This window comes from Dasypus novemcinctus, chromosome 14 (assembly GCF_030445035.2).
Source record: "Dasypus novemcinctus isolate mDasNov1 chromosome 14, mDasNov1.1.hap2, whole genome shotgun sequence".
NCBI classification, from domain to species: Eukaryota; Metazoa; Chordata; class Mammalia; order Cingulata; family Dasypodidae; genus Dasypus; species Dasypus novemcinctus.
Genome location: NC_080686.1, coordinates 86,636,645 through 86,698,432, shown reverse-complemented (window position 1 = coordinate 86,698,432; position 61,788 = coordinate 86,636,645). Strand labels below are relative to the sequence as shown.

Below are 61,788 nucleotides of genomic sequence, written 5' to 3'. Positions count from 1 at the left end.
GATGTAGACCTATCTGGCTCCATTATCTCACTCTGCCTTTTCTATGCTTCTCAGCCTGTCATGCACCAGATTTATATAGTTCTCCAAAAGACTGATTGTCTTGGACTAGAAAATAATTTATCATTAGCCTGGGTTACAAATCCATGGGCACCCATATAACAAGATTCTCCCTCTTGTTAAAAAAAAGGGGGGGGGGGAGTTATCTGCTCATGAAAAGGGCTATTGGTAAACAAATGATCTGTCAATGTTGGAAGCACTTAAAAAAGAACAATAAAAAAGCACAGAGGAGGTGGAACTAGGTGAAGATATGGTCTGATTGTAGACATGGCTAGTTTTGCCTGTCTAGCATTCTCACCCCATATTGAGAATTTCTTTGCCCTCTCACATACAAATTCTGAAAAATGCACTGTAGGCCACCTTTGACTGGTTGCTGTGATTGACCAAAATGGGGCCTGACTCAAATAGCCAATCAGAGCCCTTTCCTGGGATTTTTGCGTATAAGACCAAGGAGGGTAAGTCTTAGTCCCTCTGTGGTAGTAAAACCTTGGAGTTGCCAAAAGCAGTGGCTCCAGCTTTGTCTAGACAGTCAGTCTGAAAGAGGGGGACTGATGCTCAGGAAAAAGCAGAAAAAAGAGATGGTAAGAAAGCAACAAGGCAAAATTTACATTCCTGGTTCCAATTGTTCCAGAAACACAACTGGTCTCCTTTCCTTCCTGTACTCTAGTTACACAAGCTAAAACATTGTCTTTTATTTCTAAAGTAGATGGAATTGGAAGAAAAAGAGTTAAGGAAGGCTTTAGAGATGGTATTACATGAGCCAATTGTGGAAGGAAGAGTAGGGTTAACAAGATGGAGAAGTGAGGCAAGGAAATAGCCTCTGTAGAAAGGTGTGTGTGTATGTGTGTGTGTGTGCTGGGAAACAGCATGACAACTTCCAGATACCAGCGGAACTCAGTGCAGTTAAAGCACACACTGCATTGGGTGCCATTGTGTATATGAAGGACTAAGCACTTACACTTCTGGGAAGACGGCATCAGAGTAGATATGCAGAGCTCAACTCTCTCACAAAAACAATGAAGTAAGGGCAAAAAGCTGTCTGAGGGAATTGGTTTGGGGAACTATGGACCAGAAGGATGAGGGACAGAAATACATTGAAGCCAAAACCATGGTCCAGCCGGGAATGGCAATCATCCCTCATCCTCAAAGAGAGCAGCCTGTATAAAACCTGTGGCTCACTGCAGCAAACTGAGAGGGGAACAGACGTATTTCTTCCAGGGAAGTGGGAAGGCACAGCAGAGGTGGAGAGTAGTTTGTCTTCAGTGAATTTGGCCAGTTCCCGGTTTGAATATCAGCTCTGGCCAGACAAGAAGTGCAGGTAATTGGAGGTTGAAAGAGGTATATCCATGGAAAGATTCACCAAGGAGCACCATCTCCTGACTGACTGGGAAACTGCAAGGAGAAAACCTGCTTTTCTCCTCCCGGAATTCTTAGAGAAGAACGACACCACATTAGCGAATCCCTGGCTCTATTCTGATTTAAGCTGGGCAATTTTAAAGACTTAGAATAAGTTGAACCAAAAATCAAAGAAGAGGCATGAAACAAAACCAATAAAGAAGAGAGAGAAATTGATCATCAGAGTAAATTCAGCAACATAAACAGATGCTTAGACATCAGCAAAAAATTACAAGCCATAATTAGAAACAGGAAGAGTGGCCAACCCAAAGGAGCAAACCAGAATTCCTGACAAGACACAGGAATTAAGACAACTAATCAATGATAATTACACAAATATCCTAAATCAATTCAAGGAGTTGAAGGAATATGTGTCTAAAGAGATAAAGGATATTAAGAAGACACTAGAGGGTGAGCATCAAGAACAATTTGAAAGCCTGCAAAGAAAAGTAACAGAGCTTATGGGAATGAAAGACAGCATGGATGAGATTAAAAATACATTAGAGGCATATTATAGCAGATTTGAATTGGTGGAGGATAGACTTAGTGAACTGGTGGACTGAGGATCTGAACTTGAAAAGGATAGGAGAATAGAAAGAGAAAAGAATGGAAACAATAGAACAGGGTCTCAAGGAATTGAATGACATTTCAAAATGCACAAACCTACATTGTTATTGGTGTCCAGAAGGAGAAGAGAATGAAAAAGGGGCAGGAAGAAAATTTAAGGAAAAGTTCCCAACCCTTATAGAAGACATAAATATCAATATCCAAGAAAGACAACACACGCCAAACAAAATAAATCTGAAGAGACTTACTCTGAGACACCTACTAGTCAGAATGACAAATACAAGAGAAAAGGACAGGATTCTGAAAGCAGTGAGAAAAGCAAAGCATCACATACAAGGGAACCTCACTCAATAAGACTAAGTGCCAATCGCTCTATCAGAAACCAAGAAGAAAGTGCTATGATATGTTTAAAGTAATGAAAGAGCAAAACTGACAGCCAAGAATTCTTTATCCAGAATAACTGTCCTTCAAAAATGAGGGTGAGTTTAAATTCTTCACAGAGAAACAAAAACTGAGAGAGTATGATACCAAAAGACTGAATTTACACAAGATACTAAAGGGAGTGCTACAGCCTGAAAGGAAAAACAAGAAACAAACAAACAACAACAACAACAAAAAACAAGTGCAAGAGACTTGGAGAAGAGTGTAGAAATGAAGATTATTAGGAAGGGTAAATTAAAGCGTAAAAAGACAGAGAATAGTAAGATATGACAACTGAAAGCTAAAGGATGAAATGAAGTAAGTAATGCCTTTACATAATAACATTGGATGTTAATAGATTGAATTCTCCCAATCAAAAGACATAGACTGACAGAATGGCTTAACAAAAATATGAGCCATCTATGTGCTGTCTACAAGAGACCACCTCAGAGGTAAGGACAAAATCAGTTTGAAAATGAAAGGTTGGAAAAAATTATTCCATGCAAATAGTAAGCAAAAAAGATCAGGAATAGCGATACTAATGTCAGACAAAATAGATTTTAAATACTAAATTGTTATAAGAGATGAAGAAGGTCATTATATATTAATTAAAGGGGCAATTCACCAAGAATAAATGACTATAATAAATATTTATGCACTTAACCTGTGTGCCTGCAAGATACATGAGGCACACTATGGCAAACTAAAGGGAGAAATAGACCTTTCTACAATAATACTTGGAGACTTTAATGCACCACTTTCAGCATTGGATAGAACATATGGACAGAGAACAAATAAGGAAACAGAGAGTGTGAATATTATAATAAATGAACTAGACCTAGCAGACTTTATAGAGCATTACAGCCCAAAACAGCAGGATAAACATTCTTCTCAAAAGCTCATGGAAAGTTCTCCAAGATAGGCCACATGTTGGGTCACAAGACAGGTCTCAATAAATTTTAAAAGATTGAAATTAGGCAAAGGACTTTCTCTGATCATAATGGAATGAAACTGGAAATCAATAATGGATGGAAAAATGGAAAATTCAGAAATATATGGAGATCAACAACACACTCCTAAATAATCAGAGGGTCAAAGAAGAAAATGCAAGAGATATCAGTAAATGTCTTGCGATGAATGAAAAAGAGAACACAATGTATCAAAACTTATGGGGAGGGGGAAGTGGACTTGGCCCAATGGATAGGGCATCCACCTACCGCATGGGAGGTCTGTGGTTCAAACCCCAGGCCTCCTTGACCTGTGTGGAGCTGGCCCTTGCGCAGTACTGATGTGCTCAAGGAGTGCCATGCCACGCAGGGGTGTCCCCTGCATAGGGGAGCCCCGCACACAAGGAGTGCACCCTGTAAGGAAAGCACCCCAGCACAAAAGAAAGTGCAGCCTGCCCAAGAATGGCGCTGCACACACGGAGAGCTGACACAAGATAATGCAACAAAAAGAAACACAGATTCCTAGAGCTGCTAATAAGGATAGAAGCGGTCATAAAAGAACACACAGTGAATTGACACAGAGAGCAGACAACTGGGGGGGAGGGGAAGTAAATTAAAAAAATAAATCTTAAAAAAAAAACTTATGGGGAAGGAAGTGATGTGGCTCAAGTGACAGAGCTTCCACCTACCATGTGGGAGCACCTGGGTTCTATCCTTGGGGCCTCCTGGTGCGAAAGAAGAAGAGAAAGCATGCCTGTGCAGCAAGCCAGTGCCTATGTGAGTGTCTGCATGGTGAGCATGAGTGCCTGTGTGGTGAGCGCAAGCACCCGCATGGCGAGCCAGTGCCCACGTGAGTGCCCATGTGGTGAGCCAGTGCCCGTGCAAGTGAGCCATGCAGCAAGATGATGATGCAACAAAAGAGAGAAAAGGGGAGAGTCAAGGTGAAGCACAGCAGAGATCAGGAACTGAGGTGGCGCAATTGACAGGGAAACTCTGTCCACATCAGAGGTCCCCAGGATCGAATCCCAGTGAATCCTAGAGGAGAGAAAATGAGAAGAAAAGACAACACAGACAGCAAAAAGAGCAGGACAGGAGGAGGGGAGGGGGAATGTGTAAATTAATTAATTGAACAAATCTTTTTAAAAAACCTTATGCGTAAGCAAAAAAAAAAAAGAAGAAAGGAACAAAAAAAACTTATGGGATACAACAAAGGCAGTGCTGAGAGGAAAATTATTTATAGCTTGCAATGCTCAGATTAAAAAGAAGAGCTAAAATTGAAAGCCTAGCTGCACACCTGGAGAAACTAAGAAAGAACAAAAAACTAATCCCAAACCAAGCAGAAGCAAATAAATAATAAAGATCAGATCAGAAATAAATGAAATTGAAAACAAAAAAATAAATAAATAAAAAGAATCAACAAAAGCAAAAGATGATTCTTCAAGAAGATCAACAAAATTAACAAACTCTTAGCCAGACTGACAAAGAAAGAAGTGAAAAGATGCAGATAAATGAAATCAGAAATGAGAGGGGGGACATTAGCACTGATCCCACAGAAATAAAAGAGAAGAGGATACTGTGAACAATTGTACACCAACAAACTAGACAACATAGATGAAATGGACAAATTCCTACAAACACAGGAAAAACCTACTTTCTAGAAGAAATAGAAAACTCAACAAACCAATCACAATTAAGGAGATTGAAATAGTCATCAAAAACCTCTGAAAAATGAAAAACCCACGACCAGATGGCTTCACAGGTAAATCCTACCAATCACTCAAAAATGATCTAATACCAAACTTGCTCAAGGTCTTCCAAAAAATTGAACAGGAAGGAATGCTACCAAACACATTCTATGAAGCCAACATCACCATAATACCAAAACCAAATAAAGATACTAAGTAAAAGAAAAATACAGACTAATTTCTCTATTGAACATAGATGCAAACTCTTCAAAACAATATACTTGCAAAATGAATCCAAAAGCACATTAAAAGAATTATACACCACAATCAAGTGGGTTTTATTCCAGGTATGCAAGATTGGTTCAAGACAAGAAAATCACTTAGTGTAATAAACCACATTAATAAATTGAAGAAGAAAAATCACACAATCCTTTCCACTGATGCAGAAAAAGCATTTCACAAAGCACAGCATCCTTTATTGGTAAATATAGTCCAAAAGATAGTAATAGCAGAGTTGCAACTCCTACTCTCCGGTTCATTGGACTTACCCAGGTCAGGTAACAGGGTGGTGGAGATGGTCAGCCACCACACCAGGGAACTCAGAGTGACTACAACTGCAAGCAGGAGAATCACATCCATCAACCATGTGGGATCTAAGCCCCCTCTCAATTTAAGGTGAAGTGGACATCACCATCCCAGGGTCCACAGGATGGAGGAATAAAATATGGATTAGAGTTGACCTACTGGTATTCTACTATAGAACTATTGTCACTAGCAATGGAAGAAACTGTGTTATTGAGGTGGAGGAAGTGACTATGTAATTGCTGAGGGCAGGGAAAGGGAAGAAGAGATGTGATGTGGGGGCATTTTGGGGACTTGGAGTTGTCCTAAATGATATTGCAGGGACAGATGCTAGACATTATATATCCTGACATAACCCACTGAATGTACTGGTTACAATGTAACTATAATCCATGTGGTGCAGCAGTGCTCCAGAATATATTCACCAAATGCAATGATGTGTCACAATGATAAAACTGGTTGTTGATGTGGGAAGAGTCGGATGGGGTGGGGTGTGGGGTATATGGGAGCCTCTTATATTTTTTAGTGTAACATTTTTTGTGATCTATGTATCCTTTAAAAAAAGGCAATTAAATAAAAAAATAAAAAAAGAACAAAACACAAATTAAAGAAACAAATAAATGACATTAAAAAAAGATAGTAATGGAAGTTTCTCAACATGGAAGAGTGCATATATGAAAAATCCACACTTATCATTGTACGCAGCCATGAAAGACTGAAAGCTTTCCCACTGAGGTTGGAAACAAGACAAGTATGCCACTATCATAACTGTTACTCAATATTGTGCTAGAACTTTTGGCTGAAGCAATTAGGCAAGAAAAAGAAAACAAGCACCCAAATAGGAAAGGAAGAAGTAAAACTTTCACTATTTGCTGATGATGTGATCCTGTATTTAGAAAATCCTAAAAAATCCACAGCAAAACTACTAGGACTAATAGACAAGTTCAACAAAGTAGGGGGAAACCAGTAGCTTTTCTATATACTACTGGTGAGCAAACTGAGGAGTAAGTCAGAAAAAATCCAATTATAATAGTGGCTAAAAGAATAAAATATTTAGAATAAACTTAGCCAAGGTCACAAAGGACCTGTAATAAGAAAACTACAAAACATTGCTAAAAGAAACCAAAGAAGACCTAAATAAATGGAAGGGCATTCTGCATTTATGGATTGTAAGACTAGATATTGTTCAGGTGTCTGTTCTGCCCAAACTGATTTCCAGACCCAACACAATCCCAATAAAAATTCCAACAGTCTTTTTTTTTTTTCAGAAATGGAAAAGCCAATAATCAAATTTATTTGGAAAGGTAAGGGGCCCTAAATAACAAAAAAATATCTTTAAAAAGAAGAATGAAGTGGAGGACTCTTACTTTATGACTTTAAAACATATTACTTAGCAACAGTGGTAAAAACAGCATGGTACTGGCATAAAGACAGACATATTGAGACCAATGGAACCAAACTGAGGACTGAAAAATAGACTCTCACATTCATGGTCAAGGGATTTTTGACAAGGCTATCAAGCCTACCCAGCTGGGCCAGAACAGTCTGTTCAACAAATGGTGCTGAATATTCATATCCAAAAGAAAGAAAGAGGACTCCTATCTCACACCTTATAAAAAAATTAACTCAGGGAATGGGATGTGGCTCAAGCAGTTCAGCACCTAATCGCCAAATGGGACATCCCTGGTTCAGTTCCCAGTGTCTCCTGAAAAATCAAACAACAGCAACGAGCAAAACAAATGAAAAAACCAACTCAGTCCCCCTATACCTCAAAAAAATTTTTTTAGCTTAGAATGGATTAAGGAGTTAAATATAAAACCTACCACCATAAAACTCTTAGAAGAAAATGTACGGAAGCATCTTCAAGATCTTGTGGTCAATGGTATTTTCTTAAATCTTACACCCAAAGCCTAAGCACTGGAAAAATAAAACAGAGATAAATGGGGCCTCCTCTGAAAATTGAAGACTGCTGGAGACAGAAAGGGAGTAGAGGGTTGTGAGCCAATGCCCATATGGGCAAAATCTCTGATAAGGTGGAAGGGCATAGTTGTGCAGTGGATGGGCATTGCAGTGATGCAGTGATGCTATTGGGTTCAGCAGTGCTGGTCTGTAAGGGGGTTGGGGTTGGACTATTCATGGAACTGGGGAGAGGATTGGGGGAAGGAGCAGGAGAACTCTGGGGATTTGCAGGTCTGTGGTTAAAATTGCAATGTTGGGAATGGTTTTTCAGCAAATATAGCAGGGGAGGATTACTAGTATAAGGTGTTGGATTTGGGGTGGTGGTGCAAATCAGGGCGCACAAATCAGGGCGCACCTGGGGTAGGCTTCTATGGAATATATAAGTGTCTATCTTGTCATACTGTGTTATATCGTGGGTGGAGACCTACACAACAAACAAGAAAATATTAAACTCCCATGCTGCAGAATCGCGCTATGTTCTCAAATAGAGGGGCGAGAGTCTCCTGAGAACATAGGCAGTGCCTAATAAAATAAAAAAGACCAGTATGTCAAGCCCTGATATTACTACAAGTAATTATGAATCTTATTCTTTAAAAAGTGAAATTTAGTGATTACTATAGGTCCCAAGGAGAGGGGGAAGGAATAATAAAATAGATGGAGCATTGAGCATTTTTAGGACATTAGAATTGTTCTTCACGCTTTCTCAATAATGAATATAGGCCATTTTAAATTTCGTCAAAATTTAGAAAAGTGTACATTCCAAAATGTAAATCAAAATATAATTATTGACCATGGTCAGTAGCAATGCTTCATTATTTGTACATCAGTTGTAACAAAAGTACCGTCCATATATAAAATATTAATAAGGGAGAGGGGAAAAGGGGGAGGGTGTTGGGTATATGGGAACCCCTATATTCTATATGACTTTTCTGTAACCTAAAGCTTCTTTGAAGATAAAATGAAGGAAAAAAAAGGCACCTGGGGAATAAACAGAGGAAAATCTCACTGTACATACAAGATAACAGATCTCACAGTGATAAAAAACATATTGTCTAGAAAGGTTTTTTTTAAATTTTTTTAATTTAAAAATTTTATTTAAAAATTAAAAAAAATTACTTTGTATTTTACGTGTTATTTTTAAAACTGTCGTTATTATTTCATTTTCTTGTTATTTTTATTTGGTTACTTTCTTGGCTTCTTCTTTGGAGAGATTTTGGGTCACAGAAGGATCACAACTTTGGCAGGGGTGGAACATTGGTGCAGGGTGCCGGTGATATGGGATGGATGGGTGGGGCTCGCCTGGGGCATGCATTTAAGGCATAAGAATGTATTCAAGTGTTTATGGGGCATTGCCATGGTGGGTGGAGATCCACATAATAACCGAAAAAATACCAAATTCCCATCCTGGGGAACTCAACTACATTCTCTGTGGTAGGCAAGAATTCCCCAAGTACCGGGCAGCACCTAGTAAAGGAGGATGGACCACTGCGCCAAGTCCTTGATATTGATGATTCAGTTCAGGACAGTTTTTTTCTATAGTTTTTTTTCCTTCTAGTCAAAAAATGTATCTAGTGGAGAAAATTTGGAAATCCTGAAGGCCAGAAACAGTCAGGTTTTCTAAGGTTTATGTCTTCCTGTTGAAGCCAAACCATGATAATGATTAAGTGCTTGTAAGTGGATAAGACCCTTGGAGATCTCAGTGTAAATTATGTGCTACAGCTTTTATTGTTCTGGACTTTTAGACTATTGACCCCCCCCAAAAAAAGACATCTAAAGCCCTAAAAAAATTAAAAAAGAGGAAATACAAAGGCCAAAAAGCACATGAAAAAAATGTTCAATATCACTATTAGGGAAACGCAGATCAAAACTACAATGAGATATCTTTTCACACCTTATAAAATGACCACTATTTTTTAAAAATGACAGAAAACTACAAGTGCTGGAGAGATTGTGGAGAAAGAGGAACACTCTTTGTTGGTGGGAATGTAGAATGGTCCAGCTTCTGTGGAAGACAGTTTGGCAGTATCTCAAGAAGCTGAATATAGAACTGCCATATGATCCCATTAATAGGAATATATTCAGAAGAACTGAAAGCAAGGGCACAAACTGACACTTGCACACCAATGTTCATAGCAGCAATATTCACAATTGCTAAAATATGGAACCAGCCCACGTGTTCATCAACTGATGAATGGATAAACAAAATATGGTATATACATAAATAGAATACTATTCAGCTGTAAGAAGAAATGAACTCTTGGTGCATATGACAACATTCGTGAACCTTGTGGATATTACATTAAATGAAATAAGCCAGACATAAAGGGACAAATATGAATTAAACACAATGAGAACGCTACAGTGTAAGTTACTAGGAGATGATGTGGGTTGAAGATGGGAGCTGATGCTTAATATATGCAGAATTTTTATGAAGGTCTATTGTAAAACTGTGGAAATGAATAGAGTTGATGGCAACACATTTTGGTGAGTGTAACTAACACTGCTGATTTGTAAATATGATTGTGGCTAAAAGGGGTAGTCTGTGAACTACCAACTGAAAAAGGAAGCCAGGGAATAATCTAGGGAATGCTTAATATAGTGATTTCAGTGGTAGATGAGGATCGTGGTTAATAGTATAAATATAAGAATGTACTTGTAGAAAGTGTTAACTATATGGTGATACATGGGGAAATTACAACTAATGTAACTTATGAACAATAGTTAACAGTAATACTGTAATATTTTTACAGCAATGGCAAAGAAGATATATCAATTCTAAGGGATAATAATAAAGGGATGGGAAGCGGACTTGGCCCAGTGGTTAGGGCGTCCGTCTACCACATGGGAGGTTCAAACCCTGGGCCTCCTTAACCCGTGTGGAGCTGGCCCATTCGCAGTGCTGATGCGCGCAAGGAGTGCCCTGCCACGCGGGGGTGTCCCCCGTGTAGGGGAGCCCCACACGCAAGGAGTGAGCTCCGTAAGGAGAGTTGCCCAGCGTGAAAGAAAGTTCAGCCTGCCCAAGAATGGCACCGCACACACGGAGAGTTGACACAGCAAGATGACGCAACAAAAAGAAACACAGATTCCCGTGCCGCTGACAACAACGGAAGCGAACAAAAAAACACGCAGCGAATGAACACAGAGAAGAGACAACTGGGGCGGGAGTGGGGCGGGGGGAAGGGGAGAGAAATAAATAAAAATAAATTAAAAAAAATAATAAAGGGATATGGGATTTTTCCTTTTTGAGTAATGAAATCATTCGAAAATTGACTGAGTTGATGGAAGCATAATGCTGATGAAAATGAGCGCTACTGAGTGTACACTTTGAATGGATTGTACAAAGCATGGGACTGTATAACACAGGGAATCCTGTGATGGAAGATGGACTGAGTTTAACAGAACAAATATCAAAATGTTCGCTTATGAACTATAACAAATATATAATACTAATACAAAATGTCAATAGTCAGGTGCATTGGGGGAAAAATACACCAAATGTAAGATATGGGCTATAGTTTGCAGCAATATTTTGATGATGCTCTTGCATCATTTGGAACAAATGTTTCACAAGAATGCAAGATGTTGGTGGTGGGGTGATATATGGGAGCCTTGTATGATGATATATGCATGTTTGTTTTTTACGTTCACAATTTCTACAATACACTTTTAAAAATTATTTTCACTTTATTTTTAAAGAAGTTTTATGTTATAGAAAAGTCACATAGAAAATATAGGGGATTCCCATATACCCCACCCCTTACCCCACTCACATTTTCTCCTATTAATAACATGTTACATGAGGAAGGTACGTTTGTTACAATTGATGAACAAATATTGAAACATTACTATTAACCACAGTCAATGGTTTACATTATGGTTGACATTTTGCACCATACACTTTTATAAGTTTTGACAGAATGTATAATGACTTATAACCATCATTGCAAGATCATGCAGAACAATTCCAATGCCCTAAAAATACCCTATTTTCCATTTATTCTTCCCTCCCCCTCCCCTTAGAACGTATGGTAACTACTAAGTTTCAAATTTGAAGAAAAAGGTTCGTATTAGTTAGCATAAGGGGTGCTGATGCAAAATACCAGAAATTGGTTGGTTTTTATAAAGGGTATTTATTTGGGGTAAGAGCTTACAGATACCAGGCCATAAAGCATAAGTTACTTCCCTCACCAAAGTCTATTTGGAGCAAGATGGCTGCCGACATCTGCGAGAGTTCAGGCTTCCTGGGCTCCTATGCTCCTGGGGCTTGCTTTTCTCTGGGTTCAAGGCTCCTTTCTTCCTGGTGCTGGCTTTTCTTTTCTCTGCGTGCTGATTTCCTGGGGCTCCAGCTTAAGTCTTCAGCATCAAACTCCAACATCAGAAACCCTCAACTCTGTTCTTTGCCACGCCCTAATCATAACTCAATCATGCCCAGGTACAGATCAGATTACAAACATAATCCAATATTTCTTTTTGGAATTCGTCAATAATATCAAACTGTTACAAGGTTCATAATTACATGCATTAATAATGAGGGCTTAACATAGTGGTCTGTTTTTCCTTTATTTGGCACTGCCTATGTTCTTGGGAGATTCTTGCCCCTCTGAGAACGTAGTAGGACTCCCCAGGATGGGAGTTTATTTTCTTGTTTATTGTGTGGGTCTCCACCCACTGAGATTACACTATGACTAGATGAACACTTTCCTGTTCCATAGAAGCATGTCCAGATGCACCCTATCCCACATATCCCCCCACCTCCAACCCTGCGCACCAGTAACCCTCCCCTGCAGTATTTGCCAAAAGAACATTCCTACCATTGTAGTTTTAACCACAGACCTACAAATCCCCAGAGTTCATCTGTTCCTTCCTCCAGCCTCCCCCAGTTCCATGGATAGTCAGACCCAACCCCCTCCACCCTACTTACCCTCACATTCCAGCTCCGTCAACCTCACTCACATCCCTGCTCCACTTATCATAGGTTTTGTCCATTTTGGGCATCGGCTCACCACACACTACTCCCTTTCTGTTTTCTGATAGTTTATCTTCCAGACTCTAGCTCTGTGAGTCTGCTCAGTTTGTTTAGGTCATATCAGTAAGGTCATGTAATATTTGTCCTTTTGTGACTGGCTTACTTCACTCAACATAAGATCTTCAAGATTCATCCCTGTTGTCTCACGTGTCAATACTTCATTCCTTCTTACAGCTGAGTAATATTCCATTGTGTGTATATACCACAACTTGCTTATCCATTCACCTGTTGATGGACACTTGAGTTGCTTCCAGCTTTTGGCAATAGTGAATAATGCCACTATGAATATTGGTGTGCACATATATGTTTGTGTCCCTGCTTTCAGTTCTTCTGAGAACATACCTAGCAGTGGGTTTGCTGACTCATATGACAGTTCTATTGTTAGCTTCCTGAGGAACTGTCAAACCATCCTCCACAATGGCTGCACCATTCTATATTCCCACTGGCGAAGGATGAGGGTTCCCTCTCCTTCACATCCTCTCCAACACTTGTAATTCTCTATATTCTTTTTTTTTTTTAATTTACTTAGGATTTATTTGTATACATGGTATAAGATAATTAATAAAATGACTTATTTTCCTAATGGGTAATAACACTATTTGAGTCAGTATTCCTCTTTTCTACTGATCAGTGGTATCTCCTTCATCATATATTACATACTCATGTGATATATTTCATAGCCATCTATTCTGTTCCGTTAAATTGTGAGTTGGTTAATGTGTTGGAACCATGCCAAATTTAATTGGCATTAGTACTTGGCATTCATTAACATCCAGCAGGGCTACTATTCCAACAAGAATGAGGATTCTTTTGTACCTGTAGTTATAGTACAGGTAAACATCTTAGTTACAATTTTATTATTAACTTATGAAATGGTATTCTATATTCTTAATAGCCATCAGTCTAATGGGTGTAAGATGATATCACATTGTTTTGATTTGCATTTCCCTAATAGTCAAGTGATGTTGAGAATCTTTTCATGTGCTTTTTTAGCCATTTGTATTTCTGTATAGAAAAGTATTCAAATCTCTTGCCCATTTTTTAAATGGGTTGTTTGTCTTTTTAATTTTGAGACGTAGGATTTCTTTATATATGCTGAATATTAGGCCCTTATCAGATAAATGGCTACCAAATATTTTCTCCCATTGATTGGCTGCCTTTTCACTTTCTTGACAAACTCCTTTGAAGCATCAAAGTTTTTAATTCTGAAGAGGTCCCATTTATCTATTTTTTCTTTCCTTGCTCAAGCTTTGGGTGTAAAGTTTATGAAATCATTTCCTACTACAGGATATCATAGATGCTTCCCTACATTAACTTCAAGAATAGATTTATGGTCTTGGCTCTTATATTTAGATCCATCTTGAGTTAATTTTTATATGTGGCATGAGATGATCATCCTCTCTCATTCTTTTAGATATGGATATTCAGTTTTCCCAGCACCATTTGTTGCAGAGGCCATTCTGTCCCAGTTGAGTGGGCTTGGTGGCCTTGCCAAATATCAGTTGATCATATATGTGAGGATATATATCAGAGCTCTCAATTTGGTTCCATTGGGCAGTATGTCTATCCTTTTCCCAATATCATGCAATTTTGACCACTGTAGCTTTGTATAGTATGCTTTTTTTTTTTTTTTTCACTTGAAACCTTGTGTTGCTGGGTTTAAGGTGAGTCTCTTTTGTTTCTTTAGGGGAGGACCTCATACATGGGAATCAGGCATTCAACCACTGAGCTACATCTGCTTTCTGGTGAGGTTCTTATAGATAGCATATAGATGGATCATATTTCCTTATCCATTCTGCCATTTGTGTCTTTTGATTGGAGAGTTTAATCCATTATCAGTGTTATTACTGTCAAGGTATTACTTACAAGAACCATTTTATCTTTAGGGTTATATATGTCATATTCTGTTTTTATTTCTCTTTTTATTTTTTATTTATTCTTACTAATAATCTTCCTTTCTACACTCTTCTCCAACTCTCCTGTTTTTTTCCTTTCAACCTATATAACTTCCTTTAGTATTTCTTGAAGGACATGTTTCTTATTGACAAACTCTCTTAATTTCTGTTTATCTGTGAATATTTTGAACTCTTTCTCATTTTTGAACGCCATCTTTGCTGGATACAGAATTCTTGGCTGGTAGTTTTTTTTTTTTTTCTGTTAGCACCTTAACTATGTCATACCACTGCCTTCCCACCTCCATGGTTTCAAATGAGAAATCAGTGCTTAATCTTATCGAGCTTCCCCTGTATGTGATAGATCTTTTTTCTCTTGCTGGTTTCAGTATTCTGTCTTGAGTGTTTGATAATTTGATAAGTATATGTCTTGGTGTAGGCCTGTTAGGACTTATACTGTTTGAGGTGCACTCTGCTTCCTGGACATGTACATCCATGTCCCTCCAAAAGAGTTGGGACATTTTCAGTCATTATTTCCTTCAAAACTCCTTCTGCCCCCTTTCCCTTTTCTTCTCCCTCTGGGATGCCTATAGTGCAGATGTTTGTGCATTTTGTGTTGTCATTTGATTCCCTGATTCCCTACTGAATTTTTAAAAATCTGTTCTACTATCTGTGTGATTTTGATTATCTTTGACATCACTAATTCTTTCCTCTGCCTGTTCAGATCTGCTGCTATTCGCTTCCACTGTATTTTTGATTTCTTGCATTGTGCCATTCATCATCATCAGATCTGTTATCTTTTTATGTGTGTTTATGACTTTTTCTGTAATGTTTCCCCCATGTCTTCTTAATATCCTTTATCTCTTCCATCACTTCATTAAGTCGATTAATGATATTTGTTTGGACATCCTTGATTAGTTTTTCCACATACTGCCTCTCCTCCTGATTTTTAGTGTGTTCATTGGACTGCTTCATAGTATGGCCCATAATTTTTTGCTGGTGTCTAAGCGTCTGTTTATCTTGTTGGATTTATTCAGAGGGCTAATTTCTCTTTCTACTCTAGGGTTTTATTTTGTTTTGTTTTGTGTTAAGGTTCCTCTTTGACACTTAGTTCCACTTATTCTATGTTCTTGTACTTGTCTGCATTTCTGGTTTTCATTTGGCCTTTTTGTTTCTCAGTTCATCTCCCTCCTGGATTATTCATAGCACTCTCCTGGTCTGCAGATCCCTAAAGCAGCTCCCTTGGACAGCTTTTTGCCCTTCCTCCTTTGTTTTTGTCACAGTTATTGTTTATGTAACAAAAATGATTAGCACTTAGAAAGCCTTCAATAATTATGATGATGGTGATGATAGTTACTATTATTATCATTACTGCATAGGTGAAGAGTATGAGAATTAGACGAAAAGTCTGCCAAAGCTAGATTATATAAAAACCTAGTCTGCCATTATAAGGAGTTAAGGTCTTATCTTGAAAGGGTAACTTGTAGTGGTTTCTGTATACATCCCTCTGACTGCAGTGGGAAGATCACTTAAAAGAGTTTGAGGCTTGAGGAAGAAATAGGGTGGAAGCTGATCTAATTTAAACAAAATGTGAGGGGTTGACCAAGCATTTGCTGTGGAAGGAATCTAAACCAGCCACAGTTAGATAAGAAGGGCTTATCAACATCTTATGTAGGAAAGCTGACTTTGCAAAGGAAATAATTCCATTTCATCAGTAAAACAAAATTATGTGTCATGCTAACTGATGCAAATTCAAGCTATGTTTTCCATTTTCTAGATGACTCAGTTATTTGGCCTTGTAAGGGGGCAGAGAGAGGCAGAAACTATTATAGTGAACATGACATAGTACATCATGACCAACCTACCCTCCCCCTTTTAATGTGAGTCAGAATAGAGACAGAAAATCAAAGAATATGTTCAAAGCTACTTAAATAAATATTCATGCCTTGGTATTCTCATAAAACATACATGAAAGCAACCAAGGACTGTGTTTCATGTATAATTCAAAGGATTTGGCACCTACAGCTGTACTAGTACAGTAGTCAGAGGAGAGAGAGGAATGTGATGTTGATCTTGACATGCAGCAAGATCATTCCCGAACACAGGAAAACTGCTGACATAGATTAGACTTTCTAAAAGGCATCCTTGAGACTAAAGGAAGAGAATACTAGATGGTGAAGCTCCCTATTCTGTAACAGAATGGGCAGTGTCTGCTAGTTTCTTACCTTTTCCATGGCCAGGAGAGGCAAAGGTCTGGAATTGTTGGGCTCTATCATGTCCAAATCTGTCATAATAGACAAGGACAGGCTAGAGTCACCTCTGTTCTAACCACAATTGCATAATATTCTTGTGGATGTGCCATAATTTTATAATTCCTCCATTTTGGGCACTTGGGTTTTAAAAAATCATTTTCAGACTTTACACCAAATAAGTAGATATCTAATTGTGCTATTCTGGGTGCTAGTATGTGCCAGCTCAGGAAGACTTTACTGGGAGACTTATACCTTCAAGATTTTACACTGTAGGTTGTGGCCTATTCAAAAGACCTCCCTGGGCAGAGGGCTGTAGAGTCAGGAGATAGTAGGAATATCTTCCACAGGACTGGATAATTAGCTTTGGTTTATAGCTCCTAATAGCATACGTGGGCTCAGAAGACAGGCTATCAATCAAGCATGACAGGATGCTGGTAAAACATGAGTCAAATACCTCTAATTGCTGTAAGGCAGGAAGACAAACTGATTGAACTAAGCATAATTGTCCACTAAAGTATTCTAGGGCAGCTTGGCATCTTTCCTTCAGCACCCACTCTGGAGTGTGTGGGAGAGGCCAAGGACCTAGTGAGGGTGACCAGCCAGAAAACAGCACCTGCCATCCCCTTCACAGCCTAACTTCGTTGCATCTTAACTGGATCTTCAGTCTCTCCTGTCCCATTTTCAACATAGCATTTCTCAGCAGTAAAAAGACATCTTTCCCAGGTTTATTTTTTTCAAAATTCATGTTGATTACTTTGAAAAATATCTTCAAGCAACTTCCCACATGAGGAGAGAGAGAAAGATAAGCTAGGATATGTGGGATCTGTACAGTGAGGTTGTCTATGTAACCTGTAGTCCTTAGAAGAGTGTTGTCTTTGTCAGCGAAGCAACACCTGGAACCTGGGGCCATCTGCTTAAATCATCAGAGAATTCTTACATAAGGAAGAAGGTGTGTGTTTGGGGTTAGGGGTAGGGTGGGGCAGGGTTCTGGAACATTGACTGGGCATCTGCACCAGGTATGTAGTAACTGCTTTTACTTTATGATTACACAGTATTTTCTTTTGTCTTGCTTGCTTTTTGCTTTTAACTCCTACAGAAGCTCCTATTTGAATTTTGCATTAAATCAAAACCGCTAATTCATGGATACTGTGAACATACAGTCAATTTTCAAATATTTTTCCCTGTTCTTCTCATAAGTTACACTTGCAGTCATGTGATCTTGGACCTCGACAGTGATTTGGAAAATATGGGCATTGTACTTACGGACATGGGCTCTGAATACCTGGGTTTCTCCATTTACTAGCACAATAACCTTGGGTAAAGTAATATTTATGTGCCTCAATTTCTTTATCTGTAACATCAGAATATTAATAGCACCTACCTCAGAGAATTGTGAGTTATAATGTATCTGGCACATAGAAATGCTCAATGAATGTTCACTATTATCATTGGTATTATTTAAGCCCTTCTCAGGAGGGTACAAATTTCTTCTTACCAGTGGCATGCTGATAAATATTTAACAACTGCCTCTTTGGACTAAGAATATCTTGATTTGTAGCATTTACCAATTTTCTTGGTGTAAATACTCCTACCATGGGCAATTTCAAGCTATCAATATGGTATCACTGAGGCTAGAGTTGCAAAGAGGTTGAAATAATACTCTATTATATTGTATGTCCACCATACAGACACAGATACCTATCTTGAGCATAGATAATAGTAAAATGTAGTACAATAATTCAGAATAATGTGTTTTGAGTATTTCACCTTTAAAAAGATATAATTTATTTAAATGTGAGCTCATATAATTTAATTTTTAACAATGACTTTTATGATGGACTTCCAAAACTCTTAAAAATTTAGCAATTGGTTCTTGTGGCTCCAGCACTGCATTGGTTCTTACCATCTTTCATCAACTTAGATATCTGATAATATTTCAGTTATTTATTGGTATGTAACAAGCCCAAACCTATTGGTGTCAAACAACAATGATGTCCTGTTTCTCACAATTCTGTGAATTGATTGGGCTTAGCTGAATAGTTCTTACTCCACATGGTATATAGCCAAGGTCACTCATATGACCACAATCATGGAGTATGACTGGGGCTAAATATCAGCTTGACCTCTCACCCTTCAGTGTCTCCCTCCTCATGGTGTTTCAGCATTCAAGAGTCTGAAAAAGACAAGCATGAATATGTTCAAATAGGACAAAGCCTGAATATGAAAGTGTTTATCAAGCCTCTGCTGGTATCATTGCACCTGCTAATGTCCACTGGCCAAAACAAGTCACATAGTCAAGCCCAGAATCAATGTATAAGGGGACTACACAAAAGCATGATTCTAGAAGGTGAGTTTGATAGAGGACACTAATTTAACATTTGGCCACAGATGATTCAGGACATCCAGGGGCACATTTAGAGTATCTACAGGAATAAAATATAGCTTGAGCACATGTACATGTTAATGGAGGGTATATGCGGAGTTGCAAAAGGAGGGAGCATGATGAGCATAACACACAACACATAACATACAACCTAGTGGTTTTCAAATGAGAGGAATTTTGCCTCTCCCCCCCACCCCCAAAGACATTGGACAATGTCTGGAGACATTTTGATTGTCACAACTGAGTAGGAGGGCTACTGTCATCTGGTGGGTAGAGGCCAGGGATGCAGCAAAACATCCAACAATGCACAGGATGCCTCTCACAACAAAGAGTTATCCTACCCACAGTGTCAATAGTGCAAGGTTGAGAAGCCCTCTATATAACCTAACACATGCTCCATTTTAGTTGCTTAGTATTTACTCTCTCTTTCTCAACACATTATGCCCTATGGCCTTTGACATGACCAAGATATGCCGTTCTCTCAGAGCTCCCTAAATGCAAGTTCAGCCTGGTTGGATTGACTTCAAACAAATGTGACAAATATAGCAATTTTGGCTCAAATGCCTCACTAGTCCAGCATTTGCATATATGCACATCATGTTTGCTACAACAGCAATAAAATACCATGACTAAAACAGGCCGCATATCCAACTTTTACTAAAACATCTGTAATTACTTTTCTTCTGTCTTCTGGATCTCTGTGCGCTTGGGTCCTCTGCTTGTTCTCTTCTCTTGTTCTATTTCTCATTACATTCACCCTCTCTGTTCTAAGGGGATCCTCGTTCATTAGTTCAATAAATGTTCATTGTGCTCATACCTGGGCAAGGACTGTTCTGGGTGCTGGCGATAGAGCAGGGACAAGACAAAGGTCCCGCTTGCATAGACCTTATGTTTGAGTTAGGGTCACAGACAACAAATAATAAATAACTGACACTGTTAGGTAATGGAAAGCAAAGAAATGTTTAAGCAGGGTAAAGGGATGAGGTGGGGAAACACGTTAAGGTGCCCAGGGAAGGTGCCCATGAGGGATACAGGGCAGCAGCACACTACACCCCCAAAGCTGGGAGGCATTTGGAACAGTGTGGGGTTGTTTCGCCTTATCCGCACAACTGCAATTTAGGGCAGGGGACAGGGATTCTAGGCAGACATCCTGTCACACCTAGGACGGTCCTACACCCTTTTGAAAATGCCCAAAGATATTCCTGTAAGTGAAAACTCTGTAACACCTGAAACTAGAACCCAACTTTTACATATAAACACAAAGTTGTTGTTGTTTTTTAGAGCAGGGTTTTAATGTACACTACATTTTCCTGGAATGGACTACTATATCCATTGAAATCAGATTGTACTTTCTTGTTGTTTTTAATGGATGTGTTCTTATTTCCTCTTCTTTCTTACATAGAATGTAGTATACTTTGTGTTAGAGTTTCCCCCTTAGAAGGTTTGCAAGGATTAATAGGTCATAAGGCTGTGGCTCCATCCCGAGAGATTGAGCAAGGTGCCCACGTGGGTGCAGAGGACCGTGTATCTCCCCCAAGGATGAGCCATATCACAGTAGGAATGAAGCAGATAAGGACTCTTCCCTTCCTGACCACCAGACCCCTGCATTCCAAGAATACCCTACCTCCTTGCCCTCAACTCCCAAGCTGTGCATGAGAAGAATTCACTTTTACAATCCCTAATTAACCACAGGCTATACTCAGACTCTAACCCCTTCCCCGCAGGCTAACGTTTCCCTGTCTATTGATGTACTATATAAATTTACATCTGCACCTTCCACAAGCTGGCTAAAGTCTAATCTTCAGATCCCTTTCCTTGGGAGAGATTCCCAATACACTCCTGCCTGCCTGTAATGCTCAGTCTCCGTGTCCCAGTGACATTTTTTTCTCTAATACTTTATTACTGCACTTTTTTTTTTTCAATTGACCAGGGTGTCATGGGTTGCATTGTGTTCTTCAAAAACTATGTTCAAGTCCTAACCTCTGGTACCTATGAGTGTGACCTTATTTGGAAATAGGATCTTTAAGATGTGATTAGTTAACATGAGGCCAAATTGGCTTTGGGTAGGTGCTAATTCACTATGACTGGTGTCCTTATGTAAGAAGGAAATTTGAATAGAGACACACACAGGGGAACACTATGATAACAAAGGCAAGGCTGAAGAGCTCCTGGTGCAAGCCAAGGAACGCCAAGGATTGCTGGGAGCTACCAGCACCTAAGAAGAGGCAAGGAAGGATTTCTTCCTACAGATTTCAGAGGGAGCATGGCCACAACGACAATGAGTTCAGACTTCTAGCTTCCAGAACTGTGAGGGAGAGAATGAATCTTTGTTGTTTTAAGCCACCCAACTTGTGGTACTATTCTGGCAGCCCTAGCAAACTAATACATAAAGTATTTTAGAAATCACTCACTGTCAGTTAATAGAGATCTTCCTTATTCTTTGTTTATAGTTGTATATTATTTTGTCATGTGAATAGTTTATTCACCCAACCTCCTGTGTATGGGCACTTAGGTTCTTTCCAGTATGTTGCAATTACAAATAATGCCACAATTATAAATAGCCTTGCATCTAATTTTTTTGTATCTAATATTTTGTAGTATTAGCAGTGTATCTTCAGGGTAAATTACTGAAAATGACATTGTCAGGTCAAAAGGTAAATGAATATGTAGATTTTATAGTTAGATTCTTTTCTCAGAGATTTACCATTTTTTTACTAATTTGGCAGTAGAGAAGTAGTAAGTGGTATGAGTATACTTTTAATTTGCATTTCTCTTACATAAGGTTTATGCTGTTATTGATAGCTTTTTTTGAATTATCTGTTTATGTACCTCTGTCCATTTTTATATTGGGCTTTTATTCTTTTCCCCCCTTCATTTGGGGATATTAACTTTTTATCTGTGATATATCTTTATTTATTTGTCTTTATTTTTTTAATGTTACATTAAAAAAATAAAAATATAAGGTCCTCATATACCCCCCATCCCCCTCACCCCACTCCTCCCCCCATAACAACAACCTCCTCCATTATCATGAGACATTCATTGTACTTGGTGAATACATCTCTGAGCACCGCTGCACCTCATGGTCAATGGTCCACATCATAGCCCACACTCTCCCACAGTCCACCCAGTGGGTCATGGGAGGAGATAGAGTGTCCAGTAACTGTCCCTGCAGCACCACCCAGGACAACTCCAACCCCCAAAAATGCCCCCACATCTCATCTCTTCTTCCTATTCCCTACCCCCAGCAGCTACCATGGCCACTTTCTCCACACCAATGCCACATTTTCTTTGATTACTAATCACAATAGTTCACGAATAGAATATCAGTAAATCCACTCTAATCCATACTCTATTCCTCCATCCTGTGGACCTTAGAATGGTTGTGTCCACTCCACATCTATATCAGGAGGGGGCTTAGATTCCACATGGATGCTGGATGCAATTCTCCTGCTTTCATTTGTAGGCACTCTTGGCTCCCTGGTGTAGTGGTTGACCTTCTTCACCTCCATTTTAGCTGAGGGGAGTAAGTCCAATAAACCAGAGGGTAGGAGTTACAAGTCTGTTGAGGCTCAGGGCCTGGCTATCACATGGTCAGTCCAGAGATTCAGGTCCCCTGGGTATACACTAAACCCCAGCACCAACTACAGATCCGGTAAAAGTAACAGGAGAGGCTTGTGGACAAATCACATCCACGTCCAGCAGTGATATATCTTTAAAATATATTCTCCCCCTTTGTCATTTACCTCTTGACTTCATTTGGGATGTTTCTGTCATGCAAACATATTTTGTGTTGAATTTATCTTTTACTTCATTACATACGTATTTTTTTGATGTTTTTGTTATATATTCAGAACTTTCCCAAGAGTTGTCCACTGTACTTATTTCCTGTGGTGGTCTAATCTATGACCAAAAACGGGTGACTTAAAACTACAGAAATTTAATCTTTCGCAGTTCTAGTACTAAACTTAAACACAAGGTTGGTTCCATCTGGAGACTCTGAGGGAGAATCTGTTCTATGCCTGGGGGAGAGAATCCCTGGTGTCCCTCAGTGTGTAGCTGCATCACTCCAATTTCTGCCAGTGTTGTTAGGTGGTGTTTTCCCTTGACCATCTTCTCATGGCCTTCTCATGAGGATACCAGTCAGTAGATTTAGGGCCCATCCTCATCTAGTATGACCTCACTTTAACTTAATTACATCTGCAAAGACCTATTTCCAAATAAGGTCACATTCACAGAAACCAGGTGTTAAGATTTCACCATATTTTTTCCGAGGGCCCAAGTCAGCCCACACCCACCATTTTGGATAATCATGTCACCACTTCATTTCAGGGCCTTTGCTTTTTTGCCCTTCCCTGTAGTTGAACTCCTCCCTCAGAGATTATTTGCTCATTATCTGTCTCTGTCCACTAATGTAAGCTCTAAGAGACAGGGTACTATGTGCTCAGCCTCTCACTTAGCAGGTCCTCAACAAACATTTGTCGAAAGGGCCCCAAAATGAGGATATATCTTGCTTTCCTTTCTTCCTTTTAAATACCCATTACAGTGGACCCATCTGCTTTTTACCTCCGGCGGAGAAAAAAAAAAAACGCGGAGGGGATTCGGCCTCGCCATTGGCTGAAGCATTTGTCGTTGCTCCTGACAACCACTGTTTCCCACCAGTCGTATCGTCGCTCTGCCCGCCCCTTTCCGCCCCGGCCCCATGGCCGCGGAGTCTCGGGCCAGCTGTAAAGGCCACGCTTGCCCTTTAAGCGGCGGGACTTCCGTCGGCGGTCGCCGGAAGGGGAAGTTTCGCTTGGGAAGGCTCCTTCGCTAGTCCGAATTCGGTGGCGCCACGTCCGCCGGTCTCCGCCTCCTGCACCGCAGCTTCGGCAGCTTCCGCCCACACACCTTCCACTCGCGGAGCCGGCCGCGTAGCGAGGGGCAAGGACGGGGAGTCCGGCGGCTGTGCGCCTCCTGGCCACCTGAGTGGCGAAGATGTCGGACATCGGGGACTGGTTCAGGAGCATCCCGCCCATCACGCGCTATTGGTTCGCCGCCACCGTCGCGGTGCCCTTGGTCGGCCGGCTCAGCCTCATCAGCCCGGCCTACTTTTTCCTCTGGCCTGAAGCCTTCATCTATCGCTTCCAGGTACTGACCGGCCCCTGGGGCAGTGGAGAGACTACAGGTCCCAGGCGACCCCTAGGCGACGGAGCAAGGGCCGCCGTGTTACGGCCGCGCGGTGCCTGCCGGGACTTGTAGTGTGTCGGCTCCAGGGGTTTAAGGTGGGGTCTTAGCTGGGGTGGAGGAGGCCGAGGGGCCTGGAGCGAAGACCTGGAGAGCTCGAGAGGCGGGGTTAGGTCTGGTGGGAAGGGGCAGAGCTCGTCCTTGTATTTAAATTGTGCCCCCAGTTCCCCGCACTTGGTGAACGAAACACTGAGAAAGTCAGTCAGTGATGTTTGTCAACCCGTTGGTCGCCGGTGTTGGGACCCTAAAGAGCCGAGGTTAGCTGTCTGGGACCAACCCGGAGCAGACGCCCTCTTCCCGACCTTTGCTACCCACGTGGGTGGTGTGTGGGTCTCAACTTGGCCTACGTCCAGCTAAGCAGTCCTTTTTATTTTAAGGGATTTTTTTTCCTGTAGGAGTGACTTAAGATCAGAAGTGCAGAGGAGGAGCTTATTTCACCTGAGTTTCTGGCATGTAGTAGTTGGATGTATGAATGAGTAAAGAGTAAATGGAAGGTACTGTTATTTTCTTAATCCTGAAGGAAACAGACTAGAATGTTCACCCGGCAAGGGAATGTTCAATTACTGGGGGCTGTCTTTATTCACCCGGTTCTGTGGCTTAAACTTTATTTATTTTTTATTTTTTTGGCTTATGAAAATTTTAATACTTTACATAATTAAAAACCACTTCAAAATTATTACAAAAATTTGATCAAGATCAACATGCTCTGAAATGATAAGTGTGTAACAAGTTGGTGTCATAGCCACATAGAGAACTATTTCAAATGACTTTAAAATACAGTAATTTAATATTTTTTTCTCCTATATAAGTTTTATTCTTGATTTTCTCTTTTTTCCCCTTCTTTCATTCTTTTTTTTAAAAAAATTTTTAAGCAGGTCAGATGACAAGGTCTGACATTAAACTCAACACGTTAATTGCCCGAGAATAACACTCTTGCCTTCTCACTGGCTATTGTTTCTTAGTCTCCTTTGCTGGTTCCTCATTTTCCTTAGTTTGCTAAGTAATGCAAAGTACCAGAAATGTATTGGCTTTTATAAAGGGGATTTTATTTATGGTAAAAGCTTAGAGTTCTGACGCTGTTCAATGTCACCATCAGAGATACTTTCTCACCAAAGTCAGCTACTGTTGATTCTGGTGTCCTGCCACTTGGCAAAGTTGGTGGACATCTCTGCGTCAGTCTCTGCCTTCCTTTCCAGTCTCACTGTCTCTCCCAACCCAGCTCCTGGCACTCAGCTGTGAACAAGCAGGCATAGGGTTCGTCTCTTTCCAGCCTCCTCTCTCAAGTCTTGGTTGCTCTGCTTTCTTCCCGAGTTCAGCTGTGAACTATCAGGGATATGGAAGGGCTTATCTACTGAGCCTTGAGCTGTTCCTTGGGCAGTCCCTTGGGGGCCTCTTTCTGTGCCTCTGTGCTCTGTTGATTTCAGACTCTGGGACCTCTCAGCCTCTCTGATTTCCTGCAGCCCTCTCACTCACAAGGCAGGATCAATATGGTAGCTTCCTTTTCCTCTTTGTGTTTCATTTATATCAGACCCAGCAAGAGGGCAGAGATTCAACCTGAGTCATGTCTTACTGATGTAGTACAGTCAAAAGGGTCTAATGCTCACATGGATGGATTAGTTCAAAAACAATCTTTCTCTTTTTGGGATTCATAAAAGAATTTCAGATTGTCACACTCCACCCTCAGAATCCCAAAAAGACATGTTCTTTCCATATGCAGAATACATTCATTACATCACAATATTTCAAAAACCTTAAATCATTTCAGGAGCAATGCTAAGTACAAAAACCTCATAAACAGTTATAAGCATGCAGTTTGTCTTGGGGCAAGCTTTACTGCTCGCTGTAGATCTGTGAAACTTAGAAAACAAGTTATCTGTTTCCACTATACAAAGGAGAGATGGACATAGGATAAACATTTGGATTACCATAAAGAGAAATTGGAAGGAAAATAGGCATCATGGATCCCAGACAGTTCGAAAAATCTGCAGGGCATACTCTATTAGATTTCATGGTCTGAGCGTCATCTCTAGAGCAGTGTCTTCTCCTTAGACCTCATGGGGGTTTACCCCTTACAAAGGCTTGTCCAGTGACCATCTTCTTGGTTCTACCCTCATCAAGTTTGTGGGTGGTGGCCTTGCTCCAGATCTCACTTCCAAGAACATTGGGGTGAGGCCACACTTTCTCCAATCTCTGTGGGAACACTCTCAACCCCCTTAGTACAATAGGGTGACAGCAACATTCTCCCTAATCTCTGGCATACAGCCCAACCCCCTCAGAATAGTGGGTTGGTGACCTAACTCTCCCCAACCACTGGGGAGTACACACCACCCTCTCTATAGTCTGGGGCAGCCAAACTCTCCCTCGACAATGGGCTGAAAGATCCACCCTCTTCAAATGCTGGGACAGACTCACATTTTGTGCCTACATGGGTGGGGTCCCTCTCCTGGCCCTAGAAGATATCCCAAGTCCAGACCTCAGCTTCTATGTTTTTTTCCTCTTGAGGCCGTTTTTCCTTCAGTCTTCCCTTCGCTGTTTCTTTTAGTCCAGGCTGATAATGGTTTCATCATACAGAGCTTGCAGAAATGAGGGCTGTAATGGTCAGGAATATTTCTTTCTTGTTTTGTTATGAGTATGTTCATATATGTACATAAAACAAATATCCTTGTTTTCTCTCATATCTTATCCCCTTATCATTTGACATAAGTTGTATTAGGTTCATGCCGTAGTATTTAAGGAGGTCAAGTTTAAGAGTGCCCCAAGGACTTAGTGCATTTCCAGTTGTACACAGGAAAGTTGAGCATTGTTAGCCAAAAAAGGCAAAAATATGTCTGTTATTGTTTTCAGTTAGAAATTAAGTATGGTCTAAGATGACATGTATAGCTGCCAAGTTGACAAGGGGTGGGTTATGATGGTTAGGCTAATATGTCAACTTGGCCAGGTAATGGTGCTCAGTTGTTTGGTCTAGTAACACTAGTTGCATCTGTGGCTAATTACATCTATAATCAACTGAGGAGATTGCCTTTAGCAATGAGAGACATCTCATCCAATCAGTTGGATGCTTAAAAAGGGATGTGATTTCAGCATTCAGGGAGAGAGAATTTCTCTCTCTATTTCAAACAGCCAGTGTCTCCTGGGGAACTCATCCAGGACCTTCATTGGAGTCCCTGGCTTGCAGCATGCCCAGTGGAATTTGGACTTGTGCATTCCCATGGTTGTGTGAGACAACTTTATAAACTCTCGTACTGTTTACAGATCTCTCCTGTTGGTTTTCTTTCCCTAGAGAACCCTGACTAATACAGTGGAGTTTTTGAGGGAATCAAGAATTGGTTAGTTAAAAACAAACATGAATAAAAAAGTGAAAGTTCAGGTGTGGGTGTTGGATTTGGGGGAAGTATGGTTAGCTTATTGTTTGGGACCAGCAGAGTGTGGGTTTGGGGTAAGGTCTATGGGTGGGATGTGGCTGCAGATGCGGGTTTGGGCTTTGGGGGAGTTCATGGCTCAGGGCTGGAAAGCTGCTTATTAGCTGGGCCAAAGGTCAGTGTTGAGGCAAATGATCTAGCCAAGGTAAGATGGATGCTGAGGCAGCACACAAAAATTTTTCATAGTTATGACAGTACTCAGTGAAAGTAAGAATAGTTTGCATGGTTAGGAACTACAGGAGTTAATGGAATAACACATTGATTTACTTCCCTAATATCTCATATAAATGTATATAGTGGTTGACCATATTTATCAAATTTACCTTTTTTTTTTGGAAGTATTACATAGTGAGTATCATTTTTCATTTCCCTTGTTCTTCTAAATCTTTTCTAACCAGTTTTATTCCTTCTAATTAAGCTCTTGACAAATATTGTTTTACACATGGCCATGCTTATCCTTTTGGTAAACTATTTTTATTGGCTTTGTATCTCAAATTACATTAGTATCATTATTCTCTATGTCCCAAAACAATGTATTGGTTGATTCTACTTGGGGTTCTTTTTCACTCCAGTTTGAGACTGTCACACTGACTTGTAAATGTTGTGCTGTGCCACAGGGATCAGTTACAGAACCTTTTTTCTACATTCTCCATCTAGGTGATTTCATTCAGCTTTGTGGATTTAAGTACTTATAAACTGAAGATCCCCGAATACATATACAGATATCTTCAGTCCAGATTGAACTCTCCTGTTTTCTGGACTTGTACATCAAGAAATTCTTTATTTGAAAACACCATTTAGATGATTAATAAGCATTTCATACTAAACATGTTCTAAACTGAATCCCCCTCCTTTCTGTCCTAGAAGTAAACAGCAACTCCATGATTACAAGAGCTCATGCTAATAGTTTTGGAATCATCTTTGACTTCTCTTACTCTCATACTCCAAAATCTCTCAGCAAATCCTGTTGATCTTTCCTTAGACATTTGTCCAGAATACAATTCCTTCTCAACGTGAATTGCAAACCATTGTCGTCTTCCAGTCTTGTTCCTTTCCATCGTTACTCCCAACAGCTAGAATAATTCTTTAAACATAAATCAAGTCCTGTCATTCCTCTGCTCAGAACTCTCCAATATCTTCTCAGGTGGATGAGTACAAATCCAAGTCCTTTTAATGGCTTACAAGGCCCCCACTACCTCTCTGACTTCATCATCCACTGTTCTCCATCTTGCACATTAGACTCCACAGTGGCATCCTTGCCGTTCCTTAAGCACCTAACAATCCCTCCTCAGGGCCTTTGCACATGATGTCTTCTGCTTGAGAAAGGTAGCCATGACTCTGTCCTTTACCTCCTTACTTCCTTGGGGTCTCTGCTCAAATGCCACCATTTGGTGAGACCTCTGATTACCCTATATAAAATAGTACCTCTCTTTCATTCTGTCTTCTTTACCTTTTATTTTTCTGGCTATTTATCACCCCTTAATATTTGTTATTCTGCTTCCCCTCAGAGAATGAGGTTCCATGAGAGTAGGATCTCTGTCTTGTTTAGCACTCTTTTGTTACCTAGAATAATACCTGACCCATAGCACGTGCTTATATATTGGTTAAATGCATGGACATAATTTGTACCAGCTATGTGCTGGGCACTGGAGGTAGAATAATGACAAGGACAGTAAAGGTCCTAGCTCCCATGGAGAAAATAAGACAGAGGCATGTGATGGAGAGTAGCATGTCATATTTGACAGTGTGGTTCATAAAGGCATCAGAGGAGATACTTGAACTGAAACGTGAGTAATGAATAGCCAGCCTTGGGCAGATTTGGATCTTGGACAACCTTCCAAAGAGAAGGAATAGGAAGTAAAAGGCACAGAGGCAGGAATAAGAAACAGAAGACTGGGTTGTTAGTACAGAGTGAGCTGTAGCATGAGACTTGGTATTTGAGGACAGGAAGATAGTTAGGGGTGAGTGCAGTGAAGTGAAGATGGAAAAGTAGCCTGAGGCCAGATCATGTAGAGCCTTCTAGGCTATGTTAAGAGTTTTGAACTTTATTTTGAGGGCACAAGGAAGGTTTTGGAGACTTTTGTACAAAGGACTGACACGATTGCCTTTTTTTGCTCTGTTGGGTGGACTTGGTGTATGTGGAGGATGGGATGGAAGTGGCAGTCACCCACCATGGTGTGTATATGTGTGAGGTGAAGAGGACTAGGTAATGGGATCAGAGAGGAGTTTAGTTAGGAGGCAAGAGGGAGTCGTTTTGCCCACGGTGACTGTGAAGTTAGAAGTGGGTAGATTTGAGAGTTGGAGTGGACGAGATTGTTGCTAGATTAGATATGAAGGATGAAGGAGTGAAGGAAACAGGATTCAAAGAGGCTACTCACAGGAGCAACTAAGTGGCTGATAGAGCCATTTACTGAGGTTGGATATGTGTAGGGAGGCTCAGGTTGGGGAAGGTATGAGGGTGAAGAGTTAGGTTTTGGCCTAAGTCTGAGATGCTTTTATGGCACACAAGTGGAGAAGTCGAGTAGGAGGTTGGATATAAGGATATGATTCTGGCATGTGCCCAGAATGGCATTCTATTTTTTATTTGCTTTAGTAAATATTTGACTGAATGTTGTGCACATTTTTCCTGGTGCTGTGTTGGGTAATATGTGTGCATGGATGGAGAGCAATGATTATAAATCATTTTATGAGAAGGCTGTGATCAACACTGGCTCTTTGACCCTCCTTGCAAAATTTTGCTCACTTGTGTAGTCAGATTAGTACAATAAGTAACATGAGAAAGCCTTTCTGATAGGGAGCAGGTGAATAATGTTAAAACAGGTGAACTGACTGGTAATCTCCTTTTGAAAGACTCCTCATTCTTGACACACTCTTCGTATTTTTCCTTTCTTTCTTGCTTTGTTTCTTCTGGGCCTGTTACCTGGGACAGTGAGAAGCTGCTGGTCGCACTGACTGCCCAGGTGTGGAAAGACCATCCTCTATGCCTTGTTTCTTCCTTCTACTCTGAATCCTACCCCTTCTGGACCATGTAGCTTTCAGACCACCTGGAGGAACTCATTTGCAAATGAAATAGTGGAGGAAAAACTGCTTCTGAGACACTTGTGAAAGGACAGAAAGCGTGTGTCATGCTTTTCCTTAGAAACTGGATCTTTAATTTAGACCAGGGATTTTTGCTTCTTGTTTTTAAGAAAAAACTGGGAATGATTTAGGATTTTGGATTCATGTTGGAAGTCCTTGTCTATTGGTTTCCTCTGAGTAGCTTATAGGTTTGAAACACCAAAGTTTAAAATGTTATTTCCTTAGTTTGAATAAATCAAAACACACAAGTTGTGTTAAGACTCACACAGTGTGGTCCAGAATGTCTCCTTAGTCCTAGTCCCACAGACTTATACCCAACATTCAAATAGTTAACAGTGATGAAATATCTTCATATTGGTCCCTGATTAACTTGAAGAGGAGTTGCAGTTTCCTAGCTGCCTGCCTGTTGATATTTCTTTATTTCTTTAGACAAAATAACAGCCCTTTATACCTGTGTTATGCATGCTCTATATGTTCTCTCTCTCAACAATCACCCTGAGATAGTGTTACCCCATTTTTTAGGTGACTGCAGTTTCAGTTTCTATTCTGGTGAGCTTAAGATAGTTAGTTCTAGGAGAGGTGATAGCAGTTGTGTGAAGATGGAGTTTCCTGGAGGAAATGACAACTACCTAATGATCAGAGGGCCCTCGCACCCCTTCCTGTCAGGGGCCGAGACATTCCATACACCTAGTTTGAATGATGAGGAATTTGAAATCCCACCTATCTACTCAGCAGAGCCCCCTGCCCTGCCACCTTCCATTGTTGTTAACTCCACTCTTTCATCCTATGTGGCAAACCAAGCATCTTCTGGGGCTGGGGGTCAGCCCAGTATCATCAAATTGATTATTACCAAACAGATGTTGCCCTCTTCTATTACCATGTCTCAAGGAGGGATGATTGCTGTTATCCCTGCCACAGTGGTAACCTCCTGGGGCTCCAGCTAGGTCATACCAGCATAGCTACTATCCAACCCAGTCAGCAAGCCCAGATAGTCACTCGGTCAGTTGCATGTGGCAGCAGCTCCTGCTGCTTCTATGCAGCTGCCTCCATCCTGACTACAGCCTCCTTTATTACCAGTTGCCTCAGCCCCCCACTCAGCAGGCCTCCTCTACTCCAAGCCATGCAACAGCCTCCACCTCAGAAAGTTCAAATCACTTTACAGCAACAGCCATCTCCTCTGCAGATCAAGAATGTGCCTTCACTCACTCTGAAAATACAGGCTACTTTGTCCTACCAGCTGTGGAAAGTAGTCCTGAGTGGCCTATGAACACTGGCCCCGAGGCCCATACAGTGGAGGCAACCTCTCCTGAGATAATCTGAGAGATGATTACAAATGTAATCTGTAATTATAATTACTCGACTGAGGTCGAGTCTCCTTCTCAGATGGATGTTGAATTGGTGAGCGACTCTTCTGTAGCATTCTCACCCCAGCCTTGATGTGTAAGGTCAGGTTGTGAGAACCCTCCCGTTATGAGTAAGAACTGGAGCAATGAGTACTGCAGCAATGAGTGTGTGGTGAAGCACTGCAGGGATGTATTCTTGGCCTGGGTAGCCTCCAGAAATTCAAACACAGTCGTATTTGTGAAATAGTCTTTGTTCTCCAAGCCAGTGAAGACTTTTCTGCTGGGAAAATGTTTAAGAAACACAAACTGGGCTTCTGGTGGTCCCTGATCTCAACCTGCGATGGCCCTTCATGCTTCTCCTCTTTTCCTTCAACAACGGCCAGTGATGGAGCGGGGCACTGCTATAATCAGGAATTGCTTTTTACTTTCAAGTATAAGCAAAAATAACAGTGACAATAGCAGAGGAAGGGTGAAGGGAATATGGACAAGCAGAAAATAGGGATGGCAGGAGTGGTGGTGGGGTTTATTTGAGGAAATTTGTTGGTATAATTGTTAGAGGACTTGCCGAAAAGATTATTACAATGATAGGAAAGAGTATGAATATGGAGCCTAGGAGAAAACACTATTGTGCATCCGTTTTAAAGAGGATGAAAGATTGCATTCCAGTGTCAAAAGAGGGAACAATTACTATGACATCTATATAGTGCTTTGATTTTGTTTTCTTTTTTTCTTTTTATCTTTTCTTTTACACACTGCTCTGAACACAAAGGATTTCAACACTAGGTACTCTGGGCTGGGGAAAATAATATCACCCAAGAGCTTATTTATTTCTCTTTGCAAATAATATTTCTGCAGTATCATCCTTCCATATCTGAGTTTTACCACACTTTAGGATGGTATAAGATGCAAAACCCTACATCATTAAATTACAAGAGGTGTAGCAGTTTGATATTGTTGATGAATTCCAAAAAAATACTGGATTCTGTTTGTAAACTGATCTTTTTCTCTGGGCACATTAGAATATATTGGATTCGTGGTTTACTTGATTAAGTGATTATGTAAACCTCTTGTGCCAGTAGGGAGTTGAGTCCCCACCATTTGTTGAGTGGGGACTCATAGATAAAAGACATGGCAAACTTTACTGCTTGAAGGACCAGATTCATAGATACTTGCAGCAATGCTGAGGGTTTGACATACTAGACTGTCCTCCCCCATTAGGACACCAATTCTCTCAAGAGACACAATTCCCTCCCTGAGAACATCAGGCCTCCCCAGGATGGGGTACACCTACCCACTCATTGTATGGGTCTCCACCCAATGATATAATATACTATGACAAGATGAGCACTCACACACTCCCTAGAAGCCTGCCCCTGTGCCATATATTCCCCCTTAAACACCTTATACAGGTAGTCCGTCCTTATTATATTTTCTAAGGAGTTTTCTTACCATTTTATTTTCAACCAATTACCTGAAAATCTCCCATGTTCAAGTGTTCTCCCAACCCTTCCCCCAATTCCTATCTGACCAATCCTCCCAACCCTAGCCCCCCCTCCAAGCCTGCAAAACCCCACCCAATAGTATCCCTATGCCCCTGTCTTATCCCTTCCCTGTACAAATACCTCCACTTTATCAAAGATTTCACCCATGTAGGCATTAGCTCACAACTCCCCCCCCACCCCCCAATTTCCCGTAAGCCTATCTTCTATTCCCTAGCTCTCTGAGACAGCTTGGTTTGCTTATTTCATATCAGAGAGTAAATAAATACACAATAAAGGCATAAACCAGCAGATTTCAAATCATGGAAAAAATGAATCAACAATGTAGAGGACAGATCAGCAGAAAAATAGAGGGAGAAAAGATTGGGAAAAAATTGAACAGGGGCTCAAGGAGTTAAGTGATAACATGAAGTGCACCAATATACGTCCTGGGAGTTCCGGAAGGAAAAGAGAAGGGAAAAGGGCAGAAAGAATATTTGAGGAAATAATGGCTGAAAATTTCCCATCTCATGAAAGACATGAATATGTGTGTCCAAGAAGCACAGCTTATTCCAATTAGAATCCAATTATATCCAAATAGGTATGCATATAAAATTTAATTGCACATCTGTCTCAATATTACACAATAAAATGCCAAGTCAATTACATGCAGAAAGTTGAGGGGAAAAAAAAAGACATGGCAAAGGACAGAGTTGGGGTTTTTTGATGTTAGAGTTTGATGCTGAAGCCTTAAGCTGGAGCCCCGGGAAGAGAGGGGCCCTAAGCCTGGAAAGAAGCAAGCCCTGGGAAGAGAGGAACCCAGGAAGCCTGAACCCTCGCAGATGTCGCCAGCCATCTTGCTCCAACATGTGAAAATAGACTTTGGTGAGGGAAGTAACTTAGGCTTTATGGCCTGGTATCAGTAAGCTCCTACCCCAAATAAATACTCTTTATAAAAACCAACCAATTTTCTGGTATTTTGTATCCACATCCCTTTGGCTGACTAATACAAGAGGTTTCTCTGGGAAAAAAAAAAAAGATAGTTCTAGGCTGTCTTGAACTTCTTTGCAGAAAATCTGCTATAACACATAGTGTTTAGTAAAACATTTTTGAATATGATTTCTTCCAATTCATGGCAAATTATTTTTCCTTTTCTGTTAAAGTAAAAAGACCATGAGATTTCAAGTAGTTGAGTCATGTTCTTAAGTCTGGGCTCAGCCCTTCTAGTTGTATGGTCTTATGCAAGTTACTTATCCTTTCTGAGCCTCAGTTCCTTTACCTGAAAAATGGGGATAATATAATACCATGTAAACTCAATTTAAAGACTCTATCAATTATAAAATGCTCCATCAATTTAATACAACTATTTGGGGAAGGTGGGGAAAGGTAGAAATTACATTAAATGAGTACAGTGATTATAAGACAATCCTTTTTAGAAACACAAAAACAGGTACCTTCAAATTAAGGAAATATGCTATTTACTTCACGTGTCTGTTATATAGTATATGTGGAATAATGTTTGTAAAGTGATCAGTAAATAGTCTGTAAATAGGCTATTCTAAAATAGTGCCTATTTTTATTATTCAGTAATATCCTACTATTATTACTTTTCCTGCGTGGACTATAAGAGTCTAATATTAATATGTAATTGAAATGGAATTATAACTGCTGAATTAGTAGTTTTATTTTATTTTTTGCCTATCCCCTCCTACCCCCTCCCCCCACTCCCCCCCAAAAAACATCCTGACTTGAAATAGGAAGATGTAAATTCCCAAATTCCCTAATTTGTTTTCAGGAATAATAAGAAATGGCACCAACTAAATCTGTGAATCGGCCTGGTGCGTTTCTTTCCTAAGATTTTGCATGTATTTTCATGTTTATTCTGGTAACAGAAACCCTAGCAGATTTAAGAGATCATAGGGGAAACAGGCATACAGGAGGCTTAGCATGGAAGTAGCTTCAAGGTTTGAATGTAGAACTTTAGTGGTTAGTGCTTTGGTGTGTACAGCTTTAAAAAAAAATCTTTTCCTTAGACACTTCCACTGTTGTCTTTAGATAAGATCATGGGTTTGTTTTCTAACTTTTTATTTAGTAGTATATAAATGGGAACGTATATATTACAAATTTACATCTTGTTAAACATTCCAAAACTCAAAAGTCAAATTAGACCAGTGCCCAGATCAAGAAACAGGACATTACCAGCTCCTTCAAAACCTTCCTCCTGCTCCCTTCTGATCATTATCCCCTCCAAGGGTAATTACTATACTGACTTTTAATAGCATAGATGTGGGTTTTTTCTTTTTTTCTTTTTTGGGTACTTTCTGTAAATGGGGTTATACAGAATGTACTTGTGACGGTTGCAATTTGGTGAATCCCAAAAAGAGATTGTTTTTAAACTAATCCATTGCTGTGGGTGGGAGACCTTTTGGTTGCTTTAGTTTCTGTTAAGGGCCCTTGATTAGCTCATCTGTTTTTTTGATTGGACTAATCAGTGAGGCATGACTAAGGTTGGGTCTCCACCCTTTTGCTGGGCCTTTTGTAAAGTGAGATACAGAGGAATAGACAGAGAAAGGAAACTGCCATTTTGACCTGGCCATGTGCAAGAGAGGACTCGAGGATCACTAGTAGGCAAAGTGGAAGCATGAACCATGAAGTCCCGAAGAGGCTGGACCCATGGAGCACCTCAGAGCTTGAGAGACAAGCCCTATGCCTGGTTGCCCACAGCTGAACTCTGGGATATAGTGAGCCTGGAGAGGAAAGCAGGGACCTCAGCAGGGATTGGTTGTTATTTTGCTTCACTAGGAGATAGGACTCTGGGATCACCAGACTGACTTTGGTGAAAAAGCATCTCTCCTAATGCATTGATTTGGATATTTCACGGCCTTGGAACTCTAAGCTCTTACCCAAGATAAAATTCTCATTTTAAAAGCCAACCCGGGAAGTAGACTTGGCCTAGTGGTTAGGGCATCCGTCTACCACATGGGAGGTCCGCGGTTCAAACCCCGGGCCTCCTTGACCCGTGTGCAGCTGGCCCATGCTCAGTGCTGATGTGCGCAAGGAGTGCCTTGCCACGCAGGGGTGTCCCTCGTTAGGGGCGCCCCACACGCAAGGAGTGCGCCCCGTAAGGAGAGCTGCCCAGGGTGAAAGAAAGTTCAGCCTGCCCAGGAATGGCTCCGCACACACGGAGAACTGATGCAGCAAGATGACACAACTAAAAAGAAACACACATTCCCGTGCCTCTGACAACAGAAGTGGACAAAAAAGAACATGCAACAAATGGACACAGAGAATAGACAACTGGGGAGGGGAGAGAAATAAATAAAAATAAATCTTAAAAAAAAAAAAAAAGCCAACCCATTTCTGGTACTTTACGATTAGTAGCCCTGTGGCAAACCAAACTTCTGTATCCAGTCTCTTTTCTCAACAATATGTTTGAGAGTCACTCATGTTGTTGCATGTTGTTTTAGGTTACTCATCCTCATATTACTCCACTGTTTGAATCTCCCGCAATTTACTTACCCGTTCTGTTGATGGGCCTTTTGGATAGTTCCTAGTTTGGGACTATTGCGAATCGTGATGCTCTGAACATTTTAGTATATGTCATGATGAACATATGTTCTTGGTGAATATATGTATGCATTTCTTTTAAGTATACACCTAGAAGTGGAATTACTCTTTTAAGGCCTTTTTAATTGAGTGCCTTTCAATTGCTTAAATGAATGGAAGGAGCCTTTTCTTGCCTACCCAACATGTCCAGGAATAAAAAAAGCCTCCATAGTTGGCAAATGGGTGCTGATTTTTCTGGCTTGCTTGTTGATTGATGTAGACTTTTCTAACTCCAGAATTAATCAGTCCTTGTTGTTTCAGATAAATATTTTTTATACTTTAGCTTCTCCCCTCCCCCCAAACTCTATATGGTATTTATGATTATTTCAATAGGAGATTGTTTGGGAGACTTTAGTTAAAGGATGACTGTTACCCACCCAGTCAACTGAAGTTTTTGGAGTAGTAGCTAAAGGACAATGCTTTATGGTTTTTTTTGAAGGCCTTATATGCCATGAAGAGACTTACCTAAACTTGTGGGCCACTTGCCCCTGGTGAAGTGAGGAGGTCTGGGCAGATTACCTGAACTCTAATTAGGGTCCAGTTATCCTCATGAGAAGCCTGCCTTGGGGTTGCTGTGGGGGTTAAACTGAGATGCCCCCCCCCCCCCAAAGAGCCTGCCCCAGCCTATGGCACGTGGTCGGTTCACTCTCTGTAGGTCCTGATCTCTTTTCATTATACATGACTCTCTGGGATTAGTGACAGCTTTCCACGGTTGAAAATGTTCTTCTGTTACTCTGAGCCTTAAAAAGAAAGATTTCCTTATCCTAACTGTTTATATATCAGTTGGAGGAAAGAAAGGAGATTTAGTTGGGTGCCTTCAATGAGTATTTCAAAAAAGCATTGCATTGTAATTGAGATAAGGTACCTCCTGATGTTTTCAAATTATAATTTAAAAATAATCCAGAAATGATATTACAGCTCCAAGATCAATGAAAGCAAGTATAACTCAAGGTTAAGCTTAATGAAAGGGTAAAAGAAGCGAAGTATTTTGACAGACACTGATTTCCAAAGAACAGGTGCACACAGTGGCTAAAAATAGTGTGGTGTCATCAGTGTTTGTGAAAATGTAGTCAGAAAAAAAACGTGAGGCTTCTTTTTCAAAATCACTCTTTGAGTAACTTATGGAACACGGGGGTAGTTTAAATGTGAATTTGTAAAAACCAGGTCAGCAGGCATCTCCTAAAAGATTGTAATAGTAATACACCCGCACATTTACAGGTTTTTTGTTTTTTTTTAAACAAAGCAGTTTTTAATTTCTTCTTTCTCTAATCTTATGTAAACTCTGAAGAAAGGAAGGCAGCAGTTACTGTGGGACAAGAGTCATTAATTAGATGAGAAAGCAGGCTCAGAAATCCAGACATTCCCAAGGCCCTGCAGCTACTGAAGAGCCAAACCTAACTTTGGATCCAGATTGGGATCCTGATGGGTGTGGGAATGCCCAAATGAGGAATGGCTGCTGCCTGAGGCGGGTGAGGGAGGCAGGAACACAGTATCTTCGAAGGGGGTCCTTGGACCAGCTGTCTCAGTCTCTACGGGCAGGTGGTTGGGGACTGTAGGGCACTTTAAAAAAAAGCCAAGCTAATGGCTCAATTCTGACCTTTAATCCCAGTGCTTTTCGTAAACACAGGGAGATTGAATTTGTAGGTGTACTCTCAGTTCATTACAGGATTATCCAAGTATAGTAGTATTGACAATTTTTATTAATTGTAAGAGGTGGTGTAACAATTGGAGATCAGTAGCCCAAACTCTGGAGTCGGACTGCCTGGAACACTTACTAGCTACACTTACTAGCTGTACCACCTACTAGCTATTATTTAACCTTTGTAAACTTCTATTTCCTCATCTATAAACTCCACCTCTTGAATCAATGCAAGTAAATAAGTAGAATAGCATATCTGGTAAGGACCCACTCATTTATTATTGATTTTTTTAAAAAAATCATCAACCACAGTAGGGCAAGTTTTAGCATATCATTCCTCTTTTACAGATGGGAATTGCGGCTCGGATGGTGACTTGTAAGCTAAGACTTAAATCCAGGTCTTTTCAAATCATTATTTCTAGTGTCCTTCCTTTAGACTTCTGTTTCTATGATAATGTCATGAATAAACCAAAGTCAATTTTATTTTATTAAATATTCATTTTATTTTATTAAATATTTATTTTATTCATTGCTGTTCTATTGGTTTATAGGGTTCTTTGGAAGTCACTTTTTGGGTATGTAATGTGCATTTTCCTCTGTTAAACAATTTGAACAATTTACTTTGTGTCTGATGTGTCCATGGGTGTTGGTAGCTAATTTGGTCTGGATGAGGTCCTGTGACTTGTGCAGTCATCTGAGCACTACTTGGGCAGTGGCAGGGATGTTCTCCTCTAGTGATGGAGCAACATATCCCAAGACTTCCTGGGAGAGGAATCCAGTTTTACTTTTGTACATCTTAGCAAAAATAAAGCAAACTATAGGCCATATAATGAATGGCCAATGCTGAAATAAAGGTGAATATGTATTTCTGTTATATTTTAAATGTAAATTTATTACTGCCATATTTCATGGCTTAAAAAATAATGGAATGGGGTGGGGAATGGATGTAGCACAAGTGATTTGGCTCCTGCCTACTATATGGGAGGTCTGGAGTTCAATTTCCGGGGCCTCCTGGTGAAGGCAAGCTGGCCCAAGTGACGAGCTGGCCCATGCAGAGTGCTGACCCATGTGGCAACTGGCCCGAATGGAGTGCTGGTGCAGCAAGATGATGCAACAAGAAGAGACACAGAGGAGAGACAATAAGAGACACAGCAAACAAGGGAGCTGAGGTGGTGCAAGAGATCGAGCACCTCTCTCCCACTCTGGAAGGTCCCAGGATCAGTTCCCGGTACCACCTAAAGAGAAGACAAGCAGACACAGAATGCACAGTGAATGGACACAGCAGACAACAAGGTGGGGAGGGAAGAAATAAATGAATAAATCTTTAAAAAAAATATTGAGGGGGGGAAGTGGATGTGGCTCAATCACTTGGGTGCCTGGCTACCACATGGGGAACATGTGTGGCTCATTCTGTTGGGCACTCGCCTCTCATGTGGGAGGTCCAAGGTTTGGTTCCTGGTGCCTCCTGGAGAAGGTGAGCAAACAATGAGCAGACAGAAGAGTGAACCATCTGGAGGACGGGGGGTTAAATAAAGAAAAATAAAATTGTAAAAAATAAAAATAAAAAAAGACAAAAGACCTTAATGAGGGGAAAACAAACAAAAAACTAAACAGACATCACAGCTAACTTTGGCCTTGGGAAATTGTTTAAATCCCTGGGCCTTGGATTCCTTGTCTAAAAACATGTATTCTTTTTATAGTTGGTATGAGAAATGAATGAGATTTGGACCTTGAGGAATAGAGCTCTAAAGATATGAAGGATGATGGGGCTATTGGTTACTTTTTATAAAACAGGGAACATGATGCCACATATAAGATATGACTGTGTGACACACACACCCATGTGAACTAAGAGTGAGGCATCCCATCTGTTAGCCAAAATTCTAGTACATGTGGCCAGTGCTACTCAGACTTGTATCTGAGACTTAAAACGTTTGCCCCTCTGCATAACTGGCAATCCTACCCTGAATCTTGCTGGAGCAGTCCATTCTCAGCACAAAGACAGCAGACTTGGGAGAACCAGGCAGGGTCACGGGTAGTACCACACAGGACCAGCAAAAGGAAGTAAAAATCCATGTTCCCCCTGGAGATCCTTGTCTACCTCATCTACCAGGCCGAAGACTGAAGGGTCCTTTCTGGAAAAAGAGACCTATAGAAAATGATAGTTGAGAGTTCCCCAGTCAACTGGGTCTGGCCCTGGTCCCCTTACAGTGTTCCCATGGGTTCCGAGGACCACAGAACTTCCAGTCAGCTTTCTAATGAAATGTGACCAGACAGCCAAGGATTACCAGGTGTTTGAGAAAAGCCACGAACCCAAAACCCAACAAAACAGAAAAGGAGCCTAGTGATATCCTCAGAGAGATGAGAAGGTGGTGCAATCAAGAAACAAGAACAGAATGTTCTAAATAAGGAATGATCAGAATAAGAAAGTGTTCTCACAACTAAAAAAATAGATGGCAACAGAAAAAGTCAGTAGTGGAGATGGTTGATAAAGGCATGAAGAAATCGTCCAGAAAATAGAATAAAATGAGGTGGAAGTTAAGAGAGATGAGAAAATTCAGGGATTAGTTCAGGAGATCCAAAGCACCTTTTTAAAATACTCCTCCCTTGATGGCTGGCCCCGTTACAATTAAGAATAATTACAAAAAACCCAGCTTGGGAAGCGGACTTGGCCCATGTGGTCCGCCTACCACATGGGAGGTCCGTGGTTCAAACCCCGGGCCTCCTTGACCCATGTGGAGCTGGCCCATGCGCGCAAGGAGCGCCGTGCCACACGGGTTTCCCCCACGTAGGGGAGCCCCACGCGCAAGGAGTGTGCCCCGTAAGGAGAGCCGCCCAGCGCGAAAGAAAGTTCAGCCTGCCCAGGAGTGGCGCCGCACACACGGAGAGCTGACGCAGCAAGATGACACAACAAAGAGACACAGATTCCTGGTGCCGCTGACAAGAATACAAGTGGACGCAGAAGAACACACAGCAAATGGACACAGAGAGCAAACAACTGGGGGAGGCGGGGGGGGGGGGGGAGGACAGAGAGGGAGAGAAATAAATAAATAAAATAAATCTTAAAAAAACAAAAACCCAGCCTTGGCTTGTGCACAGATATTACAGAAAAGGCAAGTGGAGACTTCCCAAGGAAACAGTGCAGAATTCAGACAGACAACTCTTCATGCACTCAAAAGGATTACAGTCCATGGGCTCACTTCTTAAAAGATCAAAGAAGAAATTATAAAACAACAGGAGGAGGTGGACATTAAAGCAAGCACAGGAAAATAAGTATGAAAAATATTTTTTAAAAAGGGTTTTTGGTAATGGGTGGAAGAGATGGTAGCACACATTATAGATGTAATTAATGCCCCTGAATTGTATACTTGAAAACAACAAATTTTATATCATTAATGCAATAAAATAAAGACATTATCGAGACAGAAACTAAATAAGAAGCAACTAAGAATGCTCCCTGTTATGGGTTTAATTGTGCCTCCAAAAGATATGTTTTAAGTCCTGGTCCCCCAGTACTTAATAAGGCATGTGGCCTTATTGGGAAATAGGGTCTTTGCATATGTGATCAAGTTGAGATGAAATCATATTGATTAAGATGGGTCCTAGTCCAATGCCACTAGTATCCTTATGAGAAGAGATGCAGACCCGTGGACACAGAGAGGAGAACACCATATGCAGGCCATCTGTGAAGATGGACAAAGAGATTGGGGCATAGAGATTGCTGCAACAAACCAAGGAATGCTAAGGATTGCCTGTAAGCTCTAGAAGCTAGGAGAGAGGCAAAGAAGTTTCCTCTTCTAAAGCCTTCAGAGAGTATGGCCCTGCTGACACCTGGTTTTAGGCTTCTAGTTTCCAGAACTGTGAGTATTATTTAACATTGTTCTGGAGGTAAAACTGTGAATTAGGAATGAAATAATATGTAAAATTTTACTTACAGATGGGGTGGTACAATTGGAAAGCCCAAGAGGCTCAATTTTCAAATATTACTAAGAGTAAAATAATTCAGCTTGGTGGTTGGGTGTATAAGTGAGAAATGGAAAACAATAGTGCCACAGATGACTATAAAAACCATAAAAGACTTTTATGTCAATATTATATTGGAATAATATGGATATCAGTTCTAACTCATTTATAAAAATAAAATATGTGAGAGTAGCCAAGAAAATGTGACAGTTGTGGAAGAAAATTTAACTATTTGACTTTGTCTTATATTAAAACATTATAACTGTCATCAGTTGTAACAAATGTACCATACTAATGAAAGATGTTAATGAGAGAAAGTGAGGGAGGGGGTGGGGTATATGGGAATCCCCTGTATTTTTTATGTAACATTTATATAATCTAAAGCTTCTTTCAAAATAAAGGGAGGGAAGCAGATTTGGCTCAGTGGATAGAGTGTCCGCCTACCATATAGGAGGTCCAGGATTCAAACCCAGGTCCTCCTGACCTGTGTGGTGAGCTGGCTCACGTGCAGTGCTAATGTGCACAAGGAGTGCCGTGCCATGCAGGGGTGCCCCCTGCATAGGGGAGCTCCACGCACAAGGAGAGCTGCCTTATGTGGAAAAAAAAATGTGCAGGCTCCCTAGGAGGGGCACCGCACACATGGAGAGCTGACACAGCGAGATGACGCAAACAGAGAGACACAGATTCCCGGTGCCGCTGACAAGAATGTGGGTGGACACAGAAGAACACAGTGAATGGACACAGAGAGCAGACAATGGGGGTGGAAGGGGAGAAAAATAAATAAAATTAAATAAAAAAAATAAGTAAATGGGAAAATTATAAGACTATTTAACTTTGCCCTATCTTAAAACATAAATAAGATTAAAAATTAAAATCGCTTCATATTGTAATAGGAATCAGTTCTAAGTAGAATAGTTTAAAAGTACACCTTAATATAAAAGAGAATAAATATATAATAAAAGTAGCTTTTGAAATCAGTGGAGGAAAAGGTGGGTTATTTAGTAAATGGGGCTAGGAAAACTGAGTATTCAGAAAAATAAGATCTCTTCATCGCTCTTAGATAAACCCCAAAAGTACTACAGTAAACCACTGACTACTTTTATAATCTCGAGTAAGGAAAGATCTTCTTAGCATGGTGCATGATATATACATTTATTTATAATTTTTTCCCCCTCTTCCTCCCCTGCCCTGCTGTTTTTGCTGTCTCTGTCCATTTATTCTGTGATCTTCTGTATCCACTTCTCTTTTTTTTGCCTACTTTCTTTTCTTTCTCTACGATTCAGAGGGATTCGATCCTGGGGATCTCTGATGTAGAGAGAGCTTCCCTGTCAGTTGCACCCCATCAGCTCCTGGTCTCTGCTGTGCTTCACTTCGATGCTCCCCTTTGTCTCCCTTTTGTTGCGTCATCTTCTTGCTGCGTGACTCACTAGTGTGGGCACTGGCTCACCACGCAGGTACTCATGCGGGCACTCTGTTCACCACGTGGGCACTGGCTCACTGCACAGGTATGCCCTTCTTCCTTTTCACCAGGAGGTCCCAGGGATCAAACCCGGGTCCTCCCATATGGTAGGTGGAGGCTTTATCACTTGAGCCACATCTGCTTCCCGTATACATTTGTCTACACTGATTTAAACTTCTGCGTGGCAGAAATACCATAAAAACATTGTGACAACTTTTCGTGCTGATAGCACACACACAAACATGGTTAACATTCTTAAAACCCACTGGACTTACTGTAAGAAGGGTGGCAAGCACCAACCCCACAAAGTGACACAATACAAGAAGGCAGGGATTCTCTATATGCAACGGGAAAGCATCATTGTGACAGGAAGCAGAGTGGCTATGGTGAGCAGACTAAGCCAGTTTTCTAGAAGGCTAAAACTACAAAGAAGATTATCCTGAGGCTTGAATGTGTTGAGTCCAACTGCAGATCTAAGAGGATGTTTGCTATTAAGAGATGCAAACATTTTGAGGAGGAGACAAGAAAAGAAAGAGTCAAAGTGATCTAGTTAAAAGCTTTGTCTTTTATTATGACAATAAAATCTTGAGTTATGGTAAAAAAAAGCAACATTATGACAGACTAGAAAATATTTGCAACAGTGAGAAAGGGAAATTTCCTTAATACGTAAAAGAATGCAAATCTAGCAGAAAAATGAGTAAAGGAAATGCTAATGGTTTTAACCATGGAAAGATGTCTGACTTTACTTATAATGCAAATAAAATTAATTTTCAGAATGGCAAATATAAAATGAACCAAGTGTTATGTGGAGAGTAGATTGGTGTGTTAACATACAGCTTAGGAGGGAGTATACACTGGTCAAAGATTTTTGTAGGCATTTGGGAATATACCAGAATTAAATATCTGTTCCTAATGGTTTGACACACAGGGATTCTTTTCTTATATACAGGTATAAACAGAATACACAAGAATGTTCATTGTGGTATTTTTGAACAGTTTAAATGAAGTTTAGACATCAATGTAAAAGGAATGCTGTGAAGCCAATAAAAATATTTTGTCAAGGAAGTGAAACATGGTATAGAACAGCAGTACAGTATCAGGTGAGATAAAGAGGGAAAGGGATGCACAGGCTCAAAATTCTGGAAGGAAATACAAGAAGCTGATCAATTGTTGCTAGGAAGGGAACTGGAAGACTGAGGGTCAGGAATAAGGCTGGGTTCTCACTGTGTGCCCTTCTGTTATTTTTTTTGTGGGGGAGAGAAGGGATAGTGTTTTTAAGTCATATGCCCATATTTGCTATTCATCACGTTGTTTGGATAAATGTTTCTGTTTTACTTCTATCTTTTTAAATATGACATTTTTCCACATGATTTATCATTCCAGTGTATTCCTAAACAGTAGAATTATTGTACTATTGGATTGAGTCTTTGTGAATTTTTTTTTATTGTTGTTGTTTTGAGGTACTAGGGGTCAGGGAATAAACCTGGGACCTTGTTTTTGAGAAGCCGGCACTCAACCACTGAGCCACATTGGCTTCCCTGAGTTGTTTTTTTGTTTGCTTGTTGTTTGTTTTTGCTTCTTTTTCAGGAGGCACCGGGAACTGAACCCAGGGCCTCCCATGTGGGAGGCAGGTGCTCAACTGCTTGAGTTGCATTGGCTCCCTGTGATTTGTTTTTTGATATAGATATAACTATATACTTCATCTCAGTAAAGACTAACCATAAACTTCTATGGTACAGGTTGTTTTCAACTTACTTAGAAATATTTATTTCATGATTCACTTTATTCCCTTGATTTGTAAATTGATGTAATTGCATCTGATAGGAACTTTTCTTCAGGTTTCTTGAATTGCTTTGGTGGTCTCTATTCTCATCTTCGAAGGGAATGCTTTGCAAGGGTTAATTTTGTTTATTTAGAGAAACTAACAACTGTTTATTTTGATCTGGACAGGTTTGGAGGCCAGTCACTGCCACCTTTTATTTCCCCGTGGGGCCAGGAACTGGATTTCTTTACTTGGTCAATTTATATTTCTTATATCAGTATTCTACACGACTCGAAACAGGTATGTTACCCATAGTTGTTTTAAGTAGTGTTTTTGTCTAATTTTCTACCACATGTTTACTTGGAGGAAGTTTAAGGGCACTTAACATTATATAAAGAAATGACATAATGTTAGTAAATGTGCATACCAGGACTGTACTAGTAACTAAGGTTATTAGATTTTTAATTCTCAAAACAACCTCATGAAGTGTAAGAAGCAATATCACCATTTTATATGTGAAAAACTAGAAGATCAGTGGTTTACAGATCTTGCACGCCTCCCTAGTGGCTGAGCTGTGTGCCTCTCACTTAATTTGACAAGTCACTCATTTTCATCACAGATCAAATCCCCTTGTCCTTTACTGTGAAATTGGGCTGGGTCTATTTATCTCCTAAATTGGGGTTGAAAAACACTGCTTTATGGAATTAAAAGCCTAGACTTCGTCTCAGTAATTGAAACACTCAAGTTAAAATACATAGGTGAGATTTAATAATATGGTAGCTTATCAGATGTGACTACCTAATAAAGTAAAATATTATGGGTAACCTAGGAAAATATTTTTCTTTCAAGTTTCTCACTGAATTGTAATGTATTTCTAACCACACCTTATATGCTGCTCTAATTGCTATACTAAATTGATACTGCTTTGTTAAACTGTGAACATAATTCTACTGACGTCTCTTAAGCCTAGGAGGTTTTGAAAAGCATGACTGACTTCAGAGCCTTTATAAACTTGCTGGCTGTTAGTTCAGGATAGAGAGTTCTGAGCCACCTTTAAATCCAAGCCAGTGCTCATATGTTTGAGAACTGTGAATCAGTCTCATAACTGTAGGGAAATAAAAGCGTTGGCATTTGGTGTTGAATATGACTTTTCCTTACATTGGCCCTTTCTACTATTTTCTTTTTTAAAAAAATCTTTTTATTAATATGAAGACTATTGGAAGGGACTAGTCCCTGCTCCTTGGTTTTACAGAGGAAGAATGGGAGATTCAAGGAAGCCAAGTGTCTTGGCTGGGGTAAAACTGACAATTAGGAGTCTCCATAACCACTGTATCAGGGGTTTGACTCCTTGAATATACCAGAATAGGGGATTTTCATTCTCCCTTGTCCTTGTTGGGCCTGATTGCTATGCTGCTTACATTGTATTCTTTTCCTCTGGTATAATTAAACAGAGGTTTAAGTTGTTGGAGTGATTTTTTAAAAATATCAGTAGTAAGTTCTAGATTAAGTGTGGATGATCCACGACCAGTTTTTAAAAATTTTTATTGTTGTAGACTTTTTTTTTTTAAGATTTATTTTATTTATTTCTCCTGTCCATCATTGTTTGTGCTCAATGTCTGCTATGTCCTTTTGTTGTGTGCTTATCTTCTTTTTTGGAGGCACTGGGAACTGCACCTGGGACCTCTCATGTGGTAGGGAAGCACCCATTGGCTTGAGATACTTTTGCTTCCCACTGGGTGTGTCTCTTATTGTGTCTTTTCCTTGTTGTGTCTCTTTGTGCATCATCTTGTTGTGTCAGCTTGCTGTCTTGCATGTCCTCTTTAGGAGGTACCAGGAACTGAACCTGGGACTGCCCATGTGGTAGGTGGGCACCCGACTGCTTGAGTCAGTCTACTCCCCCACCCTCACCCACTAGCCCCTGACAACCACTAATCCACTGTCTATCTCTGTGGATTTGCCTTTTCTGGGCATTTCATAGAAATGGAATCACACATGTGGCCTTTTGTGACTGGCTTCTTTCACGTAGCATGTTTTTGAAGTTCATCTCTAACCACAGAGCATTTTTTGTTAATTATTTATTTTTTAATGTTACATTAAAAAAATGAGGTCCCCATATACCCCCCCCACCCCCCTCACCCCTTCACAGAGCATTTTGAAATATTACCACTGGATGGAATTTGTTTTTACTGCTTAATGAGATATAATTATCATATCTTACTATCTACCCATTTAAAGCTTACAATTCAGTGGTTCTTAGTATTTTCAAAGTTGTGCAACCTTTATCATTATTAATTATAAAATATGTACCCATTAGCATTCACTCTCCATTTCCCTCCAGTCTCCTTCCTCCCGGCCCTGCACATCGACTCATCTATTTTCTGCCTCTATAGAGTTGCCATTCTGTATAAATGGAATCATACAGTGTGTGGTTTTTTGTGACTGGCTTCTTTTACTTATCATAAATGTTTTCCAGGTTCATCCCTACAGCACGTATCAGTATTTTGTTCCTTTTCATTGTCAGATATGTTTCCATGGTATGGATATACCACCTTTTGTTTTCTTTTTTAGGAGGCACTGGGGATTGAACCTGGAACCTGGGACCCTTATACATGGGAAGCAGGTGCTCAACCACTTGAGCTATATCTGTTCCCAGACCACATTTTCTTTATCCATTCATCAGTTGGTGGACATTTGACTTGTTCCTACTTTTTGGCTATTATGAATAAAAGCTGCTATGAAATTCTTGTAGAGAGGAGTCTTTGAGATGACTCAATTTCAAAGACAAGAGAACAGTGGTCTGGAGCTGTGACATGCTAATTGAGATAATACAGCTAGGTCTGGTACTCAGGTTTCCTTTCTACCATATAGCCTCAAGCATCGTTTTTTTCCTTTTTATTAGAGCAGTTGAAGGTTTACAGAAAAACTGCATTTCCACATTCCTTTCCCATCCCCTACCCTGCCACACATATACACAGTCAAGATAACATTTTGACACTTCAGATTGTTTGCCACCTGCTTATTTTCCTGCCTGGCTAAATTGTTAAGTACATAGCAGTACTGGCTTATTTATGAGGTTTCTGATTTGAATTGGAAGACTGCAATTTGAGACCAGTTAATTTGTAAATCCCAAATTGCAAACATGCCAAAATATATAGTACTGTAGTTTATGTGATTACAATATTTTAAGTACTTTGAATCTAAAGAATCTGTAGCAACCACAGAGCCAAAACCACATCAAAAGAAGCACAGCTATCATTACAATTCATAAGTTTTGTTGGAATTTCAGCTCTGGCTCACCATGGTGATCCATCCTCCCTTGCATTAAGTGTCCTTAACACCGTGGCTGAAGTGTGTCTTTGAGGTGGCAGGCGAAAGTAGGAGAGGCTTTTGCTTGAAACCCTGTTTTCTTTTTGGCACTTCTAAGGTTTGTTTTGAAAAACTGCTAGCTATATCATCTAACTGTGTGGAGGGAAAAGAAGGTCACTTTTAAAGCAAGACTGACCGCATAGTCATTTCTAGTTCTTGCTATGTTTCTCATATAGTCTTCCAACTGAAGGCCTTAGGAGTCCTCCTTGGAAGGCTGAGCTGGGTTAGTGTTGATTATTCTGCTTCCTGGTAAGAAAGAGCCTCGTATATGGTATAGTGACAGATGTGCTAGACTAGTAATTAGCCTTAACTCTGCTTCTAACAGCCATGTGATTTTGGTCCTGGAGCTTTGTTTCCTCATCATAAAAAGGGGGTAATAGGTCTTTCCATTCTACCTCACAGGTAGAGTCTGAGGATTAAGAATCTAACCCTGGAAAGGTTTAGTTCTTCCCCTAACCCCCGCCCATCACTTTCCCTTGCTGGAATGTACGTTCCAGGAAGACAGTGACTGAATCATAGTGTTCGTAAGCCCAGCACTGAACTCAGTGATACTATGTGTGTGTGTCTAACGATAACCAATGATAATAATAAGTGCCTCCCAGGTGGAGTGATGTTGGAACGACCTGGTGACAAGCAGAACACATGGTTCCTCCCCTGCCAGGGCGTATGGTCTCGAGGAGGGATACGGGCATTAACCGGGTAACCACACGTTTCATCAGGTCATGGGGAGAGTCACGGAGGAAAGGCTGGCAGGCTGCGAGGACCTCCATGGGGGCCTCTCTGGTGTTTGGGGGTGGGGTCTCCGTAGCTGTGTAGGGCTAATGTCGCCCGTGGTCGTCAGAGCAGGCTCATGCAGTTGGTTAGGAAAGTAGAGTAGGCCTTTCTCAGGTGACTTCATTGAGGACCTGGTTTAGGTATTGTGAAGAATTCACTTTTCTTGTACTTGGGAGAAGTGCTTTTTAAAATATTTTAATTTTGGCTTTCTAAAGTTTTGAACTGTTTCTCTACATGAAAGTTGCTTTGTTCTGAAATTCTGAACCATGACATTTGGCTTATTTTTGTTTCCAGGAGCTTTTGATGGAAGGCCAGCAGACTATTTGTTCATGCTCCTCTTTAACTGGATTTGCATCGTGGTATCCTTCAGTCTGTTATTTTGGGCCAGAAATAAACCAGGTTTTTTCATGGTTGGGGAAATAGTATTTTATAAAGCATTTCAAAGTCTAGTTTTTGCATCTTTACTCACTATAGTTAAGGATTCAGAATAATTAAAGTTCTTAAAAGCCATAGAGAATCAAATAGCCCTTGAGTAACACATTCTCTTGCCCTTGCCTTTGTGGGATTTTTCCACATTTGGTTGAGTTTTATTACTGTTCCCTCTTCTTGTTCCCAGTTCTCTGTGTTCTCATATGTGACAGCTTGTTGACTGTAGCACAAAGAGATTCTGTGCCACGAGACAGCTTTTGAAATCTGTGGTTTTCCTCAGAAAACTAATTTACAACCAGCATCCTTTTCTGCCTTCATTACTGTCCTTGTCTTGGGGTCCTAAATAGTAAATCTGCCCCTCTGTAAGTACCCGGCTCTGAGAAGGGGCACAGTATGTGTCTCTGTGTGTATCATCCACAGTTGTCTGCAGCCTTCCAACTGTGGTCTCTCACAGATAGTGAGAGCAGCAGCAGGACTCAATGGCTCAAATCCTGTGCAGAGGTGGTGAGCCAAAACGGCCTTTGGGCTTCACTGCTGTTTAAACCTGGCCATGAACCAGAAAACGTGGCACTTTGGAGGCCCTTTCCCTTCTTTGAGGGAAGAAAAAAAATAGTTTTGGACTTCGACCATGCACTGGAGCCCTGTATGTGAGGAGAATCATTATTTGTTTCTGAGGACACAGGCCTCTTCCTCTTCTATTTGAAGGAGAGATGCTAAAATGCAGTGGCAAGGGAAGGAAAAAATGCAAGGCAATTGCATCTCTGACAGCCCTGGAGCAGTTCATGCCTGCTGCTAAGGTTTCCACTATAGATGCAAGAAAAAGAAGTCCTCGCGCTTTCTGTCTGTCTGGTTGCAGCAGCCAAGATTGAATGGGGGAATACAGGAAATCCTAAAAAAATAAGATAAAGAAGATGCAAGGCAAGGGATCAGTTGAAGCGTGTCTGGCTGGTCAATTTCTGCCATTTCCTCCCTGTAGTGTAGTCTGATAGAAAACTCATAATGAAGATGATTAGAAACCACTGTTCTTGGATGTTTTAAGCAACCTGAACTATAGAAACACATTCTCCTTCAAAACACTGAAATGAAATTAACTTTTTAATAGGGGAAAATAAGCATACCAGTCTTGACTAGGTACAAAATCCATTTTTTATATCTGATCTTTAACTGTACACACCAAGATTACTGGCTTAGCAATGGATATGCAGGTAAGTATACTCTGAAACTATCCATTTGCCCTTTTATAGGTTTCAAATAGACTATTAGTGGCCTTTCACAGAAGTTAAATTGCATTAACTATATACTGTGGCATTTTGAAACTAGAGAAATATGGCTGTTTTATTTTGCAGATCTGCATGAGAAAGGAAAGGAAAGCCTGCTAAACTTTTGAAGATCTTACATGAGTTAAAATCATTGCTTTTCTTTCTGGCTCCATTTTTCATTTGAATATTGGGAATAATGGTTATTCAGTATTTTCCATCTGTGTGTATGGCTATGTATTAATAGTTTTTTTTTTTTTTTAGTATAGTGTAAATAAAGCTTTGTTGCTTTTTTTCAGGTTACAGAGATTAACCTGGATATTTCTGAATCCATTAAAAATAATATAACTGTGTTGCATTTTATAATAGGATTTTTCAGAATTCCTTGTATGTGCAATTAAAAATATTCGGGTAAATTTGTAATTCCTGATCAGTTGAGTTTCCTTTTGCCCTTTGAATAGCCATGTAAGAAATATTTTGGAGGGGAGGGAAAAAAGAATAATTGGTTCACAGTAAGCTTATTTTCTAAGTACTTCTAGAGCCCTGCCTTTACATGTTGACTTCTTTTGCAGTTGCTGATGATTCCTCTCATCATGTCAGTACTTTATGTCTGGGCCCAGCTCAACAGAGACATGATCGTATCATTTTGGTTTGGAACACGATTTAAGGTACTTTACCCTAGTTGGAAAAATTTCTTTTTCGTTTGACTGTGCAGAAATCCCTCTCTTCAGTCCAGAGATGTACTTTCTGACTCATCCAGAAGAGGTCACTGCAGAGCAGTATACTATAGGCAAGCCCCCTTTACCCCTGCATTAGTCCCAGCTGTGTTTCTTTAGCCAGCCCTGAGTCACTTGCTGTTACTCCTCTACTCTCTCTGTACCTTAGGCCCCTCAGGTTTCAGTCTCTGAGTGATCTCACATGTATGCGTGTGTGAGAAAAAAGAGAGAGAAGAAAAATACTTGGTGCGAAACCCTCCCTTTAAAACTTGTTTTTACTACTCTTATGTATACTTTAGCTAAACCAGGTTTGTTTTTTGCTTTACCATCCTTCCCTTTGTGCCTTCTCTCACACTTATCCACCTGTTACAGCTTTTCTATTTTCTTTCTCATCTAAATGTTTCCTGTTCTTAATCTGAGTTGTGCTTGAACATATTTCCTGAGTCTTCTTCCTGGAATTAGTCTTGCCTTTGGGCTTTTGCAATACTCTGTGCTCTCATGGTCATTAACCACATTTTGCCTTAAAGTTATTTATGTAAAATCTTCTCTTTGCTAGTTTGTAAAGTTCCTTGGTATGATGTCTTGAATCTGGTAAGGGGCTTAAATGTTGACTTCGTCTGGAGATCTGTCTTACTTGGGCGTATTAGTTCAAGAGATCAGTGTGTAGTTTAGATAAATATTCAGAGTAATTTTGTGAGATAAGTAAAAGAAGAACCTAAAAAGATGGTGTATTTTTAGTTCATTTGTAACAGTTTTCTGGTTGAAGTCTTAATGTGATTCTATTACTGGCCATTTTTCAATAGCATCCATAGGACACCCATCTATTTTTTGAAGTTATTTGTTATGTTAATTCATCAGGGCATTCATTGCTTCTGAACAATGGGTAAAGCACTCTGTTCTTTCAGTTACAAATATACAAGTAGGTCCAATTTGAGATAGGCAGTTTTAAGTGCAGTGGGAATGATGCTAGATTGATCTGAGAATTTTGCATTTATCTTCTAAAGAATTTATATAAAGTCCTTGTCATTATATATTTACTCATTCCAACCCCATAGTAGCTGTATCCTCCTCAGGTGTATCTATTCATGTTTGTGTATGTTCTTTCCTAGGCCTGTTATTTACCCTGGGTTATCCTTGGCTTCAACTATATCATTGGAGGCTCGTAAGTAATATTAGGTTTATTCAATTGGAAACTAATCTTTGGAAAGGATTCCATTAATCTTTATATTTTTTCTCTAAACTTTATTAAAGTCTGAAGAATCTCAACATTGATATGTTGGAAACTTATAGTTACAAAGGATTTCATTTTTGATAGAATTAATTGGATTGCAGGATTTTCATTTAGCATTGAGTCCAGTGCTAAATAGCATGTAGTGTGAAGTGGTTATTTTGTTAGTTTTGTGGGTAGATACAGTATGTTTCCAAATGTGTTTTTGAATGAATATTTATTTCTGGATTACTGCCCAAATTGAGCAAACTATACCTAGTTTGTATCTTAAGTTGTCCTCTCCTAGAACTATTCATAAAAGTACTCTTATTTTTATGACATTTCCAAAATGCTTTAGAAACAACTGCTAAACAGTTATAGAAATGCAAATTCTCAGATGGGAGGTAGTTTTGTATGTTGTTTGCTGGTTTGGAAAGTTTGGCCAGGGAGGGTCAAATTTCTAGTCTGTCTGTACAGAATTAGAACTGAGACCTAGAAAAGCCTTTAATGCCTTGCAGTCAGAATTTTAAAGGTAGGATAGCAAGATTGCAACTACTCTAAGAACTCCTTATATTGTAAAATGTTTAAAATATTTTAATAGGTATCTTACTAGTACTAGTTCTTAATATGTTTGACATATTTACTCTGTGTGGTCCTAACCGCTACTGCACGCTGATAGGAGAGATGAGTGCATCAAGCAGACAGACTCTGTTTCCAGCGGAGCAAGTTCTGAGTTTGGTAGGGAGTATGGGAGTATGGGAAGAGTGGCAGATGTTGATCTGTCCTTCACAGGAATCAAGTTGCAAGTGAAAACAAAGGAGGATACTTAATAGCAAAACTGGGTCTTTAAGACTTTGAGGTGGCCTGCATGTAACTGCTGGGAAAATTGAAAAAGGTCATTGTTTATTTTAGGGTTACAGGGTAAAAGTCAGCTTTCCTAAGCAATCTCTGTGGTTGCAGGAGACAAAAGGCAAGAGAGAAGTGCTTAATGGCTCCAGATGTGGGAGGGTGGGCATTTATTGTCCTGCTCTTCCCTCCTTCCATGCTTCTCTCTTGCTAGCCTTCCTGTTGGTCCATGTTTCACAAATACAGTATTCATGACCAAAAGCGTTCAGAAGCTTGCTTTGCAATGTCCTCAACTCCTGAGGCTGGAGGTAGCAAAAATAATATTTTGGGGATAGGCTGGGGCTTGAAGGGAATGCCACAGGGGCTGCTGGTCTTGAAGAGCGTGGGCCTCACTGGTTCAGCAGGACCGATGGCCCCTTTCCTTCAGAATGCATTTGCCGCTCCGACTGCAAAAGGGCTCATTGGAGAGCTCGTGCAGACTCCCAGAGACTATAAATGGGCTGCAATGAAGGATCTCTCCGTGGGCTGTTAGTTAAGACTCACTGCATCTCAGGTTATTGCTTGAATGTCTTCAAACTAATTTGACTCTCTGTTTGCAGGGTAATCAGTGAGCTAATTGGAAATCTGGTTGGACATCTTTATTTCTTCTTAATGTTCAGATACCCAATGGATTTGGGAGGAAGAAATTTCCTATCCACACCTCAATTTTTGTAAGCATCTTTTCTCTCTTGTTTAAAAATCATTTTACTGCATGTGTTCTCATGGATCCTTACCTCACTGTCTAAGAGGACGTCAGCCGGCAAATGGCTTACCCTGGTCACACAGTCACAGGGCAGCCAGGCACCAAAGCCACAGCTCAGGCTTCTTCATGGAGCCATTTTAGCCAGGGGCCTCTCAGGAAGTACCCCAGCTCTGCTGTGCATGCTGGGATACCTGAACACAACTGGTGAGCATAGCAGGGGGCCAGGGGGTGGACACAGGAGCAGGATAACAGGATACCTTCTCTTGGAGCATCAGTTCTTTCTAATATTTTGGCCAAGGTAGGGAAGGGCATCAGTTAGCTAATTGGTTAGCAATTCTAAGCATTTTTATATTGAATATTATAGAATAGAAATGTTTATAGCAATTTTCAAGGTTACAATGATGGTTTTGTATACTTCAGACCCCCTGGGGAAATGTGCTCATTCCTTCTCTGCTTTTAGGGTTAACCAAAATGAGGAGACCAAGGGCACAGCTTTGATTTCCAGACAGAATTGGGTTTGAATCTCATTTCTTTCACTTAACCTGTTTTGATATTGGGAAAGTTATTTAATATAATAAAGCTTCCGAACCTCAGTTTACAAATCTGTAAATTGGTCGTGTAGGTGAGGTACCTGTTTCATGGGACAGTGTGAGATAAGGCATATGGCTGTAAGCGTGGTAGTGGGTGCTCAGGCAATAAAAGCCATTAGCCGTATTTCTAAAGCTTGGGGGAAGGGGTGGGAATTTGGGGAGCTGAGAAGAGATGCTCACACTCTTAGACATGTAAGTAGTGTGGCCATTCTGTCAGTGAAGCAGAAGCCTGTTCAAGAAGCGACCAGTTAAATCACCATCTGGGTGTCCCAGCCTGCCTGACAATCACGCCTAATCTCATGTCGGGGATATGCAGTAATAGCTGTGTTTTTAAGCTTAAAAAAAATCCTTTCACATCTTGCTTGTTTAAATTTTGTTCAAAGTTTTACAGTTCTCTGATTCTTCCAAGGGATCAGTGAAGGCAGGAAAACTTGAGTAGGCTTCCAAGACCTCGTCCTCTCCTCACCTTTTGTGGGCTAGGGAGATAGCGTGCATATTATATCTCACCATTTAATACACAGGCATACCTTAGAGATAATGCCGATTCGGTTCCAGACCACCACAATAAAGCAAATATCACAGTAAAGTGAGTCACATGAGTTTTTTGGTTTCTCAGTGCATGTAAAAGTCATGTTTACACTATAATGTAGTCTATTAAGAATGTAATGGCTTTCTGTCTAAAAAAAACAATGTACATACCTTAATTAAAATGTGACCTAGAGACACTAATTGAGCACATGCTGTTGGAAAAATGGTTCTGATAGACATGTTCCATGCAGGATTGCCACACACCTTCAGTTTGTATAAAATGTGGTATCTGCAAAGCGCAATAAAGCGTGCAATAAAATGAGATATGCTCATACAAACAGAAATACAATATTGTTACTGTGTGTGTTTTTTTTCTTTAAGAGCAAAAAAGAAACTTGTTTCTTTTCTCAGCTTTGGGTTGCCTTCAGGCTAGAAAAACAAATGACCAATCTGCTTTGTAATTATCAAAGGACACAGTAACAGCAGGTTTGGGTTTCTGATCTAGGTTTATCAAGTTGGATGGCAGATGTGTCAAATTCAAAAAGCTTGGTGCTTTGGAGGGCAGCCAACAGTTATTTTACTTTAAATGACCATATTCTGCCTAACGGCTTGGAGATATTTCTCAATTGTGGGCAACAAAGTATATGAGATTCTAGTGGCAAAATCAGCACGCTGGAGCCTGCCTTCCAGTAGAGCTTTCTCTGTTAAATTTTGCATAAAGATCAGATGACAAAATGTAGCTCCTTGCAAAAGCAATGACTGCTTTGAAATTACCATAAATTTTTGTTGATTATGGGTAATTGGGTGTCTTTTTATACTAATTACTTGCATTTAATTTCACTATCTCTTTAAGCAGTGGAGAGGGTTTCTGTATTGTTTTATAGTAAGCAAACCAAGACAGTCCTAGTACTGCCTTTTTAAAAAATTTATTTTTCTCCCCTTCCCTGCCCATCCCCCAGTTGTCTGCTCTCTCTACCCATTCACTGTGTGTTCTTCTGTGCCCGCTTGTATTCTTGTCAGAGGCACTGGGGATCTGTGTCTCTTTTTGTTGCATCATCTTGCTGTGCTAGCTCTCTGTGTGTGCAGCGCCACCCCTGGGCAGGCTGCACTTTTTTCATGCAGGGTGGCTCTCCTTACAGGGCACTCTCCTTGCGCGTGGGGCTCCCCTACGTGAGGGACACCCCTGCGTGGCACGGCACTCCATATGTGCATCAGCACTGCACATGGGCCAGCTCATTACACAGGTCAGGAGGTCCTGGGTTTGAACCCTGGGCCTCCCATGTGGTAGGTGGATGCTCTATCATTTGAGCCAAATCTGCTTCCCTAGTACTGCCTTTTTGAAGTGCTCTATTGTACTATGTATTTTGGAGGAATATTATTGTACCAGAAGCAGTCATGGGGTTGACACCAGTTCTTGGAAATGCCTTTTGGTTTACTGATAAAGTTGTATTTCCTTAAAAGGGAAGATGTGAGTTGTAGAATCCTCAGATGTATTATCAGTATTCTGCATTCCATTTAGAAAAATCGGTAAGTCCTCTTCTCTTCTGCACACAGTTATTTTTCTATTTAAAGGGGGTTCAGATTCTTTCTAGGGGAAGGAGCATGGAGGTATCAGGGATGTGTAAGCAAATAAGGCCCCATGAACCCAGCTCCGTGCGTCCCACCTGCTGTAGGAGGCACGTAGGGGATTAAGTAGGGCAGGGTACAAGCTCCGGAGCCCGGGTGTGAATCCTGACCCTTTCCCTTAGAAGAGCATCACTCCTCAGTTTTTCCATTTGTAAAACAGAAGCAATAGTAGTGTCTCACTCAGGGATGGGGTGAAGAGCAGATACATTTAAAAATACTTAGACAAAAGCAAAAACACTTAGGGAAATGGCTCATTGCATGATGGTTCACACTGTGGCTGCTTGATCCTAAGGTTGTGCTCATCAGGCTCTTTCCTGTGGGCACTTCACAGGCCGTGGCTTACACTGGGTGTGACGAGGGGCTTAGGTGGGTGTCAGATCATGGTCTCTGCCTTCAAGCAGGATTTTAAACATTGGGATCTGATGAATGGAATAGGTTTAATGAACATTCTCGGTTTAGGTGGAAAATGCTTTTGAGAGTAAGCCATGGGTTTAAGTTCTTTCTTATTCATTTAGTGACTCTTCTAACTAATTACTTTGCCAGGTGTGAAACCATTTAACCTCTCTGGACCTCCACTTTCCTTTCTATGAGATGGAAAGAATGCAGGCTGAGGGCAGATGATGAATAAACCTAAAAAACATACCCAGACCCCAAGCCATGAAGCCTCTTTCCCTTTTCCCTTGAATGGTTGGGAGCACCCATGGAAATGGTCTGCAGAGCTCAGACGTCTAGACTGTGCATTTGTCCTTTGAAAGTGAATTAAAAAAAAAAAATCTTCTGATGCAGTTTGATCCATATTTCGATAGACCAGAATGCTTGCGGTGGTTCTTTCTGGGTGTTGGGCCTCTGGGTGTAATATTTTTGTTTCCATCCTATTCTGCGTGAATCACTCTTTAAAAAAACAACAACAGAAAAAGCCTTTTATGAATTACTTTTATAATCAGGAAAATTTAGCTGAAAGTTTAAATCAGTTTAAAAACATCCAAAGTGAGTGCCTTTTTTAAATAAGTTAAAAACGACATTGTCCCTGGCCGGCAGTTGGTCCCAGACTAACATAATTCCTTATGACAGATGCTGTGGGAACACCAGGAGAAGGGGACGTGCAAAACGGTCAGATAACTGTGTGCCAGTGACTTTGTTCTCCCCTCTCTCTGCTCCAGGTACCGCTGGCTGCCCAGCAGGAGAGGAGGGGTATCAGGATTCGGCATGCCCCCTGCTAGCATGAGGCGAGCAGCTGATCAGAATGGCGGCGGAGGCGGGAGACACAACTGGGGCCAGGGCTTTCGGCTGGGAGACCAGTGAAGGAGCAGCCTCTGGCCTGCCACCAGCTGCTCCGCTCCGACGGGCTGTCCCCGCCATGCTAGGCGTGCTTACCAACCCAGTTCTAGCTAATGCTGTTGGACCTGACCCACACTGAATGTAGTCTTTCGATACAAGACAAAATTTTCTAAATCCTGAAGAAAAATATGTGTTCCTCCAGTTTCTTGACTCTCGTTCAAGTCCTTACTGCTATGAAGAACAAATATCAACTGTGCAGATTTCCAAACCGATTATATTTTTTGGTGTCTTCTCTTCCCTTTCTGTCTGAATAATGGGTTTGAACGGGTCCTTCTCTCTGGCACCGAGCTGGGCGCCAGGTGTTGGGTACCATGCCCCTGTCAAAGGGACTCTTGCCTCTTTCATGCACATGCGCCTCCCTCTCCTTCTCTCGACCCCCAGGTCTGCGGCTAGAGGAGGTTGCCCAAACTGTGATTCTGCCTTTGGCAAGCTTTTATTTACTGATTTTGCCAAGGCTTAGTCACAAAGAACTTGTTCATGTGAAAAAAAAAATTTCCCTTTGGTGGCAGAACTATTAAAACAGGAGAAGTCTGGAGCAGTGGATGAAGCGCTGTCTCAGCTTCTGGAACTACTGCAGCCTTTGACATCAGTTGAACCATTTGCCACGTCTTCAGGTTTTTTAAATAAAAAGCACCACTGAGTCAGTGAGGGACACAGATTTGTATTAAAATGATGTCTGGAGCTTGTTGCTAGGTATTTTTTGCCCGAAGTTGAGTGGGCAGAGTAGTGGAGTTGCACCTTGCACAGAGTCAGGTTAGGCCCAGGTGGACTTACTGGGCTTGTGTTACACGTGTGGGGCATCCTGGCTTTGTGTGTACCCGGACTGGTTGGGTTGTATAGTGTGAGGAGGCTCCAAATCACGTTTGCCACAGGGAGATGCTCTGAGAAGCACCTGGACACTGATTCTGAACTGGTTTCATTTTGAACATATGTTCACTGAGTAGAGAACCTCCTGCCCTATTTAAATATTCTTTTTTTTTTTTCTTTTGGTATGGTGGCAAGTACCTCAGTTAATTGTAAGGAAGGTGCAGCTTCTCTGTAAGTAGGTGATTTTAAAGCTAGCATAAGCACATGCAAGTGAATTATCAATAATTTTGGGTTGTAATGGCTTTAGAATCATTTGTTTGAGGGTCTTTATTATTTTGAGTCATGAATGTACAAGCTGTGAGAATCAGACCATCTTAAGTATGCACAGCTTCTTTTTTACAGGTGGGCTTTTTCCCTCAGAGCTAGGCTCATCACCAAATAAAGTTTTTTGAAGGCTACAATCTTTTACACAGCTTTTTATTTTATGTTTTTATTCTGTAAGCAAACTGCTAGGACCAGTGTTTAAACAGTTACTAAAACTTTGAGTCAGCGAAAAACACTTTGATCATTTTGATCAGTTTCTTTTCAGGAAACATTGTGCTCTAACAGTGTGCCTGTTCTTTCCCCCACCCTTCAACAGTGATGTGTACATGTAGCTCCTCTCCACATTTAATTTATGTGAGGTAGTAGGTGGGGAGGGTCTGGACCTTGACTGTCATGTGTTCTGCTGTTGACCTTGGCCATAATAAAATTTATCTGTAAAGTTTTAGATGCCATTATTTTTATGTCACATGTGCACTCTTTGTACAGGAGTGGAATCTCATATATTACAAGCGGACTCGAATAGTAAGTGACGTCAAGTCTCTACGTCCTCTTTATCAACATCAACTGCCAGAGAGCAGTAGTTTCTGAAAGTTGACAAATATTCTTCTGAATCTTCAGTTCAAGGCAAAATGTTTACGGTCTTCTTTCTGAAACACATTTAGGAAGCTGATAATTTTCTTGATTTTGTATGGATTACCTATCTTTTATTTTTGGAATAATTTTAGCTAAGCAAGCTATTTGAGTTTTGACTTGACAAGGCAAGACATGTCAGTGGAGTCTCTTTATAAATGAAAAAACCCTTATTTTGTATAGAAAACTTCCCTTTTGTAACTATACCTTTTTACTGGTAAAAATTGGAAATTAAAATGTACATATTGAAGGTTGTCTTAAGTCTCCGCATCCCTGCTCTGCTCCCTTTTTAGATATTACCTGATTTCTATAACTTGTCATTGCTTGGTGGGTGAGCATTTAGCATGTTTCCAGTATTCTTCCTATTATAGTATAGTGACATAGCAAACATTTTGTACATAACTTCTGTCTACATGTTGGAGTCTATTTGTAGGATAATTTCTGGAAGCAGAATTCCTGATTTTAATTTTT

The 61,788-nt window shown here is 40.5% G+C and overlaps 1 protein-coding gene and 1 non-coding gene across 2 annotated transcripts; both read left to right on the top strand.

The window, feature by feature from the left end:
• The first annotated feature begins 23,837 nt into the window (after positions 1-23,837).
• On the top strand, positions 23,838-61,572 carry DERL1 (derlin 1). Its single transcript, XM_058275972.1, has 8 exons — positions 23,838-24,295; positions 46,327-46,438; positions 50,573-50,637; positions 51,886-51,912; positions 52,536-52,631; positions 53,789-53,841; positions 55,332-55,442; positions 59,379-61,572. Exons 1-8 carry the CDS (start codon positions 24,143-24,145, stop codon positions 59,518-59,520), a joined length of 759 nt encoding a protein of 252 aa, XP_058131955.1. The 5' UTR covers positions 23,838-24,142; the 3' UTR covers positions 59,521-61,572.
• LOC111761523 (small nucleolar RNA SNORA31) lies at positions 51,461-51,592 on the top strand. The gene has a single exon (XR_002794867.1). It is a non-coding gene; the product is annotated as a small nucleolar RNA SNORA31 (small nucleolar RNA).
• Positions 61,573-61,788: the final 216 nt, after the last annotated feature.

What these genes read in the sequence shown, in the direction of transcription:
- DERL1 (XM_058275972.1), top strand. Translation starts at nt 24,143, where the DNA reads ATGTCGGACATCGGGGACTGGTTCAGGAGCATCCCGCCCATCACGCGC. An exon ending in TTCTACACGACTCGAAACAG is followed by an intron (nt 46,439 to 50,572) that starts GTATGTTACCCA and finishes TTTTGTTTCCAG; the next exon opens with GAGCTTTTGATGGAAGGCCA. An exon ending in TTAACTGGATTTGCATCGTG is followed by an intron (nt 50,638 to 51,885) that starts GTATCCTTCAGT and finishes GTACACACCAAG; the next exon opens with ATTACTGGCTTAGCAATGGA.